This window comes from Phoenix dactylifera, chromosome 15 (genome assembly GCF_009389715.1).
Source record: "Phoenix dactylifera cultivar Barhee BC4 chromosome 15, palm_55x_up_171113_PBpolish2nd_filt_p, whole genome shotgun sequence".
NCBI lineage: Eukaryota > Viridiplantae > Streptophyta > Magnoliopsida > Arecales > Arecaceae > Phoenix > Phoenix dactylifera.
This window is the reverse complement of record NC_052406.1, coordinates 1,541,585-1,597,275: the sequence shown is the minus strand read 5'-3', so window position 1 is coordinate 1,597,275 and position 55,691 is coordinate 1,541,585. Positions and strand designations below refer to the sequence as shown.

Below are 55,691 nucleotides of genomic sequence, written 5' to 3'. Positions count from 1 at the left end.
AGCATCCTCCTGGTCGGCGCTCTTTGGCCGAGCGCCTCCGTGACGGTATGACTTGGGGTTTTTCCCCCAACAATAACCATATGTGTTCTATTTCTTTGGAACATAAAATTATCAATTAGCACAGCATACTGAAATAAAATGGGACTTCTCGGCTGTATCCAGTTAACACGCTATTTCTTATTTATTTTATTTCTCATTATTTATAATTTATCGATATAGTAATTAAGCTTTTTTTTCTTTATTTTTCTTTCTCATTCCCTTTTATTTTATTTTATTTTATTTTAACCACCTTTAATGAAGTTTTACCAAGAATGTTCAACTTAGTCAAGTTCAGCCGCCGGGCTGCTGGAAAAGATTTCCGCAAATTCGATATCACCGGAATCCCTCCGTAACTAATCCCCACGATCTCGGTCGTGGCTCCCAGCCGCTGCGCTCTGGCGGTTCCACCGCCGAATATCTTCCATCATGTGCCCGACGGCGAGGTACGATGACCCGCCTGCCGCCACCGCGCGCCGTGCCTTGTCCCCTATCTCCCTCGCCCGCCGCCGGATTCCCTCCGCCTGCTCCCGGCTGCTTCCGCCGCTGGCAGCGCCTCCCATCAGCCACGCCACCCTCGTGGCGATCCGCGCTTTTCCGACCACCACCCCGGCTTTCTCCTCCTCCCCCCACACAAATCCCTCCGCTGCCCCAACCGCCGCCCCCGTCCCCACCACTCCCACCACCAACGCCTCGTTGTAGAACTGCTCCGCGAACAGCGGCCACGTCAGCGCTGGCACACCTGCCGCTGCCGCTTCCACCGCCGCCCCCCACCCGCAGTGCGTCATGAACCCCCCCACCGCCGCGTGCCCCAACGCCACCACCTGCGCCGCCCACCCCCTCACTATCATCCCCCTCTCCCCCACCCTCCCCTCCATCCCCTCCACCCACTTGTCCAGCTCCGCCGCCTCCTCCATCGTCGGCGCCGCCCCTCCGATCGCCCACAGGAACGGAACTCTGGACTCCTCCAGCCCCATCCCGATCTCCTTCATCTGGGCCACCGGGAACCGGCACAAGCTTCCGAAGCACACGTAGATCACCGATCCGGCTGGCTTCGAATCCAGCCACGTCAAGATCCGTGCCGCCTCCACCGCCGCCGCCGCCCCCCGCCCCCGCTCTGCCGCGTCCGCCGCCGCCCGGTTGCATAGAGAAACGGGGCCTACGGCGAAGACACGCTTCCCCGTCTCCCTCTCGTAGTGCTCCAAATACCCTGGCTCGAGCTCCGGGAAGGTGTTCACCACCCACCCGGCGGTGCTCCGATCCGCCTTCCGGGCCCGATCCAGGAACTCCTGGGCCGTCGAATCGGGGAGGGTCGCCTCGGCCAGCCTGGACCGGGTCAGATAAAGCCGGTCTGGGAGACCAGGAACGAGGAACGGATCGGAGTTGGAGGAAGCCCGGTCCTGGGGCCGGTTCACGTGGAGGCTCCGCTCCACCGAGAGAGCGAAGCAGCCGGTCCCGGTGAACGCGTACCGGGGGATGCCGAGCTCCGCCGCGGCGGTGGCGGTCCAGGGGAGGAAGACGTCGGAGACAACGGCGTCCGGGCGGCAGTCGCGGACGAGGCGTTGGAAGGGGTCTTGGAGGAGGTCGAGGGCGCGGGCGAAGAGGCCGGAGACGGAGCGGGAGGGGAGGGCGTCGGTGCTCTCGCAGCCGTCGGGGAGGCCGGCGGCGGATGGGAATGCGAGGACGTGAAGGCAGATGCGGTGGCCGGCGGCGGCGGCGCGAGCGACGGTACCGCCGAAGCGGGCGGCATTGAGGGGGGTAAGGACGACGACGGCGTCGGCGCCGCGCTCGGCGAAGAGCTTGGCGATGTCAACCATGGGGATGATGTGGCCCGGGGAGGGGAAGGGGATGAAGTAAATACGTAGAACGTGAGGAAAGGCGCCTCCTTTGTCTATGGAGGAGGAGTCCGCCATGGCCGCTGGGAGAAAGCTTGGAGCTTTGGGTGGAGAGGTGTGAAGCTATAAATAGAGCGCAGTGGTTGAAACGGAGGAGAGATTGTTTCAGTTGGGAGTTTTGGCGGGGAATGGTGGAGACTGGAGAGGAGAGGAAGGGGTAGTTCTAAATACACCCCCCCTATTGCTCAGGGACACCCCCCAAAAATTAAAAAAAAAATACCCAAACTAACCTTTAGTGTAATTACCATATTGCCCTTGAAATTTTCTCAGTACACCCCCTTCCTCCTCCTCCGTTTCGTGCTCCGTTCGGCACTGGATCGCGAACAAAAATGCTTCTGTTCGGCTGAACGGTGGCCGAACAGAAGGCTTCTGTTCGGCGATCCAGTGCCGAACAGAAGGCTTCTGTTCGGCAACCCTCAACCGAACAGATCCTTCTGTTCGACGGAGGGGAGGAGAGGAGGGGTAGGAGGGTGGGGAGGAGGCGGCGGAGGGGGAGGGTAGGAGGGGTAGTTGGAGGAGGGGGAGGGGGAGGTGGAGGAGGAGGAGGGGGAGGTGGAGGAGGAGGAGGAGAATGGGAGCAGGGAGGAATAGGGGGTGGAGGAGGAGGCAAAGAAGGGGGAGAAGGCGGAGGGGGATGCAGAGTAAGAGGGGATGGGATGGGGGGCGGAGGTAGAGGGTGGAGGAGTAGGAGGAGGGAGGAGGAGGAGGAGGAGGGGAGTGAATAGGCGGAGGAGGAGGGGAGAGGGATGAGGGGAGGCAGAGGTGGGCGGGAAGAGGGGAGGGGGAGGAGGAGGATGAGGAGGGGGGGAGGAGGAGGAGGCAGAGGCGGGGGGTGGGGAGGGTGGGGGTAATTTAGGAATTTTCCGGTAAGGGATAAAACCTTGCGGTCCTAAGTTTTAATTTTTTAGGGGTGTCCTTAGCAAATGGGGGGTGTAGAGAGTATTTAATTTTTTTTTAATTTTTGGGGGGTGTCCTGAGCAATAGGGGGGGTGTATTTAGAACTACCCGAGAGGAAGTGGTGGTTGGAAAGTAAGGATTGCTTTCTTGCTTGAAACAAGGAAGGTGATCATGGTGTTGATTAAGAAAAGTGGAGCTCTTCAGAAGGATTCATGCCTTCTGTGTGGAATTCAATCTCTCTGGGTTTGTTCTTTCTCTTGTTAAGTTGCATGAGAATCTTGGCTTGCCATTTGAGTAGTCTAGGACTGACACTTGAGTTTGAAGGTGTGTGGAGGCATGGTTGTTTCATTAATTGACTGCTTGGTGACAAATCTAAATCCCTCTGAAGGCAAAACAAGAGTTACAAGTGATGTTTTGTCATTAGGTAATTGCTGTCTTTTAAATAAAAATCATTCAGCCTTGTATTTCTCTAGAAATCACAAGGATCATTTTAAGAATAAAAATAACAGTAAATTAAAAAGAACTGTCAAAATGTAATCACAAGGCCCCTTTCCCTACTCCTACTCATTATCGTCGCTAGTGTATTGGATAAAATCCTAGGTCTTGTTGTTTATGAAAAACCTCATCTTTGGCATAGGTCCTTGCAACATTATGGGGAACTCATAATGCCTTCAATTTATGGATGACACATCCATCTTTCTTAAGGAAAATTCTCTTTATCTCTCCACTACAAATTCTCTTTGATAAGAATCAGCTCATTGGCAGTAGGATTCCTGAAAGTGTTATTGCATACTACGCCTCCTTATCTGGCTACGAAATAACATAAACCTTTAGCATATATTTCTGAAGTACTTGGTTGCATGATGATATGGACCATCTAGCGTATATTTCTTAAGGACCAAAAAAAATAAAGAGAAAATTACTTTTCGACCCTCTCAACTTTACCAAGGTTGCAGTTACACTCTACGAACTATAAGCAATTCACAATAATTGAAGGGCTTGAATATAAAGTGACTCTAAATTACGGTAAATAGAACTGAAATTAGAATGGATACTAGTATATCTATATCTATATTTATTTTGTTTAATAATACAAATATAGATACTATGACTAATTCTTGGCACAATCTCGATGGTGGAAAGAAAAAGACCATAAGGCAAGTAGCAAACATTTTTCCAATACATATATCCACATCGAAACTTCTTACAACCCATGCCAACTTAGGCCATATAGAATCAATCACAACAATCCTCTAGTGAATGTCAGGAAGAGATGTTCTTTTCTTTCTTGTCTTATTTTCTGTATTTGCCCCCTTTTTAATTTTTTTTTTTCTTTTCTTTTTGATGTGTCTGCACATGCCTCTCAAATTACCTGAACCAATGAAGCTCAGAGAAAGAGTAATAGATTTCATCTCTATTTCTTAAATGCAGCAGAAAAATACTCCATATAATGTATAATAAGATCAAAAGCAGCAGGGCAAACATAGATCTTGACCCTGCGATGCCTAACTATAATTTGGAAATAATAATAGACCATGAAGGAAATAGCAAATCTGAAACAAAAGGAACAGCAATTATAAAGAATCCTCCATCCAATCTTGGCAGCCTAAAATGACGATCCCTCAAAATTCCAACCGATCTCCTCCCCCCCCTCTCTCTCCTGAGAAGATGGCTGCGATTCAAGCCACAGCAGGCATGTCCTTGAGCCATGGATCGAGCGGCTTCCCAATCGAGTAAACAATGAAGCCAATCTCCCTAAGCTTTTGTGGATCCACGACATTGCGCCCATCAAATACAAATGCTGGCTTCTGCATGCTCTCATAGATCTTCTTATAGTCGAGCGACTTGAACTCGTCCCACTCGGTCAGGATGCAGACGCCATGCGCCCCCTTGGTGGCCTCGTATGCATCCCAGGTGACAGTCACCTGCTTCACCGCCGTCGGGCTCATCGGTTGGAGGTGGACCGGGTGGTCCCAATCGAACTTGTTCATGGCGAGGTCGCGCTGGATCTGGTCCTCCGTCACCTGGGGGTCGTAGATGCTGATCCTGGCCTTGTCGCCCAGGAGGCCCTTGCAGACATCAATGGCGGGAGTCTCCCTCGTGTCCCCGGTGTCCTTCTTGAATGCAAACCCGAGCACGGCAATCTTCTTCCCGGCGACGGTGTTGAACATGGAGGACACCACTCGGTTCACAAACCGGCTCTTCTGGTAGTCGTTGATCTTGATGACCTGCTTCCAGTAGTTGGCCACCTCAGGGAGGCCGTTGCACTCACAGATGTAGACTAGATTGAGGATATCCTTCTGGAAGCAGGAACCTCCGAATCCGACACTGGAATTCAAGAATCTAGGCCCGATTCTTGTATCCTTCCCCACGGCGTAGGCCACCTCGGACGCGTTGGCTCCGGTGGCCTCGCAGAGCGCTGAGATGGCATTCACAGACGAGATCCTCTGAGCCAAGAAGGCATTGGCTGCAAGCTTGGATAGCTCCGCAGACCATAGATTGGTGGTTAGAATTCGATCCTCGGGCACCCAGTTGGCGTAGACATCCTTCAATGCTTGAACTGCCTTCCGGCCTCCCGGCGTCTCCCGGCCGCCGATGAGCACTCGGTCGGGGTTGAATAGGTCCTGGATTGCCGTGCCCTCCGCGAGGAATTCTGGGTTCGAGAGGATTTGAAAGTCGATGCCTTTGCTGTTGTGGGTTAAGATCTTCTCGATGGCCTCGGCGGTCTTGACGGGGACTGTGGATTTCTCGACCACGATCTTGTCGGACCTCGCAACATCAGCGATCATGCGGGCTGCACTCTCCCAGTAGGTGAGATCGGCGGCCTTGCCTGCTCCGAGGCCGCGGGTTTTGGTCGGCGTGTTCACGGAGACGAAGATGATGTCGGCCTCAGAGACATGCTTTTCGATGTCGGTGCTGAAGAAGAGGTTCCTCCCCCTGCACTGCTTGACGACATCATCGAGGCCCGGCTCATAGATTGGGAGCTGGTCGCCGTTCCATGCTGAGATGCGGGTGACGGAGATGTCGACAACTACCACTTCAATGGATGGGCATTTGAGGGCAATTACAGCCATGGTTGGGCCGCCGACATAGCCGGCTCCAAGGCAGCAGATCTTCACCATCTTTGGCGTTTATGAATAGCCTGAACAAGTTAAAGAACAGCAAACAAGAGAGAAAGAATCAAATGTAGTCGGATCACAATAAGATCAGCATGCAAGAATTAAGCAGGGATCGACATCTTAGATTTCTTTTTCATGTCAAAACATCAAGGTAAACAAAAAAGAAATGGTCAGCCAAGCAATTTGCTGAAAAATCACTTCTTTACAATGCGAGCCAATAAATCTAAACTTCCATAGTTATAATCATCAAAAGTCTTAAATATTTGAATCAACTATAAAATCTTCATGGACACAAGAAAAGGATCAGACTTAGAAAATACAAGCTGCTCATTATGTAAGATTTTATATTAAAGCAATGAAAAGTTGAGAGAGAGAGAGAGAGAGAGAGAGAGAGAGAGAGAGAGAGAATAAACCATGGCAGGGAGCAGAGATAAACACATTAACAGAAAGAAGTTTAACCTTTTAGTTCAGAGGAAGATTTATATTTATTAATCCACAAGAACACCGCATTGATCAAATCCAAAGAATCACCACACAAACCTGCATTAATATAAGAAGTAAAAACACATTCTTGTATAGGCATAGAGCCTGTGGCTGTTTGATTTCTTGCTGATGTTGTTTCAATTTCGTGTTTCAGTATCTCAAATCATCAGAAAAAAAAAAGGAAAAAGATGCCAAAACACTTATAGATCTAGAATCCATCAAACGCTCATCCGGTACCATCAAATTACAAATGTCATCCAAATCAACAAACAGATCTGAGGTTGAGACCACACATTTCTGTGATATTTTACAACTTTATTCATACCAAGTGGTTGAAACGTAAGTAGATCTGGGTATCAGCTTGACATCCTCAACAGATTGAACCATTCATGAATCATCCGTCCTCGTAACAAAAATTTCAGCCAAATGAGATTTAGAGTTCCGTGGGCTCCCATCGGTCAAGCAATTCTCACCAACATCACAACCTTAAACTAGGTTATACCCACCAGATCTACATCAAAAACCTACAGATCTACTACAGATTACAACAACCTAATTTGGATCGCAACGCGGCAATAGATTTAATGGCAAAGACATGGCTTACCAAAAATGAGAACTTCGGGTTTTCCTTCAATAAAAATCACAACTTTAGATCAGATCAGAAGCTTACCTTCTAAATTGCTCCCAAGATAACTAGAAGACGGATTGAGAGAGCGAGAGAGAGGGAGAGGGAGGGAGGAGAGTTATGGAGAGATTTGCTTGTCGAGGGGAGGAGGGCGAGGTGCACCTCCTTAAATACTTCAAAGGAAGAGGGGATCAGAGGGGTTACAGCTGGGCTGGGCCACTTTGATGGGCTGCCGAACATAAATTTTGGCTGCGGAAAAAGGTGGACAACGTGCGTTCGTTTCCGAGCATACCAACCATCATGACGACAAACAACTTAGGTAACGACTTCTTTATTTAATTTGACATTCCATTTACATATGATTTTATTTGCTAACCGACATCGCCTAAAACCTCTAAAGATTAGATTAAAGATGCACAAAGTTATTACATTAATCAGGGTTGTAAATCTGTAATATTCTAACCATATATATATATATATATATTGCAACCAACATAACCAATGAACCATGTATATATTGCAACAGACATACCATGGTCAATCTTATGTAGCTTTGCAAGTTGATCGGGTTGGATTGGAAACCCAAAATCCAATCAATATTTGAATCTAGTTAAAAAGTAATAGATCCGATTAGGTTCGATATTTAATTTTATCAATCCATCGAATTTTTGGATTAAATCGAATCAACGATAAATAGATTATATGGTTATATCATATGCATAGTATAAAATTTGATTAATAACTATATAGTCATCCAGGCTAAGTATGTATATCGTGAGGCCAACGAAGCAGCAGATTGGGTAGCCTCTTATGTGGCTAACCATTCTGGAAAGATCCTTTGGCTGGGAGAGGAGGACTTACTCGGAACACTCGGTATGTATTATCTTTTGACTTTTTTGGGTGTATCCGTACCCGCCATGTATGATACATCCACTCTAGCACAAAAAAAAACATATAGTTATAATCAACAAAATAAATTATTAACTAATTATATTAAAAAAAACCTTATATTCAAGAAGGAATCAAAAGTATATGTTATGCTAGTTTGCAATTGGTTCGAGTCGGCTGGGGTTTGGCTTGGAAATATAATAATTTAAATACAATCTATATTCAAAAAGGTCATGTTTTTTTAAGCCAAGCTTAATCCAAATAGTTTTGATTCCGGTTGAACTGGATTAATTTTAGGTCATTTTTACATTGGAAGCAGGTCAATTGAATCCACTAATAGTCTTAGTCTTATGTCAAACTCTTAACTTCGATCTAGATATTTTAATGCATGGATGTGAGATGTCTTAACGTTACATATCCAAAAAGCTTAGATCTTTCTAAATATTATGACATTATACTTCCTTTCCCAAGCAGTGCTTCAGTGCCATGAGAAAAAAAAATAATTACAACATTATATCAAGATAACCCAATTCATAAAATTCACAAAGATCCAAGTTTTGCCTACAAAAAGACTCTAAATTTTCAGAATAAATTAATATGTAGTTCCACACATCAACATACTTCTAATAATAGCATAAAACAAAACAAACCATGTCACAAAAATATCCATGCTCCAACCAAAAGAATCCCAGGAAAAATCTAAGCTTTAACTGTTTAACCATATATACAAATCAGAAACAAACTAAAAAAAATAGAGCCATAAAAACTATATAATAAAAAAATTCAAATGAACAAGCCAAGATTAATGGGCATAAAAGGTTTCCTTTACTTCTTAGCAGATTAAAGGCGATAAATCACAAACGTTATGTTTAAAAAATCATTGAGATTTTACCATTTCTGGTAAAAGTAAACAAGAGAAAGCTTGTGGACCGAGGAAGGATAGCTACTGGCGAATCCAGAGAGAAAGTTTGGAGTGAGATGGAAGCGATTAAAGAGATCAACAACTTTTTTTTTTTTTTAACTGATTTCTAAAAAAAGAAGCTTGAGAAATTTGTGTCGGTGAAATGCCACCAACCGGCCCAGAAAAGCGATGGTTTTGATGGAAACGTAAAGCCCACTGCATCAAATATTGCATTTAGGCTTGGAATAAATAAGAGAAAGGAGAGGAGGATATTAATTTGCCTTACTTTCTTTTGATTGGTGGGGCTCAGCCTCAGTGCTCCTCCTCTAGGCTGCTTACAGGAAAAGGTGGTGGCTCCTTGAGAGGCGAGCTCCAAGTAAGAGCTTTTATCACTTCCTTTCAATTATTAGAGAAATTATTAGTCGGACCAGATCGTTATAAACGGCTGATAAATCCGTCCCAATGCATATTGTTATTACATATAAATAAAAAATAAAAAAAAATACCATTACATATGTTGCTTCCTGGTTGAACTAGTTCGACAACTAATAATTTCTCTATTTCTTGTTAATCATGAATATATAAGCGAAAATGGACAATTACTTATAAAAAAATAAAATTCAATATGCGATCTAATATTTACAGTATCAACCCTTTTTTTTGTGCTACACAACTCCCTGCTTAATTTTTTGGAAAATAAAGGGAATGTATTAAAAAACAGACAAAAAAAAAATCCAGAATGAATTTCCTTTTTATATTTAACCATCGTAAATTCAACAATTATTATTAGAGAAAATTCATGCATGACCGTCAATATGGTATATCTCCACTGCAAGAGGTAAAAGACTTTAATTTTGTTTGCATAAAAATTAATGGAGGTCTTTTTTTTTTTTGTTATATTGGTACGTAGCTCACCTACACCTAGTGTGAACACAGCCTAAAGAGTCATACAATAGAAGAGAATACAAGCGAGACAAAACAGAGTCGTGGGTCTCTCAAATAAAATCTCCACAGTGATGAGCCACATAGGATGCCACCCAATCTGCAGCGCTATTGGCTTCTCTGAAGACAGGAGTGACCCAAAATTCAATATATTTGCCTAACAAACAGTAAATATTTTGAAGCAACCACGTCCCCCTAACGGTACTCCTGGGCCCCAAGATTTCCTCAGTCACCATAGCAGAGTCTTCCTCAATCATGATGGACTATTCGAAAATGCGCCGACCCTTGGCAGCTACTAGCCTGGCCCACTGATTCCTGATGATGAAACCGATGCTGTAGCGACCATCCTCCTTGATACTACCGTTGAAATTCATCTTGAGAAAAACACGGCATTTTTAGCTTTCTGTATGACGTTGATAATTGTGATGTTGGATAAACATTTTTTTTTTCTTTTGGTGGGAATCAACAAATGGTTCTTCAATACAACTACTTTAGGCAAAAATGGTGTATAATGAATATTTTAATTCTAAAGTTTTAAAAAAGTAATCAAATAAATCAATTTCAGGTGTAGCATATTTCTATGTCTAAAAGGCCAATGTTGAAAGATAAAAGTTCCAGAGCTACTTATTTGAAGAATAATTTGATTGCATTTAAGTTATATTTAATAACTCCATGTGATCCATGCCGGACCAATAAAGAACTGCGAACTCACTTGATACTTTTGCATCTACATGTGCTTGTCAATTAGCATTTCTTACTAAGCAATTAAGATTTTATTTAGTAAGTTAAAAGAGAAAATATGACCGTTTTCCTCATACGTCAGCATCCAACGATATTATATTCAAATATCTCAATGCAATACTTGAATTTATTGTTCTCTCTGGGAATCTACTGCTTTTCCATTGGTTAGGTTCAAAGGGCCCTACTTCTCAAGCCAAACCCCGTCAAACTTTGCGCAAGTATAAGTCAAGAATACACCATTGAAGACTTAAAAGCTAGAAAGGTTTCTTTAGCTAGTGCTCTCTAAGTGCCAATGTCACTTTCCTTTGAATGAGTAAAAGGTAACGTCTTATCACTTTTTCAACAACCTAGTATCTTATTTAAAAAAAATTAGTTCAAAATTATTATTTAAATTTCTTAATCCTACATAAGTACCCAAGATCTACTCAATACATAACTGATATGAAACTAAATATACACCCATATGGATTCTCACATATTCCTTCCAATTAAGCTTAACATCCTCGTCAAGCTAAGAGTCTAAACTCATTCAAATCCAGTTACAAACATCACAATCAGCTTATGATCAACCTAAATGAACTAGTGGCCCTATGTTACAGAATCCCCTAGCCCTCGTGGACCATGAGCCAGATCCACTCTGATACCATTTGTAACAATCCAGGAGCTCACCTAAAAATCCTAGTTTAAAAGTGTTATTTGAATTTTTGATCATATATAAGTACCTAAGATCTACACAATGCACAGTCACTGTGGAACTAAATATATATATGTATGGATCCTTACAACTTTTGCTTCTTATTTTTTTATTTTTAAAAGTAAAAATATGAAATCCAATAAAAAAAATGTTTGATTCACTTATTTTATTTTTAAAGTAGCTTCCACAATTTATGGAAAAAGTAAAAGTAATTTTTTTTTACTTCCACTATTTTTTAAAATAACCTTTTTGAGCTATAAAATCAAATTCAGTCTCAGTTTCTTCCATATATATTTTTCTCTTCTATCCTCGACGACCACCACTAGTGGCTTCGACCCCATCCATTTCATTAAGAAATGTCTTTCTTTTTTCCTCCCTCTTGCCTCTTCCACCTGATCTATTCTTCTCGTCCTCCAATACCTTGCCTCCTCCCACCCCCTTCTCTCCTCTTACTATCTCCTTTGACTCTCCTCCGATGCCGCTCCATACTATCTTTCCTCTTAATCTCACATATTCTCTATCCGGTGATCACCGATGACTGCATGCCTAACATCTACCGTAGAGAATGTGTTGCAAAAAATTTTTTCTATGTTTAGCTTACTAAATATATCTTTCTAATTTTTGTTACGAAATAAACAGAACAGTAGTCACTGTTGTATGCGCTTCTATTATCAAAAATTTTGAAAATAAATAAACAAATAAATCATCTTTTTTTTTCCAAAATGACAGCGATGCCTAAACTCGCCAAACAAGGAAATCTTCCACTACCGACTTGTAACTATAAACTTTTTTCTCTGACGTGAGACAATCTGGTCCACGTATCTATCACTTCATTGCTTTGACTTGGCTAGTCTGTACCATGGAAATGCCACGTGGAGCCACCTTCTTTGAAATTGGGCTCGGTTTGAAGAGAATTAGTCGTGGCCGAGTGACGTGGTAAACTTGTCAGCCCAATAATTGCTCCGCTTTCCATGGCGTGGTGCCGAAAAAAATACCCGGTACACTGGACGTGCCTTAATTTCAAGTCCATACATGAAGACACCACCCACGCCAAATTAGACTCGTAGTCTCATGAAGCACTGCAGTACAAAAATCAGATTAGGTTAACAAATATGGCAGCTTGTGTGGAATATCTCTTCAGGCAGAGCTCGGAGACTATAATTATTTCTTCACTCATGAAAGGGGGTTGCATAAATTTTTTGGTACGTTGTGTTGAAATTTTCTTGTAGAGTTAGGTAGAATAGGTCAATAGGCAATAGACTACACATTGGCTTGAAAAGTTGTATTCCTATCTAAGACCTTGCACGTAAGTCACTACACGTAAGATCTGGTATAGCACCGGGTTAACTGCATCCCAGGTTGATTGGATGATATGCTAGATTTTAGATTTGTTGAGTATGTCTTGAGTTTACAAGTTGTAGAGATCATGTCCAAAACGAGTTAGGATGCTAATCGAGTCTAAATCGATTTATTCTATTATATATATCTCTTGTAACTCTAAGAAAAGAGGGCAATGAAGTGTACAAACATTATATATATCTCTGCCCGTAGATATAGGTCAATAGACCAAACTATACAAACATTATGCGCTTTTGTTCTTTTCTCTTTTTCTTTCTTGTTTCGTTATTCTTCCTACCTGTTGCAATGAGATCATGGACTATTTTAACACTAGTTGAATTACATGGCTATATCATATAGATTAAGAATAGTGGGGAAAGAAGTGATACTTGAGGAAGCAGGTTCCTCTCCTAAAAATGCAGCCATCAACCCATATGCCTTATGTTGGCTCCCATTCTTAACATGGATCCTCTAAAATTTGAGCAATCAATTGCTAATTTCTCGTGCAATTCAAGAGATACATGTCGGCATGGTGGTGTGAGAAGCTTATGATAGCTATGCATGATTCACAACATAGCAACACATAAAGCTGATTCATAGCTTTGCAAATGTGGCCACCATCCATGCACCAAAACATCAACTTTCTCAAAAACTTTGTTCAAGTCACAAGAGGTGGGCTCACATAATAACTTAGATAAGAGGGTGCATGAGTCCACACAAGCACCTAGCATGATATAACATTTTGCTCCCAACAATGCGACGTAAACTTGAATTACAACTTTAGCTATGTCATTGCAAATTGCAATTGCCGTTAAACTTAAAAAATTACCTACTCATTTCTCACAAACCAATAGTTTTACACGCATTTCATCATTGAGCTCGTCATTCCAATCTATAACTTTGTTTTCTTTTGTCTTGGAATATATCGTAATGTAATGACGTGGAATCCTATGTTCCCTCCTCAGAATCATCATCTCTAAAAGACCTTCCCCCACCCAAACAAGGCTTAATGATCACAGAAGAAACAACAAGATTTTTCATCCTCCCTCCCAATGGAACAGCCACCTTCCAGTTCAAAAGAGTCACCATCCCCAGGGGAGGTCAAACAACCTCCAATAACACCTGCCACCTTCCTCCCCCTCGAATCACCAGGCATCCGAGATCGAAACAGTAGCTTACTCTATGACAGGCATGAGCTCAGGGCCCTCGCATGCCATCTCGGCCAGGCTCTTTCACCATTCTGGAGGTCAATCCCCCGGAATGGAGGTGGCAGCAATTTATACGACTCCTGTGAGTTCAGAGCTGTGGTAAAGCAGCTTAATGGCGCACTGCATGCGGCCAAAAATGGTTCGTCACTCTACTCCGACCCGAGATGGCTCAATCATCTGAACATGAAGAAGAACAAGAAGCTGAAGCAAATCACAGGGCCGGAAAAAGGAAACAAAACAAACTACGCTGGCTATAAAGCAACAAGCGGCCGACAACTTGTGCCGAAGATTTGGAGGAAGCTCAAAAGGTTCTTACTTGGAAAGCAATCAGCATGAAGCATGAAAACGTGCCCCAGGGCCTTCGTTGTGCGAAGATGAACTTAAAATACATGTCTGTGTACTTCCATATCCGACCAAGTTGCCGGTCCAAGGATCTCAAAACTTTTAGTCCTGAAGGAATAGTGATATTGAAGAATATATCAGTGTACATAAAAAGAAGACACATAAACATGAGGCCCTCATCTAAATTGTGTAATACTTTATCATTCTCCATTGTGCCTACTCCTGCATACTCATACTCCTTCTTAATCCTAGAATTACTATGCACAACGAACTCATTTGTCCAGACACATACTTTGTCAGGAACAATAAGAAATCAAATACAGCGACGATAATTCCCAAATTTGGTAATTACAAAGTGTTATAGATCTGACAGTTAAGATTATCATACTGAATCCTCAAAGCAGAAGGCATTTGAAAGAAGCAAGCATAAACTTGATCTTTGAACATGGGAAATCTGTTGTTGCTGGAATTTGGACCCGGGGGCCGCCGTGAAGCCGGGGAAGGAGGAGCTCCGCTGCTGTAGGAGGCGGGCGGCGGTGCGCCGGCTGGCTGCGTCCTCCGCCGCGGGGGGTGTGCAAGTCCTGCAAGAAAAACCGGTGGCCGGGCTCCCCGGCGCCGGCCCTCCGATGCCTAAGTCAGAGGGGGGGCTTAACTTTGAAGAAGAGAGAGGGATTGTATGTGGAAGTCCGAAATAATCCCCTTGGGAGGAAGAGGCCTCCTCCATCTTAGAGGGAGAAGCTCCCCTTTTATAGGGAGGGTGGCCGGATTACCTGTGATGTGACTGGGCGAATTAATGGGTTACCGTCACTGTCAGGGAGCTGTCACGATTGATCGGACCCGTTGGGGTGGTTGAACCGCCGGCCGTGGTGGGCCTGGGGTCCGTAGATGACAAGTGCATTGATTGCTGAGTGAACCGGTGGTCAGAAAGAGCCGTACGCTTTGATGGTTCAGTGATCCGGAGATCATCTTGAGCCGTGTTCATTTAATGACTGAGTGCATTGGAGGCCTGAGGGGGTCTCATGCATTAATGATAGGGTGTGCCGAATGCCTGCGGAGATCTTGTGCCTTAATAACTTGGGGATGGTGGCAGATTGAAGTGGAGTCATATATTTAGTTGTGAGATCCTTTGGAGGGTTAGGCGGAGATTGGATATTTGGCTAAGGCATGGGCTCGGCGGGGTTGCCTTTCTGGTCGGCGCTCTCTGGTCTCGGCCTTCTGTGCTCGGCAGCCTTTTGTGCTCGGCCTGCTGTGCTCGGCAGCCTGCTGTGCTCGGCTCGCTGTGCTCGGCAGCCTGCTGTGCTCGGCTCGGCCTATGAGCTCGATCACTTAGAAGAGCCCGATCACTTGATGAGCTTGAGAGCGGAAGAGCTCGATCACTTAGATGAGCCGAAGAGCCCGATCACTTGGATGAGCTCGATCTTGCTGACGGATTTGGGTGCTATAATTGCATTTGTGGGGTGGTCCATTTTACCACCAACATCTGTCATTTAATTGTTATCATCTGCTGTTCAAAAAAAATGAACTCCAGAATTACAAGGATATATACAGAACTATAATTCTCCATCATCTACAGAAAAATGTCATGATATCTACAGCACATCAGCAATGATTTGTGATAGACATCGCAACGGTCAACAATACTGGGGAAACAAACAAGGGGTGATAAGAAAGACAATCAACTTGCTGAAGAGCTGCTGCACTTGGATAGACATTGCATACAAAAACTTAATTGTCATGACAGCATCTGGCAGTGCTGCACAAACTAATAAGCTTTTTCGGATATCTGGCACACTCGATGAAAGCTTTAGTGCCATCTCCTGAAGGAGGGCTCTCTTCTGTGAGGTGGTGATCAGACGGTTCATTTCAGCATTTTCAAGCACATCAGTTATTATGGCAGTAGCATGACCAAGACGCTCCTCTGCTGCTCTCTTCAACATGAAAGCCTGAGAATTTCATCATGGACAAAATTGAATGTGGTTATAATCTATCAGTACAGCATGTACATTAAGACAGCAATGGATAGGGGTCAAACCTGGCCATGATGAGAAATTATTGTGTGCAAGGTCTCTGAAACAAAGGTTCTCCATCTACTTGAACAGGGAGTGGAGCAAAGATCTGTATTTTGATGAATCGCCCTCGTGCCAACCTCCAAGTTTGAGAAAGCCCAACCTAGTGCCAGCATGTAACCTGTGCGATAACTCTAAATTGAATTTTTAATTATTCAAAGAGTCATGAGTGCCACCAATAGTTGCTAGTTCAGCTGGTTGGTACCTTCCTCACCAAGTGAGAGGTCTTAATTATTTTGTCCAAACTAGAGGGATGGTGATTGGTGAATAACCACTGTATTCACCAAAAAAAAAAAGGGGGTTGTAAGTGCATTACTATTATACTTCATGGGCAACCCAAACGTTCTTCTATTGATTTCAAACACCTACAAATTCAGTTCAGAAAAGCTTTTGCTGCCATCTGAAGCTTCCCAAGATGCCATGTTCCCTTGATGCTAACAACTTCCAGCATCTCGTCATGCATTAACAGTGGATCAAAATTTGTTATAACTCTCATCCTCATCTTGCCACAAATCAACCCCTGCCATGTAACTTTCAATATTTGCAACAAGCACACCTTCTGCATCCTACTGTACATTTTAAAGAATCATGGAACTTCAAAATATTGAATATATCCAAGGGGGCCTCGGTGGAGCACCAAAAGCAGAGCTCAAGGAAAGAAGCAATTAAGTGAAATAATTTGGTCCACTAGCAACAAAAACAGACAGAAGTCTTCTGTAAAAGTAGCGGGTCAAAGTTGAGTAAATGTTTCAGGAACACAACGAAGATTATTTTTTCCTGTGACATGGTTCCTTGCATTCCTAAAGCCTATATCCATGATGATATATATAGTGTTAGTTTATGTCCAAGCATGCATAACATGGTTACTATACTTATCCAGTTGAAAGTCCAAAGTTTTATCAAATGCCATATACTAGTTATCTACAACTTTTATGTAGAAGTACCAAAAGTTGACATGCAATAGGGATGGCATTACATGTGTACTGTCAGGAAGTGCCAAAGTATCTGACACAACAAACAAACGAACAAAGAAAATCCAAAATTTGAAGTGCCGATGCAACAATGTGGAAAGAAACTGTTTCAAAACAAGAACCATGTACGAACAATTTCCACCTTTGCCTTGAGAAAGTTTAAGAGGAAAAAGATCATTTTTAACTCATTTAATATTAGATAGCTTTAGGCCACATCTTGCAATAGGGAAAGCCTTTGAAGAGAACAAAGCTCGCCTCCCAGTCTGGTGTAGAGGATAAACTCGCTTCGTACTCTCGAAGCGTTTAATGGCTGGCGCACAATTTCACGCTCCGACGCAGGAAGTGAAATGATGGGAAGAAAAGACGGGAAGAAAAACGAGACTTATTCGCTCACAGCGTCCGCTCGTTTTATATATATAACAAACCAGCGATGATTACAACTCCTTGTCCTACTACTTCGGAAACTGTTTAACAAATAAAAACAAAACGACGAAAACAACGTCGTCCCTTAATCCATGCAACTAACATTTAAAATATACCTGCCCAACGCACGTAACAAAACATTCAAACGAACGCGTCGTCCCAACGCTCGTAACAAAACCATGCAGATTTAAATTGACAACACGTCAGCTCACCGTGAAGCCGGTGGGCGCTGCCTCACCTCCGCGTGATTCGTGCAAACACACTCGTCAGGGTTATCTCCAACATACTCCCCCTTAATCCTGACGTGGCTCAAGATCTCGGACGCCCAGCAAATGCTTCATCATTGCGAGCTTCACTCCTGACAACGCTTTCGTGAGAGCATCGGCTCGTTGCTCCTCCGTGCGAACAAACCTTACCATGATCTGTCCTCCTTCAACACAGCCACGGATGAAATGAAACCTCGTGTCGATATGTTTGCTTCGGCCATGAAATACAGGATTCTTTATCAGGGCAATAGCAGACTTGTTATCAATGAATAGCTTCACCTGTTTAGGTTCTTGCTTTGTCAGCTCCCCCAACAAGCTTCTCAGCCATAATGCCTGGCTTGCCGCTGCTGTTGCTGCCATGTACTCGGCCTCACACGATGACAACGCCACCGTCTTCTGTTTCTGTGAATTCCATGACACAAGACTATCGTTAACATAGAATGCCATGCCCCCGGTGCTTTTCCGATCATCAACATCATCAGCCAAATCACTGTCGCTGTAGCCGATGATCTCCTCTTCTCCCTTCTTCTTCTCATATATGAGTCCACAGGATTTGTTTAGGTACCTTTTAGGTACCTTAGGATTTGTTTTACTGCCTTGTGATGCATCACCGTGGGCTTCTCCATAAATCGGCTAGCTACTCCAACAGCATAAGAAAGATCAGGTCTTGTGTGGAGTAAATACCTCAGGCAACCGATCATGCGCCGGTACTCTGTCGCGTCTATCGGTTCTCCCTCTGGATCCTTGTGTAGTCTCATCTTCTGCTCCATGGGTGACTTAGTTGCATTGCATTCAGACATACCAAACTGAGCTAGCACTTTCTTGGCGTAAGCTGACTGTTTTAGTGTCACCCTATCTTCAGTTTGCACAACTTCGATGCCGAGGTAGAAGGTGAGTAGCCTAAGATCACTCATCTCGAACTCGGTCATCATCTGTTGTTTGAAAGCTGCAATCTCCTCCGGTTTTTCTCCAGTAATGATTAAGTCATCGACATAAACACCAACGATGACACCTGCTTGTCCTTCTCCTCGTGTGTACACTGCTTGCTCTTGTGTACACTTGGTGAACCCGAGATGCTTCAAACTCTTGTCAAGTCGGGTGTTCCATGCTCGGGGAGCTTGTTGGAGCCCATACAACGCCTTGCTTAGCTTGTATACACAGTGCTCCTTGTTCTTCACAACAAAACCCTCCGGCTGAGTTACATACACCTCCTCCTCGAGTTCACCATTCAAGAATGCCGACTTCACATCAAGGTGATGGATCTCCCAGCTGCGGTTGGCTGCAATTGCAAGGATGACACGCACCGTGTCAAGTCTGGCCACCGGAGCAAATGCTTCTTCGTAGTCGACACCTTGCCGCTGAACATATCCCTTTGCAACCAGCCTCGCCTTGTGCTTGATCACATCTCCAGTTGCATTCTTCTTCAGTTTGTATACCCATTTTAGACCTATGGGTTTTTGTCCTGGAGGAAGCTCAGTGAGTCTCCAAGTTGCATTCTTCTCAATGCACTCGATCTCCTGCTGCATTGCTTCTTCCCAAGCGTTCTCTCCAGCAGCTTCTCGGTAGCAAGATGGCTCCTCCATCTCAACCAGCAGCGCTTCATCTTCGAGCTCTTCCCGTTGAAGATCCACTCTCACGACATCCCGCATGATGTCATCGATATGCCTGTAACGAACCAATCCATCGTTGGTGCTGTCGCTGCTGTTGCTTGAAGTCGGAGTGGCCATGACAGGTGTAGCCGGTGCACCCGTCAATGAATTTGCTATGGGAGACGGTGGGGCCAAAGCAATATCCTCCATGGGTGGTGATGTAGTTTCTGTGGCAGACAAATCTCCAGTGGGTTGGGCCAAAGCAACTCTGGGATCATTCGGAGTTGTCTCGGGAGAGTAGGTCTCCATCACAACCACGTCTGAAGCACCACTGATGTCTCCACCTGCATCCCAACTCCATTCCAAGTGCTCTTCAAACCTCACGTCCCTACTTACATGGAGTTTTCCGCGCCGACGGTCGTAGAGACGGTGTGCCTTGCAGCCGTGCTCGACGCCAAGATATACCATTGCCTGACTTCGATCGTCTAGCTTCTTCTGATGCGGCAACACTATCTTCGCATAGGCAGTGCAGCCGAACACCCTCAAATGGCCGAGGTGTGGCTTCCTCCCAGTCCAAGCTTCGAATGGTGTGCGCTTTCCTAGCGCTTTCGTTGGCAAACGATTCAGCAAATGCACCGCATGCCTTACGGCCTCCCCCCAGAACATGCTGGGAACGTGCATGCTCTTGAGGAGTGATCTCGCCATCGACATCACCATCCGATTTCTTCGTTCCACCACGCCGTTCTGTTGCGGAGTGAAGGGTGCAGTTAGATGCCTCACAATGCCCGCTTCTTCACACAGCTTGTTGAAATCAGTGGAAAGCAACTCGCCACCCCGGTCCGTCCTCAAGGTCTTCACTCGGTGTCCGGTGGCATTCTCCACCTGTTGCTTAAAATTTTTGAACACCGAGTAGGCTTCACCCTTCGTCTTGATCACGTACACCCACATCCATCGAGTGTAGTCATCTACGATCAACATGAAGTAGCTGTTGCCGGCGAGAGTTGAGGGGGTGATCGGTCCGCAGAGATCGGCGTGCAACAACTCGAGTGGCTCCTCCGCTCGATAGGTGGCTGCCTCTGGGAAAGGATGTCTTGCATGCTTTGCAACTACACACCCTTGGCACAGCTTATCGGAGTGTATGACAAGCGGCACACCTGCCGCCATCTTCTTCTCTGCCAGCATCTTCAACGATTGGAAATTGACATGCCCAAGCCGGGCGTGCCAAAGCCAAGCTTTGTCAGATGTGTTGATGAGCAAGCACACCGGATCATTAGTTTCCATTTTGGCCTTGTATAGGTGATTTGAGGAACTTCGGATTCTAATGAGCAACCTGCCACTTGGATCATACATCCATAGAAGATCTCCCATCATGACGATCTTGTTTCCCTTCTTGGCCAACTGCCCACAGCTGATGATGTTGGTTCGCAAGGTCGGGATGTAATAAACCTCGGTGAGGAGTCGCTGTTCCCCGCCTTTGAATTGGAAGAGCACCGAGCCCTTTCCCTTGATCTGCACAGTGGAGCCATCACCGAACCTTACGTGCCCCTGGACTGACTCGTCCAGCTTGTGGAACTTTTTCTTTTCACCCGACATATGATTGCTTGCACCATTGTCAAAATACCAGGTGCTGGAGACATCCTCACTTCCGGCTCGAAGCTGCGGTTCCACCGTCTCCTCATTCAACAGAACAAGGTCGCGTGTCTCAACGCTCGCAGACAGCAGTAACGCCGGTTCCTCCTCCTCCGTGCATGAGAGGTTCACTTCTTCATTGCATGGTTTGCTCCTGCATTCAGATGCATAATGGCCCATTTTTTGACAGTTAAAGCATTTAATGTGACTTTTGTCGCGTCTACTGCCACCAGGGCCGCCTGAGCCATCCTTGCGCGGCGATCCGCTGCGCAAGCCTCTGCCTCGACCCCTGCCGCGACCGCGACCACCCCGGCTGCGGTTGCCGCCTTCTGCAGGGACACAGCTCTTGCCCCTGTTGCTCGAGAATGAGTCCCTCCCGACTCTATCCTGCCGCGCCTGCCACTCGGCTTGGGTGAGCAGCTGGCCGTCATTGCTCCCGCTGGGGTTGCGCAGGCGTGCGCGCTCCCCGTAGGCCGTCAACCTCCCGACTGCTTCCTCGAATGGCATGGTGTCGAGGTCGCAGAACTGCTCGATCCCGGCGATCACCTGGTAGTACCTATCAGGTACTGTGTTGAGGAGCTTCCTTACCAGCGTCGCATCGTCGAACGTCTCTCCCAGACTTGCATACCTCACGGACATCCCGCTGAGTCTGCCAGCGTAGTCATCCAGCGTCTCCCCCTCCTTCATTCGCATGACGTCGAAGTCATTCTTCAACGTCTGCAACCGAGCAGTTTTGACACGGTCTGCCCCGACGAACCACGTTTTGAGACTGTCCCAGACCTCCTTTGCAGTCTTCTTCTTCGCCACCTGCAACAGGATGTCTTCCGGGAGCGTTTGGAGAAGAAGCGCCCTCGCCGTCTTGTCCTTCCTCGTGTCCACGTCCGCACCGTCCGCTTCCTCTACTGCCTCCCAGGCATCTTGGGCTTGCATCAGCGCCTCCACCTTGATCGCCCAGGTGGTGTAGTTCGTCGCCGTCAGTTGCGGATAACTGAACGATACTCCGCCTCCGCCCTTCGTCGTCGCAGCTTGAGGGACAATGGCCATTACTTCAGACGAGGATGCTTTCGGCCTGCAACCGAGGCTCTGATACTAGGTGAAGAGAACAAAGCTCGCCTCCCAGTCTGGTGTAGAGGATAAACTCGCTTCGTACTCTCGAAGCGTTTAATGGCTGGCACACAATTTCACGCTCCGACGCAGGAAGTGAAATGATGGGAAGAAAAGACGGAAAGAAAAACGAGACTTATTCGCTCACAGCGTCCGCTCGTTTTATATATATAACAAACCAGCGATGATTACAACTCCCTGTCCTACTACTTCGAAAACTGTTTAACAAATAAAAACAAAACGACGAAAACAACGTCGTCCCTTAATCCATGCAACTAACATTTAAAATATACCTCGTGCCCAACGCACGTAACAAAACATTCAAACGAACGCGTCGTCCCAACGCTCGTAACAAAACCATGCAGATTTAAATTGACAACACGTCAGCTCACTGTGAAGCCGGTGGGCGCTGCCTCACCTCCGCGTGATTCGTACAAACACACTCGTCAGGGTTATCTCCAACAGCCTTGGCCATTGTTGCCATGGAAAAGTGTTTAACACTTGTAGATAGAGGTTCAGCAGGAAGAGGCATTGATAGAATCCTCTTTGCATATTACAATAAATGCAGTAGAGATGAGGAGAAAATTAAAAAGATGAGTTCAGGTGGAGAAGATGTCATGGTAGACTGATTCTTATTTAACTTAGCCAACAATTGAACAGCATCTGATGGCAAGATTCCTTCTGCTTTATAGGCTAGACCATTTATTTGACCAGACACTACAAAGATCATAATTTATGACCCACACTCAACTCGAACAAGATGGCATAATGCCATTCCTGATGCTTCCATATCCGGACATTAAATACCATGTTTTGGCTGATTTCAAAAGTTATGCAAAAAAAAAAAAAAAAAAAAAAAACATACTTTATAATAAACCAACCACAAGAAATTGAACCTCAAAAATTTCTTTAAAAAAAGTAAAAAAAAAAAAAAAACAAAGACGCTTTTATGAGTCATATTAAGTTTATCTGGGGTTTTTTTTCCTCGCAAAGCTTATAAACAAACAATTCGAAAAACTAACTGTTTTAGATTGCCATATATGGTGATGCCATATGCCGGTCGCCACATATGTAACTGATCCCATCATCTATACTGTCAAACTCATGATTGTGGGTCACTACATATGGTGACCTAAATGATCCCTTCAAATAAACAACCCCAAGTCAGCAATACAAGGAAAATTTACATGTTTGATACGATTTACATAATGCAAATTAATAGGGAAAATGAATACATGTAAATGAGGACTATTTTGTACCAAAATATATAGAAGTTTCAAGCTGCATAGCAGAAGCTCAGTGTAGCTTGTTTTTCAGTCATCATGTGAAGCAGATAAGTCAGTGAGATAAGCAAACAATTGCCTTTATGAATTTCAAGAATAGCCACCTGTATAACTAATGATTGATGAATAACTAATGATGATTACTCACCTGTATTGGATTTAGAAGAATGTATAATGGTGTCTGATTGAATCTGCTCACTGAGCACTGCTTCTTTTGTTGATGAAAACCAAGAGTGGTCTGGCATTGGTAAAGAGATTCTCAGAGTGTATAGAACAGAGAAGAGTTGAGATGAGAAGAAAACTAATGTATTAGGCTTCTCTCACTGAAACATTATATTCCTCTCACTGGTACGAGCTACAGTGCTCAGCTACAGTGTCTTGCTTCAGTAAAAAATTAAACAGTGCTTACAGGAATCAGGTATTTATAGGCTTGTGAAGAACTGCCCTGCTGAGTCTTGCTCTGGAAGAAACCTGGTAGCTTACAGGGGAAGACAATCTTGGTATCTTGCTGAGGAAGAAGAAGAAGCCAGCTGTCAGCTGAGTAGAGTATTCTAGAATCAATTCTTCAGCTGGCTGTGTTGCTGATAGTTGATAGGCCCCCTCAAGCCGAGGAGACTGGAAGAATCCGAAGCTTGGTTGTAAGAAGAAGATGACGTTGAGTCGAAAGGGGCTTCGTGAATATGTCAGCCGGTTGATCAGAAGAGGTGATATAAGACAGGTGAACTTCTTTGGAGAGCACCTTTTCACGAATGAAATGATAGTCTATCTCTATGTGCTTGGTGCGAGCATGGAATACTGGATTATTGGCAAGCGACATGGCTGAAACGTTGTCACAGAAGATTTCAGTAGGCATTGTGCATTTGCCAATTAGTTCGAATAGCAGCCTGCGAAGCCAAATTATTTCAGAGGCTGCTACTGCAAGTGCGCGATACTCGGCTTCGGTGGAGGACCTGGCAACTGTGGGTTGTTTTTTTGCACACCAGAAAATTGGATTAGAGCCCAGGTAGATGCAGAAGCCAGATGTTGAACGTCTATCTGAAGTGTTCCCCGCCCAGTCTGCATCACTGAATGCAGTGAGAACCAATGGGCTGGGAACATAGGTCAATGAGTAGTCCAGAGTACCCTTGATATAGCGAAGAACCCTTTTAAGATGTTGAAAGTGAACATGTAAGGGGTTATGCATGAACTGACAAAGGAAGTTTGTGGCAAATGAGATGTCAGGTCTTGTCACAGTAAGATATTGCAGTGACCCAGCCAGACTTCGATAGAAATCCGGATTGGAGAAGGGAGTGGAATCCTCCGAAGCTATGCAGGAGGATGTAGAGAGAGGAGATGTGAGTGGCTTACAGTCTTGCATCCCTGCTTTTTCAAGAATCCTAGTGGCATATGTCCTCTGACTCAGGATAACACCACTATCAGTGTAGTTTGCAGAAATGCCCAAGAAATAAGAGAGCTGACCCAGATTTTTCATCTTAAATTGGAGGTGAAGTTGGGCAATCAAATCAGAAGTAGCAGAGGGATCATTTCCAGTGACAAGAATATCATCAACATATATAAGAATATAAATTTGAACGCCAGACTGCTGATATAGAAGAAGTGAGGGATCAGCCGAACTTGTTCGAAAGCCCTTGTTGAGTAAGAATCCGGACAGAGTAGCGTACCATTGACGAGGGGCTTGTTTGAGACCATATAAAGCCTTCTTGAGCCTGCAAATGTGATTGGAAAATACAGGGTCCACAAAACCTTGCGGCTGTTCCATGAAGACAACTTCATCAAGCTTCCCATGCAAGAAGGCATTGGATACATCTAACTGTGTGATCTGCCATTTGTATGTGAGAGCTAGTGTGATGAGTGCTCGAATGGTTGGGAACTTTGCTACGGGACTAAAGGTTTCAGTGTAATCAAGTCCATATTCTTGTTTAAATCCTTGAGCCACTAGCCTTGCCTTATGCCTTGCAATAGAGCCATCAGAATTCTTTTTGAGCTTGAATGTCCAGCGGCAGCCCAGTACATGTTGATTTGGTAGTCGCGGGACCAGATCCCATGTTTGTTGATCCATTAGAGCAGTGATCTCCTGAGACATGGCCATTCGCCAAGCTGAATCAGACACTGCCTTAGTGAAGCAGGTAGGTTCTTCAGCCGCTGAATCATTTGCCAGTAAAGAAAAAACTCGTTTAGGCTTAAGTGATCCAGTTTGTGCTCTTGTGACCATGGGATGTCGTTTTGGATTTTGAGGAGTGAATGAAGGGGCAGAAGTGGGGTTGGATAGGGAGGAAGATGAAATGATTGATGTGTTTGTGGGATCGGAAAGTAGAGGAGATGCAGGTGTTGTAGATGTAGATGCAGAAGTATTGGAGGAACTGGAAGAAGATGAAAAGCATAGTGAGCTAGGAAGTAACAGAGGATAGGGTAGAATAGGAGGCTGAGTAGATGTAGACTTCTTAGCGTCAGAGAAAGGGAAGTGAGTTTCATCAAATTTCACATGTCTGGATACAAAAACTCAACCATTTGTGGGACTATAGCATCTGTACCCTTTATGAGAGGGGGAATAGCCTAAGTAGACGCATGGTATGGATCGTGGCTGAAGCTTACTGGTGGTGTATGGTTTAAACCAAGGAAAGCACCGACATCCAAACACTTTGAGGAACCCATAATCCGGGACCTGCTGAAATAAAATTTCATAGGGGGATATGTGGTCCAGGGATTCAGAGGGTAGTCTGTTTATTAAAAATGATGCAGTAAGAAGAGCCTCAACCCAGAAATGTGAGGGCATAGAAGCTTGAAGAAGCAGACTGCGAACCATCTCAATCAGGTGCCTGTGTTTGCGTTCCGCGATCCCATTCTGTTCCGGTGTGTATGGGGATTTAGAAGAATGTATAATGGTGCCTGATTGAATCTGCTCACTGAGCACTGCTTCTTTTGTTGATGAAAACCAAGAGTGGTCTGGCATTGGTAAAGAGATTCTCAGAGTGTATAGAACAGAGAAGAGTTGAGATGAGAAGAAAACTAATGTATTAGGCTTCTCTCACTGAAACATTATATTCGTCTCACTGGTACGAGCTACAGTGCTCAGCTACAGTGTCTTGCTTCAGTAAAAAATTAAACAGTGCTTACAGGAATCAGGTATTTATAGGCTTGTGAAGAACTGCCCTGCTGAGTCTTGCTCTGGAAGAAACCTGGTAGCTTACAGGGGAAGACAATCTTGGTATCTTGCTGAGGAAGAAGAAGAAGCCAGCTGTCAGCTGAGTAGAGTATTCTAGAATCAATTCTTCAGCTGGCTGTGTTGCTGATAGTTGATAGGCCCCCTCAAGCCGAGGAGACTGGAAGAATCCGAAGCTTGGTTGTAAGAAGAAGATGACGTTGAGTCGAAAGGGGCTTCGTGAATATGTCAGCCGGTTGATCAGAAGAGGTGATATAAGACAGGTGAACTTCTTTGGAGAGCACCTTTTCACGAATGAAATGATAGTCTATCTCTATGTGCTTGGTGCGAGCATGGAATACTGGATTATTGGCAAGCGACATGGCTGAAACGTTGTCACAGAAGATTTCAGTAGGCATTGTGCATTTGCCAATTAGTTCGAATAGCAGCCTGCGAAGCCAAATTATTTCAGAGGCTGCTACTGCAAGTGCGCGATACTCGGCTTCGGTGGAGGACCTGGCAACTGTGGGTTGTTTTTTTGCACACCAGGAAATTGGATTAGAGCCCAGGTAGATGCAGAAGCCAGATGTTGAACGTCTATCTGAAGTGTTCCCCGCCCAGTCTGCATCACTGAATGCAGTGAGAACCAATGGGCTGGGAACATAGGTCAATGAGTAGTCCAGAGTACCCTTGATATAGCGAAGAACCCTTTTAAGATGTTGAAAGTGAACATGTAAGGGGTTATGCATGAACTGACAAAGGAAGTTTGTGGCAAATGAGATGTCAGGTCTTGTCCCAGTAAGATATTGCAGTGACCCAGCCAGACTTCGATAGAAATCCGGATTGGAGAAGGGAGTGGAATCCTCTGAAGCTATGCAGGAGGATGTAGAGAGAGGAGATGTGAGTGGCTTACAGTCTTGCATCCCTGCTTTTTCAAGAATCCTAGTGGCATATGTCCTCTGACTCAGGATAACACCACTATCAGTGTAGTTTGCAGAAATGCCCAAGAAATAAGAGAGCTGACCCAGATTTTTCATCTTAAATTGGAGGTGAAGTTGGGCAATCAAATCAGAAGTAGCAGAGGGATCATTTCCAGTGACAAGAATATCATCAACATATATAAGAATATAAATTTGAACGCCAGACTGCTGATATAGAAGAAGTGAGGGATCAGCCGAACTTGTTCGAAAGCCCTTGTTGAGTAAGAATCCGGACAGAGTAGCGTACCATTGACGAGGGGCTTGTTTGAGACCATATAAAGCCTTCTTGAGCCTGCAAATGTGATTGGGAAATACAGGGTCCACAAAACCTTGCGGCTGTTCCATGAAGACAACTTCATCAAGCTTCCCATGCAAGAAGGCATTGGATACATCTAACTGTGTGATCTGCCATTTGTATGTGAGAGCTAGTGTGATGAGTGCTCGAATGGTTGGGAACTTTGCTACGGGACTAAAGGTTTCAGTGTAATCAAGTCCATATTCTTGTTTAAATCCTTGAGCCACTAGCCTTGCCTTATGCCTTGCAATAGAGCCATCAGAATTCTTTTTGAGCTTGAATGTCCAGCGGCAGCCCAGTACATGTTGATTTGGTAGTCGCGGGACCAGATCCCATGTTTGTTGATCCATTAGAGCAGTGATCTCCTGAGACATGGCCATTCGCCAAGCTGAATCAGACACTGCCTTAGTGAAGCAGGTAGGTTCTTCAGCCGCTGAATCATTTGCCAGTAAAGAAAAAACTCGTTTAGGCTTAAGTGATCCAGTTTGTGCTCTTGTGACCATGGGATGTCGTTTTGGATTTTGAGGAGTGAATGAAGGGGCAGAAGTGGGGTTGGATAGGGAGGAAGATGAAATGATTGATGTGTTTGTGGGATCGGAAAGTAGAGGAGATGCAGGTGTTGTAGATGTAGATGCAGAAGTATTGGAGGAACTGGAAGAAGATGAAAAGCATAGTGAGCTAGGAAGTAACAGAGGATAGGGTAGAATAGGAGGCTGAGTAGATGTAGACTTCTTAGCGTCAGAGAAAGGGAAGTGAGTTTCATCAAATTTCACATGTCTGGATACAAAAACTCGACCATTTGTGGGACTATAGCATCTGTACCCTTTATGAGAGGGGGAATAGCCTAAGAAGACGCATGGTATGGATCGTGGCTGAAGCTTACTGGTGGTGTATGGTTTAAGCCAAGGAAAGCACCGACATCCAAACACTTTGAGGAACCCATAATCCGGGACCTGCTGAAATAAAATTTCATAGGGGGATATGTGGTCCAGGGATTCAGAGGGTAGTCTGTTTATTAAAAATGATGCAGTAAGAAGAGCCTCAACCCAGAAATGTGAGGGCATAGAAGCTTGAAGAAGCAGACTGCGAACCATCTCAATCAGGTGCCTGTGTTTGCGTTCCGCGATCCCATTCTGTTCCGGTGTGTATGGGGATTTAGAAGAATGTATAATGGTGCCTGATTGAATCTGCTCACTGAGCACTGCTTCTTTTGTTGATGAAAACCAAGAGTGGTCTGGCATTGGTAAAGAGATTCTCAGAGTGTATAGAACAGAGAAGAGTTGAGATGAGAAGAAAACTAATGTATTAGGCTTCTCTCACTGAAACATTATATTCCTCTCACTGGTACGAGCTACAGTGCTCAGCTACAGTGTCTTGCTTCAGTAAAAAATTAAACAGTGCTTACAGGAATCAGGTATTTATAGGCTTGTGAAGAACTGCCCTGCTGAGTCTTGCTCTGGAAGAAACCTGGTAGCTTACAGGGGAAGACAATCTTGGTATCTTGCTGAGGAAGAAGAAGAAGCCAGCTGTCAGCTGAGTAGAGTATTCTAGAATCAATTCTTCAGCTGGCTGTGTTGCTGATAGTTGATAGGCCCCCTCAAGCCGAGGAGACTGGAAGAATCCGAAGCTTGGTTGTAAGAAGAAGATGACGTTGAGTCGAAAGGGGCTTCGTGAATATGTCAGCCGGTTGATCAGAAGAGGTGATATAAGACAGGTGAACTTCTTTGGAGAGCACCTTTTCACGAATGAAATGATAGTCTATCTCTATGTGCTTGGTGCGAGCATGGAATACTGGATTATTGGCAAGCGACATGGCTGAAACGTTGTCACAGAAGATTTCAGTAGGCATTGTGCATTTGCCAATTAGTTCGAATAGCAGCCTGCGAAGCCAAATTATTTCAGAGGCTGCTACTGCAAGTGCGCGATACTCGGCTTCGGTGGAGGACCTGGCAACTGTGGGTTGTTTTTTTGCACACCAGGAAATTGGATTAGAGCCCAGGTAGATGCAGAAGCCAGATGTTGAACGTCTATCTGAAGTGTTCCCCGCCCAGTCTGCATCACTGAATGCAGTGAGAACCAATGGGCTGGGAACATAGGTCAATGAGTAGTCCAGAGTACCCTTGATATAGCGAAGAACCCTTTTAAGATGTTGAAAGTGAACATGTAAGGGGTTATGCATGAACTGACAAAGGAAGTTTGTGGCAAATGAGATGTCAGGTCTTGTCACAGTAAGATATTGCAGTGACCCAGCCAGACTTCGATAGAAATCCGGATTGGAGAAGGGAGTGGAATCCTCTGAAGCTATGCAGGAGGATGTAGAGAGAGGAGATGTGAGTGGCTTACAGTCTTGCATCCCTGCTTTTTCAAGAATCCTAGTAGCATATGTCCTCTGACTCAGGATAACACCACTATCAGTGTAGTTTGCAGAAATGCCCAAGAAATAAGAGAGCTGACCCAGATTTTTCATCTTAAATTGGAGGTGAAGTTGGGCAATCAAATCAGAAGTAGCAGAGGGATCATTTCCAGTGACAAGAATATCATCAACATATATAAGAATATAAATTTGAACGCCAGACTGCTGATATAGAAGAAGTGAGGGATCAGCCGAACTTGTTCGAAAGCCCTTGTTGAGTAAGAATCCGGACAGAGTAGCGTACCATTGACGAGGGGCTTGTTTGAGACCATATAAAGCCTTCTTGAGCCTGCAAATGTGATTGGGAAATACAGGGTCCACAAAACCTTGCGGCTGTTCCATGAAGACAACTTCATCAAGCTTCCCATGCAAGAAGGCATTGGATACATCTAACTGTGTGATCTGCCATTTGTATGTGAGAGCTAGTGTGATGAGTGCTCGAATGGTTGGGAACTTTGCTACGGGACTAAAGGTTTCAGTGTAATCAAGTCCATATTCTTGTTTAAATCCTTGAGCCACTAGCCTTGCCTTATGCCTTGCAATAGAGCCATCAGAATTCTTTTTGAGCTTGAATGTCCAGCGGCAGCCCAGTACATGTTGATTTGGTAGTCGCGGGACCAGATCCCATGTTTGTTGATCCATTAGAGCAGTGATCTCCTGAGACATGGCCATTCGCCAAGCTGAATCAGACACTGCCTTAGTGAAGCAGGTAGGTTCTTCAGCCGCTGAATCATTTGCCAGTAAAGAAAAAACTCGTTTAGGCTTAAGTGATCCAGTTTGTGCTCTTGTGACCATGGGATGTCGTTTTGGATTTTGAGGAGTGAATGAAGGGGCAGAAGTGGGGTTGGATAGGGAGGAAGATGAAATGATTGATGTGTTTGTGGGATCGGAAAGTAGAGGAGATGCAGGTGTTGTAGATGTAGATGCAGAAGTATTGGAGGAACTGGAAGAAGATGAAAAGCATAGTGAGCTAGGAAGTAACAGAGGATAGGGTAGAATAGGAGGCTGAGTAGATGTAGACTTCTTAGCGTCAGAGAAAGGGAAGTGAGTTTCATCAAATTTCACATGTCTGGATACAAAAACTCGACCATTTGTGGGACTATAGCATCTGTACCCTTTATGAGAGGGGGAATAGCCTAAGAAGACGCATGGTATGGATCGTGGCTGAAGCTTACTGGTGGTGTATGGTTTAAGCCAAGGAAAGCACCGACATCCAAACACTTTGAGGAACCCATAATCCGGGACCTGCTGAAATAAAATTTCATAGGGGGATATGTGGTCCAGGGATTCAGAGGGTAGTCTGTTTATTAAAAATGATGCAGTAAGAAGAGCCTCAACCCAGAAATGTGAGGGCATAGAAGCTTGAAGAAGCAGACTGCGAACCATCTCAATCAGGTGCCTGTGTTTGCGTTCCGCGATCCCATTCTGTTCCGGTGTGTATGGGGATTTAGAAGAATGTATAATGGTGCCTGATTGAATCTGCTCACTGAGCACTGCTTCTTTTGTTGATGAAAACCAAGAGTGGTCTGGCATTGGTAAAGAGATTCTCAGAGTGTATAGAACAGAGAAGAGTTGAGATGAGAAGAAAACTAATGTATTAGGCTTCTCTCACTGAAACATTATATTCCTCTCACTGGTACGAGCTACAGTGCTCAGCTACAGTGTCTTGCTTCAGTAAAAAATTAAACAGTGCTTACAGGAATCAGGTATTTATAGGCTTGTGAAGAACTGCCCTGCTGCTCTGATAGTTGATAATTGGGAGGAAGATCAATCAGTTCATGCTCTTGCTTAGTTCCTAATATATGAGAATTATCACCTTGAGTGAACGATGGATGCAGTACTGCCTGGCACTGCCTTCATCTCCCCCTTGCCATCACTTTCACTACTTTGATGCTGGTCACCAGCATCAGTAACTCCATTACCATGGGAGCCATTAGATTTTAGATTAATATCTGCTGTGCTTCCTGTAGAGATGTCACTGGTACTATTGTTATTAGTTGAATCAGCAGGTGATTCACTGTAATGCTTGTATTTTTCACTCTGACTCCTATTAATATGTCCTCGTACATTAGATGCCAATTCATTTGCCCCATGCATTATACAGCTCAGAAAACCACCTGCTCCTATACTGCTCAAGTCCTTTACAAAGAGAGGTGATAAAATTAAGCGTTCAAATGATCTGAGGTCACAGATCTCATCCAATTTCAGGAGCCATGCTTGAGTCGCAATCCACATGCACTAGCTGTTAACACCACATACAGCATAAACAGGAGAGCCACCAAGAAAGCATCCACTACAAGGTTCTTCACAATAACTACAACAAGGAGTTTCTTCAGGTAGATCTGCCATTTCATTCCACTGAACAGTCCATTGGTGGGCACCGATTTGTAATCTGTTTGTGCGCTTGAAGAGCACATCAAGTGCCCAGCAGCACCACAAACATCATAGCAGTGTATGGAGTTATCCAAAGTCATCATCTGTCAAGAGGTTGAGGTGAAGAAATTGATTCCAAACATACACAACACTACTTTAGACCTTTAGCACGGGAAAAGGATGCTATGCTCCAAACATGCGTGCTGACAAGAACTTTAAGCTTTTTTTTTTTGGATTCTTCTTTGGCCTTGCTATAGTCTTCATCCTGGTTAAACCATAGTCGGTTGTACTGCCCCAAAATGTCTGGTTCAAGATGTATCGAATCGAAAATCGACAGGGAACTAGGATGGTTCGCCTAGTCAGCTCAGAAAACGAGCAGCCCCCCCCCCCAGGCATCACTGGTAAGCATCCCCCCTCTCCTCTCTCTCACTCCCACGCTTGACGCTCCATGGGGTGGTTAGAGTTACAGTTTCCCTTGGCCTTCCCCCTTCCTCCTTTCATCTCTCTCTCTCTTGCTCGCTCGCTTTCCTAGGTTTAGGGTTAGGGTTTAACCCTCAGTCCTCTCCCATCCTCCCTCCCTCCCTCGCTCTCCCTCTCTTTCTCTGTCCTTTTCATTACACCGTGGAACGGCACGGTATGGACTTATATCGTACGAAACCGATCGCCAGCTAGTACGACCTCCAATGCTAGTTTGGCAAATCTTAGATTAAACTGATATTACACCTCTATAGGGAGAAAGCATATGTTAACATGAAGGTAAAAATAGTCGCTATATTAGTAATAGAAACAAAATTCCGCCATATCAGAAGAATCATTGCCCCACTTAGGAAGAAACATCCTGAATTTTTATTTAAACCAATTCATATTTTAGTAACTTAATGGAATCATCACGTTCCCTTTGTTAGAAATATAGCTATTCAACTTAAGAAATTCCAACTCGGAGGTCAAGGGTCTGATTCATGCATGACACAAGATAGAAGCAAGACAAATAGCATCATTCACATCACGCTCTTCAAATCAACTTCAGCAATCAAAATGTCGTCAGCAAGGTAGCTGATCGAAGATAAGATCTCTGATAGAATTATGATAAAACATCCATTAGTACCCTTTGATCTTCTTACATGATTTATTTATTCACCATATGCCCGTAAAGTTACCAAGTCTTTCGAAACAGGGACTTGTCAGGCTTTTAAGCATGCAGACCAGCAGACCAACACAAAACTTTGATACCCTATTCCTAGAAATTGTTGTGACTCCAAACTTTGATTTTTAAAAGCATGACAGAGTAATTCAGTCCACAAAAAATCTGGAAAACAGAGGGGGAAGTACATCAGCTATAGACGTCCCACATTTTTAAAAATGGAGCCACTAAATTTATTAAGCATGGGTCCAAATTTCTACCACATCTTTGTGTGTATTCATGAACCGAAACAAATAAAATTGAAGTACAAAATATGAACTCCAATTTTCATGTATGTACACATGAATAGCAACTGTTATTACCTCATGAGGTGACTTTATAAAATATAAAATATTGCATTGAAAACATCAAGATTGTTAAAACATCAAGTAGCATCATTACCATCAGACTAGCCGTTACTCATGTAATGCCAGCTTTCAGTTCACACCACATAGTGCATTTAAAACTTTATAGTGATAGACATACCCAGCCAATAAATGTACTATCAACAACAGCTCAAGAAAATGAAAAGTGAGAAAATGGCCAACTCACCCAATTCAAACATCTCACATATTTCACTCCAAAAAATTGTGATCATCCCTCTTTTGTTGCTACAACAACACAATATTAAAGAACACTATCCCACTAGTTTATAAGATGTGATCCGATGAAAATAGTACAGTGTATATAAACTAATCAACAAAAAGTAAGAAAAGAAAAAATATGAATGAGACAATCTGCAATCAACAAAATAACTGAGCAATAATAATTTACCACTCAATGAAAGGCCTTAATTTTAGCTGATGACAGAAATATAATGAACAATATAACTTCAAAGAATTACCATGCCAACTATTTATAGTGGCATATAAGGTGCCGGTTTGATACAAGAAAAACTGCCAATGGTGGTACCAATGGAAAAGATAATGACTATTAAAGGTTGCTCTCTAAATCACATCATGATTCGCCGAACCACCCCGAACCACCCGGTTTAGGGCATACGAAGCCGAACCGATGGAGAACCAAGACAGTTGCCCTTGTCGATTCAATACAAAAGCCAAACCCTCGGAGAACCAAGACAGTTGCCTTTGTCGATTCAATACAAACGCCAAACCCTCCCCAACTAAATTAAAAATCCCTTCCTCAGCTCAATTAAACCCCCCACCCCCATCGCTTGAGATGATCCAAGAGATAAGTCCCTCCCTCTCTCTCACGCTTGGGTTTGGGTTAGGGTTTCCTTGCCTTTCCCCTTCCTCCCTTCCTCTCCCTCCTCCTCCTCTTCCTCTCTCTCTCTCTCTCTCATGCTCGCTCGCTCGAGTTAGGTTAGGCTTCCTTTGGCCCTCCCCCTTCCTTGCTCACTCCCTCTCCCTTCCCTCCCTCTCTCTCTTTCTTTCTTCTTTTTTCCCTCTCCCCCTCTCTCTTCTACTCTAGTTGTTTCAATATACTCAGAACAGCACAATACAGATCCATACCGTGCCAAACCAGTTGTCGGCTAGTATGCCTTCCGATATCAATTCAGCGAATATTGAATCACAAGTTAAAATTGTTGAGGCCTAATATGCATTATGGACCCCTTCCTCTACCCCTTAAGCTTTTTGGAACTAGTGATAAGTTAACATGGTATCAAAGTGAATGTCATGAGTTCAAATCCCTTGTTTATTGTATTGAGTCTTTTCTTACCTTGACTTATGCCTAGTTTCGTCATTCACTTCTTGAGTCGTCCTTATCTAGACTTATCCTTGACTCTTTTGTCTTCACATACATAGTCTGGGCTGCACGTAAGAAAGTGGGGTTCTAAGACCTAGCATTTGTTGTTGTCTCCTTCCCTAACAAATTAACCTTTTAGAATCCAGTAGTAAGTTAACAAAAATAGTTTTTGGTGTCAAAAAAAGCAAGACTGCTCAGATGAGTAGCATAAAACTTGCCCAAAATATTGAAAAAACTACTTGGGCATGGATTCTAAGACATCTTCCTGATCCATTCTTAAATATTTAGTTTGTTGAGTCCCACTGATGTACTTATACTCATTTGTTTAATTTATCCAATTTACCAAAAAAAAAACCACTTGAGCATTAAAAAAGTGTCAGAACCAGACACATTAGTTAGCTGAGATTGGAATCGTAAACTTATATCATCAAACACTTGTAGTGGATGTACTGCTCTTTGACTAGAAGTGATGAAGGGGAAAAAGTGATCAATTTGTTATAACTGCATTTGTAAGAACACCCCAAACAGAGCAATTCCAAGTTCCAACAAATGAGAAATATAAAGATCCATCCCAATGCATGACTTTTTCTTCCACCTATAAGACAATGTTCATTTTTTTATACAGCATATCAGCAATAATATCGACTTCCTAATATGAAAACCTGCATACAGTAACCAGTGGTCCTTCAACATTTCCTTTATATGCTGCCATGTTCATATTAGGTTTGTGGTGCTACTGAAGTTGCCCCTCTCTTTATCTTTATAAGCTACATCACATATTATATCTTGTCCACCACATGATCTCCATATAAACACAGAATCTCTCAATTCTTCCAACCAGTATAGGAAGTTTTCAATGACAAGTTAACTATCAAAACCAAGAGGGTTCACTTTAATCAGAAAATACAAGCCCTCAAGCATTACTTTCATCAATCTCTTTGCCACTAAACTGTCACCATATATCTGTTCATTTAATGTAGCTTGTATGAGAATTCTCAATCCACTCAATCATAAGCGCCATTGTCAATCATAAAACAGTAATTAGTGGAACTATCATGATAAATCAGTTCTACTGCAAATGATTGGCCAAGGTCAATTTGCTTGGGTTGATGAATCTAAAAAGTCTCTCTCATCAAATATTGACTTCATGAAGCACCATAAGATGGTTGCCAATCGTTCTATTATCAAAACTTGGATGCTGTGAGAATGCTGGCTCTAAGTGCAAACCTTATGCAGACAATACAGGGAAGAGTCCAATCAGGAGCACCAGTACTCCACCGATCTTTGGCCTCATCAAATTAAGGTAAATAAGAAAAGCTGAAGAATTGCTCCAAAGAATAATTGGAAATTAATTTTAAAAACTTGATAAAATAAGGGTGCTTCTAATCACTGATCTGAACCTGCAACCACCTATACTAGCTTTACAACTCTGAAATGAAAAAAAATGATACCCCAGCTTCAGCAGTAGAACTGGAACAAAAGCCTAAAGAGTTTGCTTAAAAGAGTCTAGATACACATAAACCTGTGATTGGATCTCCTCCCATCAGCGCATGCACTAGGGATTGGTCCAACAAGATGATAGGAGCACCAGACCCTAGCGGGTTCGGAGGCCAAATTACATGGTGGCCATCGACCACGTCTCCCACGGAGCTGCCGACTCACCAGGGAAACAAACGAGGCCGGGAACGAAGGAAACCAAGTGTCGTGGAAGCGGAGGAAACTCAACGACTCCGTCATGCATGGGTTTTCCGAAGCACGGACATGAGAGTGGGGCGTGATGAGCAATGGCTTAGATGTCATGTGGATGAGGGAAGAGAGGACGCGGAACGGGGAACAAGGATGTGTGATGGCCCGAACTACACGTGGACGTGGGGAGCGTGGGTTCGAGGAACTCCGGAGCGTACATGAGACTAGGGCATTGATGAGTGATGGCCCGGGGGGGGTGCGGGGCTCCAGGAGGGAGGTGTGGAAGTATTTTCTTTTCTTTCTTTAGTTTGAAGCATAGGTTACTCTCACTTGAAGTAGAGTATTTTCTTGCATGGGTTTTCTCTCCCCCGAAGAGAGGCCTTGAATAAAGTATTTCTATTCCATCGTTCTCTTCTCCTCCTCCACAGGCTGGGACCTATCAGAAGATGCCACTGTATTTCTCAAAAATAAAAAGCAAATTGATCGTACCAATTACTATGATCCAATTCAGATCAAACAAAAAGAACCCCTATCTGTCCAACATTAAGTTGCACATGAGTGATGCTTATCAAGACATTGTAAAATGATAGCTGGAAGTATCAATTCTTGAGTGGACATATTTCATTCTAGCTTAGGTTTAACAATTTTCATGTTATATTGCTCTAAAGAAATGCCAACAAGTGAGCCAGCAACAGTAGAGAACAGCAAATTTCAAGATAATCTTTAAACCCCAGCAACCTTACATGTTTTCTTTTTTTGGGAGAACCAGCACTAGAACGGTATGCTATCACCATCTTCATAAACTTGAAATCATTGACTACATCATAAAAAATTATAAATATAAACCATAACCAACCTGAACACAGAACCTAAAAATTAACAATGATGAATTATAGATAAAGACAATGGAATATATATAATTGGTCCATTCCAAAACAGATATATATACATGTTTCCAACCACAAGACATAGCAGAGGGGGGAAAATCACAAAAATATTCGACCTTTCCTACCGATTACTGCCATCAAAACCAGCAGAAGTCTCTACTGCTATAACAATTCTCATATTTACAGCACCAACTAAAGTGAAACAATCAAAATTTCGTGAAAAAGTGGAAACTTTCAAGCATTTCTGCCGATCATTGTTTTTTAAAAAAAGCCCAAAAAAACGAGGAAATCGCTAAAGAAAGGGAAAAAGAAAAAAGAGGTGGGGGGGGGGGGCGAAAAAAAGAAAAACGGGATCAGAAAAGAAGGGGACTCTTAAGCTCACCTAAGGGCTCGTAAGAGTGGCAGAATCGATCGAGAACGACCTCGGAATTCCGGAACCGAGCGGCTTTTGACTTAAAAAGCCCGTGGTGCACGCCGGGTACTCTAGCCGCTCGTTCGGTGCACCTAGATGAGCGCTCGATAAGTGAGGCCCACCAAAACGACCAGATAAGATTGGTTACGTGTACGGGTGACCTGGTGCACGCGGTGTAGGAAATTATTTCTCTTTCCAAGGAGCGAAAACCAATCCAACGGCTACAACGAAACATTATTTAAAAATTCTCTCGATCGGGCCCTTCAGAAAACTAGCCGTTACCAAGAGTTTTTTTTTTCTTTGGTAAGATACCAAAAGCTTCCAAACTCGTCGTTCTCTTCTCCCCGAACTCCTCTATCTCTTTCTCTGAAACCCTAGCATTGGTTTTTCCCATTTTTCCAAGAATTTCTCAACCCCATTGAGAGAGAAAGCCAGAAAAGACACCTTCTTGGATCCAGTTTTCTCTCCTATAATACTTTTTTTGATCTGATCTGGGGCTCAACGAATTCCAAGATGGCAACACCGGCAAAGAACACACATGCCTCTTCTTTTCAAACCGCGAAAATCTGCAGGGTTTCTGAGAATTTTGATCCCAACCTCCCCATTTCCCCTCCTTCCCAGAAGCCAATCAAGTCTCCGGCGATCAAGTCGGCACGGTCAAAGAAATCAGCCCCTAAAACCCCTAGTCGGGTCGTACCGCCCCCTCCGCCGGCCCAAGAGAGGAAGTTTATCGTCGTCAAGAAGAACTCCAGGAGAGGGGGGAAAACGTTTGGTTTCAACAAGTGCCGACAAGAGGCCTATGAGGCCCTCCGGGCATCCCAAGAAGAGTTTTTTCATATCGATCATGCGACTGGTGCCACCGGAGTTGTAGGCGCATCACCTGGCAAAGGCCAAGGGTTGAAAGATGGAGTAGGGAATGATGGAGTGGAGAAAGATCAGAAGGTCGGGAGCCCAAAGAATATAAACAAGTCGAAGGGAACTGGGTCTCCAGAGATGGGGGATTCGGATGTCCAAGATCTGGAGGGCAGTGCAATGGTGAGGAAGATGAGGGGTCTCGTGATGGAGGAAGCAATGAGCAGTATCCCTGAGCCAGGCTCAGGACGGGTGAAGCATCTGGTGAAGGCATTTGAGACCCTCCTTTCCATTTCGAAGGAGGAAGAGGCTCAGAGGAGTGAAGATAGAAAGCCAAGAACAATGAATTGGGCCTTGCCAGGCTTGCGGCAGCCAACAAAGACTGCAGAGATCAAGGTTTCATCTGCATCTGTTTTCTCCTCGGCAGAGTTCTTCCGTTCACAGGACTTTGAAAGGGATTCGAGGTTGTACTCTTCAATGGACAGTAACAGTGACAGGTTAGTGACAGTTTTTCTTAGATTTTGTTGGGTTGAAGCATGTTCTAACTAAATTATTTTGTAGATTGAGCTGGGGGAGTAGGACATCTGGTGGCAGCCGGAGTAGGCGTAACGTAAGTATACTTCTTGTTTCTATGACTCTGTTTTCTTTGATACCAGTGTTGGAGCTTGCATTGCAAATTTTTGATGTCAGAATTAACTGTGGAAATTGCTTGTGTTGTCCAGAGTTCTGAGTGTTCAGGAAGGAGCTGGAATAAAAAGCTCAAGGTGACAAGCCAACAGCCGTTCAAGTTGAGAACTGAGGTGCTCTCTTACATTCATATTTTGATCTTTGTTATACTACGTTTTAGGACAAAAAGATGTGGAAAAGGGATAAATTAAATGCAAAACTGTAATCCTAGATTTGACAACGACCAACAGATACATAGGACTGTAGAGGTCAACTAGATTTAGCGATCTCACATTGCAATATAATTATTGCATGACATTGAAACATGAAAACTGAAACAGTTTTATGCTTGTTATGCATGCTTTTCTGAACCTGAAGTAAGCAAAGGATCTATTGTTATTAGTAAAATGAAATATTGAATGATTGAAATCTTTAGAGAAATAACAAAATCTACAATGGCAGCAAAGGCACAAGAGATAGACTGCAGATGTTTGATGGCAATACACAATTGGATCCTCTTGACCTTTTTCTTTTCTTTTTTTTTTTGGCGGGGGAGGGGGGGGGGGGGGGGGGGTGACAAACTGATGTAAGAAATTGTTCAATGTTTCAAGTATGAGCTTCCAAAGTCAAGATCATAACTTCAGAGATAATTGGATACCCTGCAGTGTCCTTGTATATCCATACCTGAAGAAGATGATTACATAATTTAGATGCTCCATGGTTAAAACCAGTCCGTATTCAGACGTAGGATCTTGCATGAAGACTCAAATTTTCAGTCATGGAGGCATTAACCAAGGATCCCGACTTACCACTATAGCCAAAATTTCCAATGTGTTTGACAAGATCGTAAGATGGAAGTTTCCTGTTGCAGTAGTTGATTATAGCAGTTGCAACCTTTAAAGGATTTGATGATGAAATCAATAATCTTTATATGATGACTTTTGAATTTGATTTATGATGGATTTGTTTTACTGTACATTCGAGAAGATATTATGGTGTATATTGCGGAGAATGGTTATGGACAACCTCTCTTTTAACCTGAAGATGTTGGGGAAACAGTTGCAGGGACTGAGCATCGCCTGGGATCCTTATTTTTTTCTTTTTTGCAGGGGAAGGCGGAGGGGTGGGGAGGGGGGGGGTGTCACAAGGGTTTGAAAGAGTGATATGTTTCATGAAGGAAGATTATATGTTTAGTTATGATAAATGAACTTGTAATGGTACAAAAGGTTACATTTAGTTAAACTAATCATCATATGATGAACAAGAAGCAGAGTTACTGGAACATATTGCTGCACATTTGTTTTGGTTTGGTAAAGCAAATGACAGTGGTTTCATCAAAGTCTAATTGAATTTATAAACAATGCTATGGTTCATGAATGATAGAAACAAAGATTATAGCAAACTTTTAAGCATCAAAACACATAATCATTTCATAGTTTGTTTCTTTTAAGAAGATAGCAAATGTGGCAATGTTTAATGATTAAAGCAGTGAACTAGATAGAGTCATTTGGTATCAAGATGGAGAAAAGTGTTTTGAATTGTATTTTGATCTGGAATGCTAGTTGCTTGTGGAGCTTTTATCACTGCAGTCTTCTGTTGAGATGAGTAGTCATTGCAAGTCAACTTCTCCTTTGTGGTCTTTTCTTCATTAAAGGGAATGCTCAAATATCATATTGTAATTTATATCAATTCCATCTTAGGTTTATTAGTTTTAAGCAGTTTCATAAAATATGCGTACTATAGTAATCATAAAACTGAATGTCAAAGTTGGCACTAGTATATGCTGATTATTGTAAATTTAACCATGTATGTTTTGTTGTCACAGCTAAGAGGGAGGCATAAAGAAGAACAGTTCCTTAAGAAAGTCAAAGAGATGCTTGTAGAGGAGGAGAAGAAACGCATACCAACTGCGCAAGGTCTCCCATGGACCACTGATGAACCAGAGGTGCCCTTGCTGTTTTCTATCTATACTTGAATTAATTAACTTGAAATGAATGTTAACATGTTGTAGTATAAATAATAACTAGAGTAGTATCGATATCTTTGTTTGCAATCTTTTAATTGCAAGATCTCCATATTTGGGCAATGAGGAATTTAATTTTTACACATAAGATATTATGTTGTTTGCTTGGAAATATTCTTTAAGGTTTTTGAATAATGTAAACTAATATATCTCACAGTGGAATATTCAGCTAATAATCAACTGATATATGTCTTTTAACCTGGAGGAAACTATGGTAGCTGTAACCAAGAGAAGTTGGCAAATTACCTGCTGCATGAGAATGAACTTGATACCAGAAACTTAACTGGTTGGGTTCTTTTTCCAACAATACATGCATGACTTGGTTTCAGTTTGCTGCAAAATATTAGCCTTCTTAATTTCTAAAACTCGAAAAGGTATATATTTTGTTTCTAATTATGAACAGAAGACTTAGAGATATGCATTGCCTTTTGCACCTTACTTTTATAGCCTCTACTTACTGGTGTTCCCATGCAAGTTAGCTTTTTAAACTGTGCTTATCCACTAGTTATTTTGTAGTTCTGTGTAGCACTCATTATAATTTTCTCGTAGTTCCATGTAGTATTCGCTATGTTACAATCTCATCCCATTTCATAAGAACATTGATCTCCACTGTTTCGTTTTTCTTTATTTGCAAAGAATTCTGGGCTAGAACTCTGAGGTTTGGCTCTACCTCTAATACAACCTGTAGAATTTTTCTTCTAGTGATAAATGCACAGAGAAATATTGACATTGAAGAAGAAAAAGAGTAGCTGAGGATAATTAAATCACTGATTTACATGCAAACCTGAAGATAAATGCAAGATTACCATGTTTTTAATGCATAAACAATTGCATATTATGCTCACCATGATTTTAATGCATAAAGAATTGCATGATCTGCTCTACCACTCTAATCTATATAGCTACCGAAGCTTCAATTGATTAGTCTAAAAATATTTTCAAAAAGATAGGTGGCATTACTTGTTTTTCATTTTACTTTTCAAGATTTTTGAAAAAAAATGGATCCATAAAGAAAGAATCCTAGTTTATATTTTTATGCTGGTTTCAAGTATTTTGCAACCATACATCCAAACATACACACGCATGATTGCACATACATGTGTTTTTGCATAACATACACACATGTATGCGTACATTCTACACAGCATATGTGTAGTATCTGCCCTAATTTATACAGCCAATTGTTTTTATTGAACATACTGACGAAACCTTGTGGAGTTAATTCTACTCAAAATCTTTTTGGAAGACAAGTAATGATTCTACTCTTGTATGTGTGCAGAACTTTTATCCCAGCTTTTCATGCAATTTGTGTGAAGAAAAACCGAGTTCCTGATGAGAAACTTCATTAACTAAAATAAGAATATCTTGAAACAAAGTTTTAATGTAAAGAATCACATCTATTGAAAATTGACCTGCCTCATCTTAGCAAAGATGATAGTAGTGAGAGCATGTTTTTACCAAGAAACTCTATGACCACTACATTATAAATAATGACTGCATCAGCTACTTTGTGAACAGTATAGCTGCCATCGACCATTCATTGAAGATCATTGACAAGTTATAGTGATCAATCAGTAATATTTTCTCATCGTCAATTCAATTTTAAGGAGTTAAGGAAAATGTTAAGATTTGAGAGAGTTTTTCCTGAGTCACCAGTAAAAGAAATAAATTATGTTTCTCTGGCAACAAGGCTGCGCAGGATTTGTCAAAAGTTATTGTCATTTTATGGAGCAGTATGATATCTTGGTTAAATCCTCACTCTCTTTTTGATATCAATATCATTAGTATTTTGATATAATGTTGCTGGTAGATGATGAGACAATCCATCTATAATTTTGTCGCTGATCCCTGACATCTACTTGTAATATGCTCAGAGCTTGGTGAAACCCCCTGTAAAGGAAAGCACCGAGCCAATTGATATTGTTCTTCACAGCGATGTGCGTGCTGTAGAACGGGCTGAATTTGATCATTTTGTGAGCTCTCCACAAAATCTTGACATTATTAGCAACATGTACTTACAAATATATGAACTTGCTTATTACTTGAAATGTTAAAAGGTGCATTTGTTTTGTCTATTAATTTAGGTTGTAGAGCGGATGAATTTTGCTGAGCAACTAAGGTCGGAAAGAGAGAGGCAACAGAAGGTATATCAGTATATGTATGATTTAAAGACTAGCATACAATCCTCTAATTGATACTTTTGTATCATTTTTTTTTTGTGCGCTCTCCTCTGAATTATGCTTTATTTATTTTACAGTTGGAAGAAGAAGAGGAAATACGGAGGCTCAGAAAAGAGCTTGTGCCCAAAGCTCAACCCATGCCATACTTTGATCGGCCCTTCATTCCAAAAAAGTAAGTGGCTTATTGTATAAGATCAATTTCAACCTGTGTACCATGCTCCCCAGACTCTTATTCTCGCCCTCCACTCCTTTGATCAATCTACATCTTCCAATCTTTGATGCATGCGGTGCCTCTAATTTTGCCTCTATAACACCAATTTATTGAACTGTTTATGTTCATTTTCCTTGAATTAATAGCATTTATCCTGAACATTTCCATGTTAATTGAGAACATTCTTGCATAGCTTGTTCACATTCATGTGATTAATCAAACCAAACTTTTTTCTTCATGTTAAAGGTCAGCAAGACCTCCAACAGTCCCTAAGGAGCCAAGGTTTCGTATTCGCCCAGTAAACTCATCATGGTATGTCTGAGTTTCTCTTTCTAACTTCTAGTTCAAACTATTAAAGAACATGGATTATAGTGTAATAATCACTCTAATTGCAGATATACATGTTCTGAAGAAAACTTGCACGTAATTTGAGAGGTTCCTTTTTTTTTCCTTGAGCTTCTTTATTTACTGTAGGTATAATAAAATTGTGTTGAAAAAAATAAGATAACTAGCATGTAATATATGCAGTTTCAATTCGATGATCTTCAGAATTTTGTTCGTGGATAATAATACTTTTCTGCTGATCAACTTTAGTATCTGGATGCTGGGAAGATGACGGAGGATGTTATCACCTGACAACAGTTTTCCTAAACCATCAAATGACTTATGGAAGATCATCATGAAATTTCGGATGATGAAAGGCTTCAAGACTCGTGAAAGACCAGCTACAAAATCTCAGATGCTCATATTTGATTTTGCTTTCCCAATGCACTATGTTTCTTCTTTTAAATCATTTAGTCTCATCTCTGGAAGAGGCCTTCACATTTGTTGCACCAAGAAAGTTTCAGCATTAATTGTTAATTTGTAGGGATAGTTAAATGAATATTGCATATGAAGACCAATCAAATTTATGAAAATCCTTGTGTCATTTAGATGTTGGAACCCCACTTTACCTTCCATTGACTTTTTCCTAGTTTGAAATTTTATCAATTTAAACAATGTCCATATTACCATAAATGCGTAAATATGTAATGTTTAGTCAATTCATTTGGTTTCTTCGATTTCCTTCACATCTCAATGGGGCAAACTTTTGCCACCTTTTCTGTGTTCATGCCAACAAGGATCTGATGCTTAATATCAGACGGTGAGATATGTTAATTAGTGGGTTATGGGAAGATTTAATTACTTTTACACTGAACTAAGCTAGAAATCCTGTTGCACTTTATAAACCTCCGGTTCAACAGAACATCGCCTTCTGAGCTCTATTCAGAAAACATTATATGCTCATCTGCAAACACAAATGCAGAAAGTCACGTCCAAGACAAACCCTATCAGAGCAAAAGCTTTTAAACTTAATTTATAGAAGCTGAATTCATCTGAAGTCTTGCTTTAGTACATTTGTTCAGCCAAAATGAAAAATTAAACAGCCTTGATTAAAGCTTCCACCTCTTTGGAAATCCAAGTTCAATCAAAGGATTAATGATCTCAAGCCTTTCTTCCTTTCTTAATATTCTCTTCAATCAAACCATCTCGAAAAAATGTCATTCTTGGTTCTCTTCCATCTATATATTTTGACACATTGAGGGCTGGTTCAACAAAATCACTGTTACTTTTGTGATCATTGCAGACAGATACAGTGAAGTCATGTCTCAGCCTAACAAAGCAGAATTCAAGCTTTTTAAACATAATTCTCAGCAGCGCTGTCGTAAGTATCAAAATTCATAAATACTCAAAGTTATGATCAAAAAAAAAAAAAAAAAAAAGGGTCTTGATGTATGTAAAGCCTGCCCACCTGTTCCATGGGCTATCAGACCCTCTGAAAAATTTGCTATGTCTGGGTCCAGGCAGGTATCCTTCCTAGAAGAAACAAGACAGCAAATTAATGGCCTTTCCAGTTTATATCATCATCATCCAAATCCTTTTCCTCATCAAATATTGCGGGGTTCATGGCTTTCCATGATACCTGAGCCGCTATAATGAGCGGTCTTTTTCCCTAAGCCGGAATTTCAGGTTGTCACCCTGGTGCATTGACATCTCTTAAGAAGGCCTTGTACAACAAATGCATTCATCACAGGTAGCAACAGCATAATCCCACACCAAAGCAGTGCACTCCGCTTGAGGATGAAGCTGGTTTCAGCATGAACATCCCTGGAGGGAATTAATTCTTGTTACAAAACCAACTAGCCAGCCTTGATAGCCCAGGTCATGATTCTGTGGAACTGCAGCTAATAAAGAACAGACTGATTGCCATTTTTTTTGAGCCAGATCCTACAAATGGGCACCAGGGGACTCTACTCGGAATGCTTGGTGCCTGAGCAAGTTATTATCCTGAATCAAACTGTAACTCTGACAGTGACAGACTTCTCTGTTTGAACACAAGGAATGCATGACACTTCCTTCTTGATTCCACATCAGTTCGCAGACATGGTTGATAGAGTAAATTACTTAAATATCTCGTTATGTAAGAAATGCAATAAATCATCAGTTAAGCTTTGACAGAGGTTGGTAAATGTTCAAAAAAATTCAGTCTCAATATTAAAATATCAGACCAAGGTTCAAATTGATTTTACTAGCAAACAATCAGAAGTGTTGTCAAGAATAAAGCAATTGCCATGAGAGTTTTACTAATTAAGAAAGGTTTCAAGCTGACAATTAGAGACTGAGGAGGAAAATCCTAAAACCAAAACTGCCAAAGACCATCGTAACCAACAGATATGTTCATGGATGACGGGGACCACAACTGCAGCAACTCAAGGAACAATGACAATCCGTCCTGCTACTTGATCTAGATCACGTTGCCCCTGGGAAGTTATTTTCCTCCCACTGAAACATGAAAAGAGAAAACGCCTTGAGAAACTATATATGATCCAAAAACAAAGTGTCCTACAGAGTAGTTAGCTAAAACTATGTGAAACCAATGATCTCACTCTACATTAAAAAAGAAAAAGAAAAATAAAAAGGTATCACTCACCCTCTTGGATCAATCTCAATAATGCTCATGTTCTGCAATTGTTGCAAGATGTGGCGAGCTATTGCACCACTACTCTTGCAAAAATGTGGTGGACGAGATCCATTCCTCTGGCGCCCTCCGTAAATCCTCTGGAAACCACCAACACCAATACCCTGTCTCAGATAGATCTTTCTTGCCATGGAAGCTGCAAAGTTTAAATGAATGGATGTCACTTTTGAAATGCTGGATGCAGTAATGACCACTTCCTACAGGGTACATCACTGGTTTAACACTCAATAAGTATGAAAGATAAAACCATGTGAACGCTGATTACCAGCTCTGATGTAGTACCAATCAGGGTCATATGGAGCAAGCTCCTTGAACCTCCCAGTCTTCACGATATCGGTCCAATGAGGAAGTTCCATCTATTCACAAAACCAAAAGCTGATAGTTAAAATTAACAGCAAGGTGGCGAACTGACCAATAATGCAAATCAAAGCTACGTTAGGAGGTTCACATTTATTCTTTTTTATGCTGTAGGTGATGCAAGAATTGCCTTTGCAGACATGCAATTGTTTCCAATGCATAGCCAGATTATCCAACGTTTTCGCATAGCTAGATATTGGTTGATATTATATGTTTTCTTCATCTATATGTCTTCCATATGTAAGAATCTAAGATACATGCAGAAAGGTATTGTTCACACCAATACCTATTGTATGTTCACACCAGCTCCTAACAGAAGAAGATTATGAAAAGGGGATGGGCTCATTCAAAATGTAATAAGACTTCAAGAGAATTAAGGTTGTATTTAATATGTAATTAAAAGTTCTAGAATGATAAGAATTAGAGAATTCCAACACCATAAATAAATCACTAAAAAAACCTTGATGGAAAACCAATCAATAATCTAGCCTCAATCTCACTTCTCTTTCTCTCTCTTTTATTCCCCCATAGGCTTCCATCCTCTCCAAGGCTTCCATCAAGAAAGCCCCAGGTCTTGAAGTGCAGCAAGTTTTGAGGGAAGTGTGGTGGGATCCATCAAGAGAGCCCAATGCCTTGGAGTGTGTAAAGAATTGAAGAAAGTGTGGGTGTTGAGGGACTCTGACAGCACCTTGAGGTTAAGAGACCCCAATGCATTTTCGCTATACTACAGAAGTATTATATTAGAATTAGGGGAGCAGTAAGTGTTGAGGGGAGTGTGGCAGTATCCATCAAGAGAGCTTAATGCCTTGGAGCGTGTGAAGAATTGAGGAGAATGTTGCAAGTGTTGAGGACTAACAGTAAGTGCAGCAAGTGTTGAGGGGAGCATGGCAGCAACCATCAACTGAGCACAATACCTTGGAGTGTATGAAGAATTGAAGGGCTCGTTTGGTTTGCGGGAAAAGAAGGAGGAAAAGTGTGGTCAATGGAAAAGTAATGAGATGCTTCTTGTTTGGTTGGAGTTTTCAAAGGAGAGAGATGGAAAAGTTGTATTTCCATGGAAATATGATTTCCACATTTCATAGAAAAGTCTTTCCCATGAGAAACTTGGGAAAGTTACTTTCCCATGAGAAACTTGGAAAAGTTACTTTCCCATGAGGCGGAAATCACTTCATGTTTATTTTTCCCAAAAAGGCCCTTCAGCATTAAAGAGGCATTAAACACCTAATTTTTATTAAGGGTATAATAGGGACTACACATAACTTTTTCAGAAAAGTGGATGGTCAACCAAACATAAGCACTCTATAAATCTGTCATTTTTCCATGTTTAACCAAACATGCCAAAAGTACATTCCCAGACATTCTCTTCCTAGGAATTTTCTTTTCAGGAATCATATTCCTAGGAGGAAAAATGCTTCCCGCGAACCAAACAAGCCCGAAGAAAATGTGGCAAATGTTGACGGACTCTGACAGCACCGTGGGGTTAAGAGACCCCAAGGCGTTCTTCACTATACTACAGAAGTATTATACAAGAATTAGGGGAGTAGAATTTCACAAAGAATGCAGCCAGTGTGTAAAGCCGCAATTCTGACTATATATCTCCAACTTTCAGAACTTACATCCTCCATGAGTAATCTCTACAACCTTTCAAAATGAACTTACACTCCACAAAATCTGACTGCATAACTGCAACTTTTCGAACTTACATCCTCCATAGATAGTCTCTAAAACCTTTCAAAATTTAAATCACTCCATTAAACAGACTCTAGGCACGACAATATACTCCCAGGTTAATATTGCGGGCATACTTAAAAACTATCCTCACAACTGATCCCAGGCTACTCTGCCTCAATGAAGCTTGATTGTGGCCAAAGGCGTGTCTTCGAACTCAGATCCACCAATTCGAGGGGAACTCAAAACCAAAACTGCTAAAAATGGTTATCAGACAGATAGACAGCTATATAGATAGATAGATAGAGAGAGAGAGAGAGAGAGAGAGAGATGCTACCCACTATATCAGGACACTAGGAGGATTTTCGATTAAAAACATCCTTTCTTTTGTTAATTATTAACAGATAACTCATTTAAACAATCTAGAACAAAAGAATGATTCTAAAACTTTAATGAACTTCTATCTTCATAAAGAAATTAAACTGAATCTTTAGAGGAAAAAAGCAGCAAATAATCGATCCACAAACGTACTAAACGTAACATAAAGTAAGTTGAAAAAAAATGACCCTAAAAGAACAGAAATTTACAGAGCCGCAAAGATCATCCTATGCAGCACTAAGTGATCGAATCCCAAACAAAAAACTCGAAGTAAGACAACCTCGTAAGGAGCATGAAGGCACAAAAAATGGCGTCCTAGAGGGGAAAAAACAAGTTTTTTTTAGGAAAACATCCGTTTGTGGAGAGATTTAGATTGGAAGATGAAGAGGAAGTGAAGAAGAGCGATCTAACCTTTCCTGATCGCTTGAGGTGGGCGGCGTACGCCTTCACGAAATCGTGAGGCGAGACGTCCTTGACGGTCCTGGCTGCCTCCATGGCTCCGAGCTAGAGTTAGGGCTTCGCAAAAGCAGATTTTATACCACTGGCTTTGAGGGATTGGACGGTCCTGATGCCTCGGCCGTTTCCTAGGTGGAGGCTCTGCGGCGAATGAAACCTTCCGATCTGATCTCACTTAAATCGGACGGTCGTCATGTGTTTCCTGGCGCGGGCTCGGGGCCTAAACGAAGGTTTTTTTTTTTTTTTTTTTGGTAAAAACAGCTACTCATCTCATATAACTCGAATGTGAGTACAACCCTCCAAATCACAGGAAAGTAAAAAGTACAACTGTGGAGGGACGTCTGATACAGACGTCCAAAGGAAACCACCAGAGTGCCGAGCGACAAAGGAGGCGACCCAGTCTGCTGCCTGGTTCGCCTCCCTAAACACATGTACCGCCTGAAAGTCAGCCAACATCTGGGCCATCCTGCGGGACTCTCGGATGAGGGGGTGGCCATCCCCAAACCGATCCACTCCCCGAATCCAATCAACCACCACCGATGAATCACCCTCGAGGTACACCCGATCAGCCCCGAGTGTCTGCCTCGCATAGGATATACCCTCCCAAGCTGCCTGCAACTCTGCTCCAACCACTGTAAGTCCTGGCGTGCGCCGTCCTCCTGCTGCTATCATCCTGCCGAAATGGTCCCTGATCACAAATCCGACCCCTCCACATCTACCATCCGCAGACCTACTGCCGTCAAAGTTCACTTTGAGATAGCCAGGGAATGGGGGTGCCCAAGAAACAAGGGCAAAACGTGGCGCTAAAACAGCGTGATAAGCACCCCAGATGTTTCCAACCAGCCCAGAAGTGGCTCCCACAGCCGCCCCAATAACCTCCCTCGCAAGCAGCATCGCCCGCTCTACCACCATCCTCGAGGACGACCTCCTCCCCTCAAAAATACCGGCATTCCGGTCCAACCATATATGGTAGGACAGGTACGCCACAAAAATCCCTGCCTCAGCAGTTCTAGGACATCGCACAGAATCTCTCACCAGATGGATCAGGTCCAGCGCCGAAGTCATTGCGGCCGGTAGCAGGATCGGTGACCTCCTCCAGATTTCTCGGGCCCGGGGGCACTGCAAGAGAACATGCTCCGTGGTCTCCTCGATATCTGCACACTCCTCACAACACTGAGAGATCCTCATCCCACGCCGGGCTAACAAACTCCTGGTCGGAAGGCAACCCCAAGCCACCTTCCAGATGAAGAGGGCCACACGCGGATGAACCCGCAACCTCCATATCCACCAACCCTCAATCTGTCGAGCTGACTCCCTACTGATCAATGCATGAAGATCTCTAGCTCGCACCCGTGACCGCCCCGTCGGCATCCATACTAGCCTATCTACCTCCCCCCCAGTCGGGATCGCTCGAGCCAAGACCAACTCTGCCAACTGCTCCCCAAATACCTCCCGAACCAACTCCTCCCTCCATCGCCCCCCTCCAGCATCCAATAGGTCACTGACCCTCCACCCTGCCAACCTCGTCGAATCCACCATGGTCGGCATACAGCAAAGCGGTAAATCAGTCACCCACCTATCCTCCAACACATCGATAGACCGGCCGTCGCCAATAGCCCACCCAATCTCCGGGAGCACTACCGTAGCTCTGGCACACATCTCCCTCCACACCGGGGAATGACGACGCCCTGCTCGTACACCAGGTACCAAGGCGCCATACTTAGCCCTCATCAGCGAGGACCATAGACTCTCAGGCTCAAGCGCAAATCTAGCCGCATGTCTGGCTACTAACACCTCACGCCTCACTACCAAAGCCTGAATCCCCAATCCTCCACAGCTAGTCGGCTGGTAGACCACCTCCCACGCCATCAAGTGAACGCCACCTCTACCACGGCTCCTCCCCCATATAAAATCCCTGAGGATCTGCTCCAAGGATCGCAAGAATCTCACCGGGACAACGGCATTGGAAAGAAGGTAGACAGGAACCGATGTAAGAACCGAGCGCACCAACGTAATCCTCCCTGCCATAGATAGTGTATGCATCTGCCATCCCTCTAGTCTGCGTCTGACACAAAGCTCAATAGGCAAACAATCCCCACTCCGCAGCCGCCGAACAGACAGTGGAATGCCCAAATACGTCATCGTGCCCACCTGCTCACCCACCCCCAAAGTCTCCAGTATGAAGTGCTTCATCGCCAATCTAATCTTCGGGCTAAAAATGATAGCTGACTTGGTCAAGTTGACCCTCTGTCCTGATGCTGCACAGTAGTCCCGAAGAATCTGACCAATAACCCGGGCTGCCTGCCGCGTCGACCTGACGAGAAGCAAACAGTCATCGGCGAAAAGCAGGTGAGAGATCGTAGGAACCCCAACCACTGGTCTATACGCCTCCAACCCCTGAGTGTCCACTGCCTAGCGTAGGGATCTGGATAAGGCATTAGCACAAATAATGAACAGTAGCGGGGATAGGGGGCAGCCCTGGCGCAACCCACCTGATGACTCGAAGAACTGAGATGGCGTACCATTCACCAGAATGGCAAAGGAAGGGACGCGAATACAACTCATGACCCATCCAATCCACGTCTCATGAAAGCCAAACCCCTGCAAGGACTGCTGCAAAAAATCCCATCTCACCCTGTCATAGGCCCACTCCATATCGAGCTTGATCCCCATCAAGCTTCCCCTCATCGGGGCCCTACCGAGATCAAACATGAACTCCTGAGCAATAAGCACATTGTCAGATATGCTCCGCCCCTCCAGAAAAGCCCCCTGCTCTGGACCAATAAGTCTAGGGAGAATAACTCTCAACCTGGCGGCAAGGATCCTCGCCGTAGCCTTGTACAAGGTCGTACAAAGGCTAATCGGGCGATAATGACTCGGCTCCGTAGCATCCTGCCGCTTCGGCAACAAGGTAATAAAGGTCCGCTGCCAATCTGCCGCCATCACTGCCGTATCAAAAAACTGCTGTATGGCCGCCGTCACATCTCGTCCAACAATCATCCAGTATCTCTGGAAGAACAATGGAGGAAAGCCATCCGGCCCCGGGGCCTTGTCCCCCTCTAGGGACCACATCACCTCTCTGATCTCCCTCTCCGAAACCGGCCTAATCAGTGCAGCAGTCTCATCCTCGGATACCCCAATCGAAGGCGATGGAATAACCACAGTGCTCCCTCCTGTAGTCTGCTCTGTCCACCTGGCTCTAAAAAAACTCTGCATAATCCTCTGAATCATGTCCGGATCCTTTGACAGCTGCCCATCCTCACCCCTGATGGCTCTGATCCTGTTCTGATGCCTCCTAATAACTGTCGCATGGTGGAAAAACCTGGTGTTTCTATCCCCCTCCATAATCCACTGAATCCTCGATTTCTGTCTCCAAAAAATCTCCTGCTGTCTAAGGAGGCAATCATGCAATGTCAATAGTGACCTCAGCTCTACCATCTCTCCTTCCACTAGACCCCCCCCTCGAGCCTCCTGAATCTGTAATCTGGCAATAGCCTCCTCTGACTCCTCGATCCTCCTGAAGATGTCACCGACCTCCTCACGGTTCCACCTCCTCAACCATCTCCTTGTCAATTCCAGTCTCCGAGACACCCGGTACATAGCATCACCCCTGACTGGTGTACTCCATGCCTCCCTCACCATCCCCACGACCGCGGGTAGCATAGCCACATCTTCTCAAATCTGAAGGGAGGTCGGACTGGAATGTGTACATCTGTGCTCACCAATAAAGGACAATGGTTAGACGCTATCCTGGGTAGATGGCTTACCTGATGCTCCGGAAAGCACTGGACCCATCCTGCGGTCCCATAAGCTCTATCAAGTCGCTCCCACACTCTAGCTCGACCCTGCTGATTATTGCACCATGTAAACCTGGGGCCCAAGAATCCCAGATCAATCAATCCAGTCGATGTCAAAAAATCCTGAAACTCCGTAATCTTCCTTTCATAGGTGAACGATCTTCCCCCCATCTTTTCAGAAGGATCTGTAATGCAATTAAAATCACCTGCTACTAGCATAGGATAACCCAGGCTAATCAGCCGAGACGCCTCCTCCCACAGTATCCGTCGCACCCTGAAATCAGTACTGGCATACACCGCCGCAAGTACCCAAGGCCTCCTACTGCCCTCCGAAATCACCATAATCACTCCTGTGTACAGACGTGAAAAATGTCCACTTTACATGGTCCCTGCGCCCAAGTAACAATAATGCCTCCCGATAGTCCTTGAGACTCCACTGCATAGAATCCCCATGACCTCGGTACCGCTCTCCTAGCCCTCTGTAGGCTCCGTCCCGACAACCGGGTTTCACATACCACACAAATGTCTGGATTGTGCTGCTGCACAATCCTGCGAAAAGCCGGGGCGAAAGAAGGTTTCCCCGCGCCACGGCAATTCCATAGAAGGACCTTCATAATTCACCCATGGATTTATCACAACCCCCCTCCCCGGGGTTGCAATCGTGAAACACCGCCTCCTCGGGAGTCCCTCCCCCTTGTCAAGTCCACTGGATTCACTTGCTTCACTACTGCCATCAATTGGGACAGAATATGGAAATGTTCCCCTCCACCTGCCCCATGTGCCAATTGGCGTGCCGTGCCACCAGAAGCTTCAGTGTCGACCATAGTGCTCTCCTTCATCCCTTCACCCAATTCCACAGTGATACTCCCATCCCTTTTGCTGCCTTTGGTAGCCAATCTGGAGCTTGATTCCCCCACCTCCTTCTTTCCCGGGCCCCGCTCACCACCACAAGACAGGGAGTCTGCCGTGCCATGGCACATCGGAGTCACCTGAGATGGAACCTTCACAGAGGCAAGCACAGGATCCTTACCTCGATTGGGGCCGATCGGAGCCACCCCACTCCCTTCCCACCTGTCCGTCCGCTCCACCTCATCGAGCCTCCTAACCAGAGAACCCCGTCCGGGGGCCGAGAGACCCGCCGCCGCCGAGATCGCCCGCTTCCACTTCCTTTCGGAGACCGCCATCGCCCCACGCCGTGACGTGTCACTGGCCCCCCTGCCGGCTCGCTCCGCCCGAGGGGGTCGGTTGCACGTCGTCGTGATCGGTGGAGGGGAGCTCCAGCTCCTTCGATGGCCACCTACATCCGGTCGTCCTTCCGGACCAAGCTGAAGGGAGGACACCCCAGCTCTGGAGCAACCCCCGGTCGCACTTCGACCCCTAGACCCAAGCCCCCGGCTTGGGCTCCTGGATCTTTTCCTTGGGCTCAGCCCGAACCCGCCACGGCCCGATCCATCACCCGGCCCAGCCAATGTTTCAACCGCCCAGCCCGGTCCACCAGTCAGTCCACACTCGCCTGGTCCAAATTCCCGGCCCAAGGCCTCGTTGAGCCGACCCAGGTCCGACCCGTCGCCT

At 43.8% G+C, this 55,691-nt stretch overlaps 5 protein-coding genes, 1 long non-coding RNA gene and 1 pseudogene across 10 annotated transcripts; 1 reads left to right on the top strand and 6 right to left on the bottom strand.

Annotated features, from left to right (window-relative positions):
* Window positions 1-272: 272 nt before the first annotated feature.
* LOC103718197 (scopoletin glucosyltransferase-like) lies at window positions 273-3,654 on the bottom strand. Its single transcript, XM_039134049.1, has 2 exons — window positions 2,944-3,654; window positions 273-2,082 (listed from the first exon to the last, which is right to left on the bottom strand). The coding sequence occupies exon 2, from the start codon at window positions 1,947-1,949 to the stop codon at window positions 393-395; it is 1,557 nt and encodes a 518-aa protein (XP_038989977.1). The 5' UTR covers window positions 1,950-2,082; window positions 2,944-3,654; the 3' UTR covers window positions 273-392.
* Window positions 3,655-4,215: 561 nt separating this feature from the next.
* On the bottom strand, window positions 4,216-7,212 carry LOC103718180 (UDP-glucose 6-dehydrogenase 5-like). Its single transcript, XM_008806883.4, has 2 exons — window positions 7,101-7,212; window positions 4,216-5,970 (listed from the first exon to the last, which is right to left on the bottom strand). Exon 2 carries the CDS (start codon window positions 5,948-5,950, stop codon window positions 4,508-4,510), a length of 1,443 nt encoding a protein of 480 aa, XP_008805105.1. The 5' UTR covers window positions 5,951-5,970; window positions 7,101-7,212; the 3' UTR covers window positions 4,216-4,507.
* Window positions 7,213-13,367: 6,155 nt separating this feature from the next.
* Window positions 13,368-23,672, bottom strand: LOC103718181. Of its 2 annotated transcripts, XR_005515024.1 has the most exons (3): window positions 23,589-23,672; window positions 14,084-14,217; window positions 13,368-13,944 (listed from the first exon to the last, which is right to left on the bottom strand). It is a non-coding gene; the product is annotated as an uncharacterized LOC103718181 (long non-coding RNA). The 2 variants fall into 2 exon arrangements; XR_003387720.2 differs by lacking the exon at window positions 23,589-23,672 and having other exon boundaries at window positions 14,084-14,561.
* On the bottom strand, window positions 15,653-17,377 carry LOC120113237. The gene is made up of 2 exons (XM_039134047.1): window positions 16,142-17,377; window positions 15,653-16,052 (listed from the first exon to the last, which is right to left on the bottom strand). Exons 1-2 carry the CDS (start codon window positions 16,289-16,291, stop codon window positions 15,741-15,743), a joined length of 462 nt encoding a protein of 153 aa, XP_038989975.1. The 5' UTR covers window positions 16,292-17,377; the 3' UTR covers window positions 15,653-15,740.
* An 8,277-nt stretch (window positions 23,673-31,949) lies between the features above and the next one.
* Window positions 31,950-32,709, bottom strand: LOC120113320 (annotated as a pseudogene).
* A 6,123-nt stretch (window positions 32,710-38,832) lies between these two features.
* On the top strand, window positions 38,833-45,382 carry LOC103718198. Of its 4 annotated transcripts, none has more exons than XM_008806900.4 (10): window positions 38,833-39,861; window positions 39,926-39,974; window positions 40,087-40,164; window positions 41,856-41,975; window positions 43,928-44,026; window positions 44,138-44,197; window positions 44,311-44,405; window positions 44,691-44,756; window positions 44,840-44,879; window positions 45,039-45,382. In XM_008806900.4, coding segments are annotated over exons 1-9 (1,404 nt in total). In that variant the 5' UTR covers window positions 38,833-39,025; the 3' UTR covers window positions 44,841-44,879; window positions 45,039-45,382. The 4 variants fall into 4 exon arrangements, with proteins under 4 accessions (XP_008805122.1, XP_038989974.1, XP_038989973.1 ...); XM_039134046.1 differs by having other exon boundaries at window positions 44,973-45,053; XM_039134045.1 differs by lacking the exon at window positions 44,840-44,879.
* A 1,568-nt stretch (window positions 45,383-46,950) lies between these two features.
* Window positions 46,951-50,417, bottom strand: LOC103718182 (40S ribosomal protein S19-2-like). The gene is made up of 4 exons (XM_008806884.4): window positions 50,278-50,417; window positions 47,729-47,819; window positions 47,416-47,599; window positions 46,951-47,267 (listed from the first exon to the last, which is right to left on the bottom strand). Exons 1-4 carry the CDS (start codon window positions 50,359-50,361, stop codon window positions 47,195-47,197), a joined length of 432 nt encoding a protein of 143 aa, XP_008805106.1. The 5' UTR covers window positions 50,362-50,417; the 3' UTR covers window positions 46,951-47,194.
* Between the last annotated feature and the right edge of the window lie 5,274 nt (window positions 50,418-55,691).

Excerpts from the sequence above, each read along its gene's own strand:
- LOC103718197 (XM_039134049.1), bottom strand. The coding sequence starts at position 1,949 with ATGGCGGACTCCTCCTCCATAGACAAAGGAGGCGCCTTTCCTCACGTT.
- LOC103718180 (XM_008806883.4), bottom strand. The coding sequence starts at position 5,950 with ATGGTGAAGATCTGCTGCCTTGGAGCCGGCTATGTCGGCGGCCCAACC.
- LOC120113237 (XM_039134047.1), bottom strand. The coding sequence starts at position 16,291 with ATGCTGGCACTAGGTTGGGCTTTCTCAAACTTGGAGGTTGGCACGAGG. Across the intron at positions 16,053-16,141 it reads TAATTTCTCATCATGGCCAG|GCTTTCATGTTGAAGAGAGC; the intron begins GTTTGACCCCTA and ends TGAAATTCTCAG.
- LOC103718198 (XM_039134044.1), top strand. The coding sequence starts at position 39,026 with ATGGCAACACCGGCAAAGAACACACATGCCTCTTCTTTTCAAACCGCG. Across the intron at positions 39,975-40,086 it reads GCAGCCGGAGTAGGCGTAAC|AGTTCTGAGTGTTCAGGAAG; the intron begins GTAAGTATACTT and ends TGTGTTGTCCAG. Across the intron at positions 41,976-43,927 it reads GGACCACTGATGAACCAGAG|AGCTTGGTGAAACCCCCTGT; the intron begins GTGCCCTTGCTG and ends TAATATGCTCAG.
- LOC103718182 (XM_008806884.4), bottom strand. The coding sequence starts at position 50,361 with ATGGAGGCAGCCAGGACCGTCAAGGACGTCTCGCCTCACGATTTCGTG. Across the intron at positions 47,600-47,728 it reads TTGGTACTACATCAGAGCTG|CTTCCATGGCAAGAAAGATC; the intron begins GTAATCAGCGTT and ends TAAACTTTGCAG. Across the intron at positions 47,268-47,415 it reads ATTGAGATTGATCCAAGAGG|TGGGAGGAAAATAACTTCCC; the intron begins GTGAGTGATACC and ends TTCATGTTTCAG.